Genomic DNA, 72,089 nt, shown 5'->3' with positions numbered 1-72,089 from the left:
AGTGTGGACCCTCTTTAAAAGGTCGATATAATTTCGTGCGTATCTGGAGGAACCAAGGCGAAGATAATGTTTTATTTTTTTATTGTTTATTACTTTGATCATACACAGGACGAGATTTATGTGGATGGCCGGTGCTGACATCATCATTTATGCACAGTTTCAGTTAGTCTTTAACATTTAGCCCAAGTCATGTCATATGGTTAGTTATAATTATTTTTTAATATTTTTCCACATTCCAAATATCTTTTTTCTTCAATATATGACTGCTTTTGAATCATTTTTTCCCCATTGAAGGCTGGGAGCTGCAACCCTCCAAATCCTCCTAAATTCTGATTAACTCTTGATCATAAACCTTATAATTGTGAGTATCCCATAAAACTTACTAAGCCAGTTGATTGCTTCTAATCATAGCAGTGTTCACTAGATCACATTTTAAAATAGAGTTCTGATAGTACCCTTAGCTTCCCAATGACAAAATTAAGAAACAAGAAAGAAAAGGTTAAATTGATTTCCTTCAACAGGATATTTGCTCAAATTTTCGTAAACATCCTTACTAGACAAAAGCGTCACCAAATGACATCAAAGCTTGTTATGGGATGCAGCTTGTGAACTTTCTAGTATCGGCAATATTCACAAGTATGAATCGAGTGAGGACCAGCCTACACTTACAGAACCATTTATATTTCCCTAATTGTATATATGTATTGAATTTGATTGGGGGGGGGGCAATCGGGTGGGCACAGGAATTTTTGGGTGGGCGCTTGCCCACCTGTGCCCACCCCTGTCGCCGTCCCTGATCTGGGCGCAAGTGAAATCTTACGTTGCAGAAAAGAACAGCACTTTTAAAATGGCTGATGTCGAAAAGTTGACGCACGAGGCTGTAGCGAACGTGTCGGTTTCTGCTTGGGATAAATGTGTGCAACATGCAGAACGTCTGCAAGAAGAGGATTATCACCGTGAAATCTCTCGAGACAGCATCATGGAGCCCTTCGTTATCAACCTCCAGGACTCCGACTCCGAAGACACTGAGGGTGAAAATGAATCTTCTGAATCTGAGTAAAATTGCAGGTATGTATGTTCAGTTGCCGCATTCATATCCTATTCATTTCTGTTTTGCGATTTCATTTGTATGTTTATAATTGTAGTATCTATGGAGACAAAAATGCTTCGATTTGTTCGCTTAATGTCAAACGAAATTTCTTTTTTTTTTTAATTTTGGCTCAAAGATCTTGTTCATCGTTTCATTGCGGTGCGTGCGAAATACATCGCATATCCACTCGGCCGCGGATGTGGCAACGCTCTGCGCGAAGGTAACAGACGACCGCCTTCCCAGTTGCTCTCTAGTCTAGTTGCACCGTACTTGTCGATAGTCTATCGTTCCCATAATGGCGGCCGCGCGAGATGTAAACAACGTATCACTTCACACTTTTAAAATACGATAACTATTCAACCGAGAGCAATATCGCTTCGTATTAAATGGTTTTAGGTAGAGAAGAACGGCGCTGATAAAATACATACTTTACAACGTTTACTATACACGTATGGAAGAATATTTTAGCTTTTTCAATTGTAAACATGCCTTTCGTGCTGTATGCACTCGGAAACCACAGACAAAAAGCGCTACTTTGTAAACTCACAGATTATCTTCACATGGCCAAACTTTGCTCTGATTGGCTGTTCCACAGAATCTAGTCGAAGAAAGTTAGTAGGCATTAGAACATGTCCTATTCCTCAAAACCAGTCAAGCAGTCAGCCAGGTGGCCATGATTTCTACCTAGAAAGTCAGTTCATCGCCAACTATTCTGTTTCCAGCTTTAGAACGAAGTAGGTGTGGCCAATAAGTTACCGAAATTTGTATTAATGCGCACGGTGCCCACTTTCTATTAGCCAGCACTTGCCCCTCGCTCCCAGCGCACGTGTTTGCTTCAGTGTCAGTATTTTCGTGTCAAAACTAGAGTGACTTTTTAAAATGCAAATATTAGTTTTTAAAATCAACACTTTTGTAAATACGAGAGTTGGAGAAAATGTAATAAAATAGAGGTAAACATTTACCAACGATGTCAGTTCTCCTCAGTCGTAATATACCATGTAAGAAGAATTCACACAGCTGGCCGTTGTAGCTGAGTGGTTATCACTGCGCGCTACAACGCCAGGAGTCCCGAGATTGAATCTTGGCCTGGGCATGGATGTTCTTTATTGGTGTTATTTCATCATATCATCATCACTCATCCTCATCTTCGCGATTAGCCAAGGGTGGAAGAAATGCGAAGTAAACTAAACCAAATGAACCATGGAATAATTTAACCAGAGTAGACAAACTCATATCCAGGGTGGAAAAAAAACATCCACTTTTCTGCTTATGGCAGCAAGTCCAAAATCGGCTCCTCACCCGATTTTTTTCTTGTGGAGTTATTTGAAGGGGAAAGTGTACGAAAATAATCCCCACGATTTAGATACCCTGAAAACCAACATTACCCAGTGCATTACTGCAATTAATGTGCCTATTCTGCATCGCGTAGCACGAAACATGTGCAGTCGCATACGTTTATGCATGCTGCAGCATGGAGGACACTTTCAGCATCTCTTGTGATGTGCCTACATCCACCCAGATATCCAATGAGAAAGATCTACATGATCACGCAGGTAAGGTCCACTTGTTCCTTGCTTTCACAGTTTAGGTTAACTGTTGGTTTGGTTTACCTGATTATTTTGTTACCAGCACTGCTCGTAGTTCATTTCCTCGCCACGACTGCTAGCGCCACTCCCCAGCGCCATCTCTTGTGTCGTGTACAGCCAAGACCCTCGCAAACCAGCTTCCACAGAAATTATTACATTATCATCATAACGACCGGCGAAAATAATTTTTGAAGTTTGGGTTCGGGGACTTTTCGATCGCACTGTATAAGCACTACGCAAAATCTCGAGAACCATCACACGGCGACGGAGCGGAGGGAAGGTTTTGTAGTGTTCGAGGAAAGGAAAGCTATAAATAGCCGTGTGCTTGAGGGTAAAACCGTGTTTCGGAAGATTCTTGACCACGAGAAGTAGTGTCTCCAACTATGCTACCTTTCCCCTTATGAATTAGATACAAGAAAGGTGAAGTTCTTATTGCGTAAACGCGTGTTGGAACATTAATAAAACTTTGTAGTTGCCAAGTTGGCTGTATAGCAATTAGTTACGATAACAGCTTTGGAATATTACCGAATTGTAACGATGTTTCTGTAAAGGTCGGTAATAACACTGAATGGCACAGTTTGCCATCTGTAACGCCAAAAACTTGTGTCCCCGCCCTCTACAAATTCCTTCTTGGAAGCAGTTGCCAGTGTATGCATCTGGCATTTTTCTTTGACAAGCTGGGGGAATTCAGGTTCCTGAAATCTGAGCGTGTTTTATGTGGGAAGTAAAGTAAAGGAAGCGTAGGTGGATCATTTAATAAATGCTAAAGTAACATTCCGTACGATTTTAAGCATCACTTGTTGTATTTGTACCAAGCACTTCGGCTTTCTCAAAGGTTTCCCTACAATCTTTTGTAGTGTGTTGATTTTACCGTTCTAGATAAAACGCATGAAGTTGAAAGTAGTGTGTGCGTGTTTGTAGTATATACATCAACGCGTGTGTAATCTACAGATTCCCACGTCAGTCACTGTCAGTCGAAATCATGTTTTCTGATTGTGTCTAGTCCGGTGTTTCAAGACTATAGACTCTACTTAATATTACGAATTTGCAACACTGCACAACACAGAATAACGGACGAGTAGCGGAAATTTCGTTAATTTGAATAAGTGAATGTCACCGTAGGTGCTATACTAAAGGATGGTTATGAATTCATAAGCAAGAATAAGGCTAGTAAATGCTTTGAACAGCATACAATGCTGTATAACTGTAGTTTTGGGACGGCATTGAAGGGTCTATCTATCAGGGCGCAAAAGGTCTGCGGAGGGACTACTGCCAGAATCCACCAATAGGGCTACACTGGCTTTCTCTAGAACACGTGCTTTTGTTTACATCCACTTCGTAGTGGAAAAAAATGGACTTTAGGGCATTCCAACTAAATATCCAGTTCCGTGTGATAGGGGCTTTAGTGAGTGAGTGCAGCTTTCGAATGGACCGCAACTAGTTTTTGTCTTACTGTATTCTCTGCCTGGTGCATTCAGTTCGTTGCTAGTGCGTTTGCGATTTGGTGGTTTTTTTTATGCAGCAGGCATCATGAAGCGAACAAAGTTAAGTGGGGCGGCTTATCGTAAACTTCCAAACGAAAAACGAGAAAGAGAAGCAACCTTACAGAAAAAGCTTTGTACGTACAGTGGACACGTTTTTTAGGCGAAAGGAACAAGTGATTTCCTAAAGCAGTTCAAAAATTGAAGTGGAAGCGGCTACATCGAGTGAACTCTATGAAACGCAAAATGTCGAAAATATTGTGGGTTTAGTGGAGGAAGAAAGTGCACCTGAGGTAGTGTCCCCTCAGTTCGAAGGAGTTCCTGATTGTGACAGTGAGAGCGCAAATTTCGTTAGTGACGATCCTGCCGAGTGGTGTCTGAATGAGTCTACAATTGCCATTCTTCTAAGACGTGGAATTAATCAGAATGCTGAAAACGTTGTTTGTTATTGATTTTTATCCTTTGTTTTTTTTATTTCAGTACGTTCACTAATTTTTATATTAGCCTGTAAAAATACTGCAAATAAGTTACTACTTTTCTTTTGAGAAGGGCGCACATTAAGTTTGTGCCTAGGGGCGGCGAGGAAGCTTAATCCGCCACAGTCGAAAGTACCTTGCCCCACTCCTCCCCCAAAGGTGGCACCTACCCCCCCACATATCTCAAATGTGCCTGATTGGCATGGAGAACTTTACTTATACGAGGGTCACTATTTATATTTTGAGCCTAACAATGAAAAAATAGGAATTTGGCATTGAAAACTGCTTTATTGTTTTTCAAAGTATTCTCCTGTATGGTCAATACACTTTTGCATTCGTTCGAACCATTTGTCAAAACAGTTTTTCCAATCTTCTTGAGACACCTCCATAATATGGTTCTTGAACGCATCAACGGCGTCTTCTGACGACGAAAATCGTTGTCCACGCAATTTATTCTTGAGATTCGGGAACAAGAAGAAGTTATTGGGTGCCAAATCAGGACTGTGCGGCGGATGACCCATCAATTCGATTTTTTGACTGTTCATAAAGTCGGTTGTTAGACGAGATGTGTGACAGCTGGCATTGTCTTGATGAAGAATGATCCGACGGCGTTTGTTTGTTTTCCGTATTTGACCGAAGACCTCTGGCAAACAAATTGTTGTGTACCACTCAGAGTTGACCGTTCTACGTTCCTCTAAAGGCAATGTTGCCACATAACCAGTTTTCCCGAAAAAACAGGCGACCATTTTCTTCGATGTGCTTCGAGCGCGAACAACTTTTGTTGGATTGGGTTCATCTTGAAACACCCATACAGTCGACTGCTGTTTACGTTCCGGCTCATATGCATATATCCATGATTCGTCACCTGTTACAATCTTATATACGTCTTTTGAAGCACCACGATTGTATTTATTCAGCATTTGTTTGCACCAATTGACGCGAGCGTCTTTTTGAGTTTTTGTCAAATTGTGTGGGATCCAACGAGAACATACCTTTCTCACAGTATGTCACATGACGATCTTGCAGTATTAGGTTTTGCACAGCATCAATGTTTTCTTGAACAACAACTGATTTTGGACGACCTTCGCGAATCTCGTCGGTGAGCGAATGGCAGCCACGATTAAATTTGTTATACCAGCGTTTCACAGTGGCAAAGAATGGGGCTTCATCGCCAAATGTGCAAGTAAGTTGATCGATGCACTCTTGTCTTGATAATCCACGTCGAAAATCGTAAAAAATCATCGCACGAGTTAATTCCATTTTATTGTTGTCGCGCAATCTCCAAGGCAACATAAACAACACAAATGAAGCTATTGACAAAATATTTGAAGTACATTATGGTCAATAATGCCAGGCGATTCCGTGCAAACGTCAAATCGCGCCTAACTTCAATCAGTGTTGCCAAGGCTCAAAATATAAATAGTGACCCTCGTATGTATGTATGTGTGTGTGTGTAAATTGCTAAAAAAAATGCAGTGTGGAGCATGGAGTAGATCTGAGGTAAAAGTTAGTTTATTTTAGTTATGGATGCGGGAGGGGGAGGAGGACACAAGCACTATTGTACATCAGTTAACAACCTCTCTGGCATCAGGAAGGGGAAAAAGTTACCTAGTAGTAAAATTAAATAATGAAAATATACTTGTTTAGCAGTGGCGTCTCGTGGCCTCAAATTTGGCTCGGGCTTATTTTTTAAAGAATTTAAAATATAATGACAATTCACATAAATTACATATACTAGGTATTTTTTCTTCTAGACTACAAAACTGGACTTAATTTTTTTGAAAGAATTAAAAATGTAATGACAAATTACATGAATTACAAAAAAACGGGTATTTATCTTCTTCTAAACTACAAAACTGGACTTATTTTTTTAAAGAATTTAAAATATAATGACATTTCACATGATTACTAAAGAAACAGGTATTGTTGTGAAACATACCTTTCTACGAACGCTGACTCCTGTTCTTCTGCTCAGCAAATTTTGTTATTACTTTTTTGTTGAAGCCCTCTATGTTTGAAATGTATTCTTTCTCTATTGTAAGCAAGTGCCCAGGCATTTGGCCTGTCTTGTCCCATTGCATTTCTTAAGCAGGTTTTAATACGCTTCAATGTGCTGAAACATCGTTCAGATTCAGCTGTTGCCACTGGAGTTATTAAAACTATGTTTGTCATTTTTACTGTTTCTGAAAAGGTACCCTCTAAATAATTTTAAATAAAAAATGAATGCAATCTACTGATAGAGTTTATGTTTTTCAACTCTTCACTGCTATAAAGAACACGAAGTTCCCTCTTTAGTTTTCCCTCTTCTATGAAGGGATAATAATAAACTAAATATGCTGACCAAGGCAGTAATTTATTTTATTAAAAATATAAACTAAACGTAACGTTTCAACCTTCTAGCAAGGTCTTCTTCAGACTCTGTATCAAGTACAAAAGTAACAAGATACAAAAACAGGGCCTTATATATACACAAACATTACTCCCTCCAGACTATTTAGAAAGTTGTTTGGAACTTTCTAGAAGGTGACTTTCACTTTCACCATCTTTACTTTCACCTCAAAGGCTAAACTCAATTACTTCCATATAGAATGTGGTTGGACTTTTAATCTCATGATCTTTTTCCTTCATTTTTCTTCCTTCTCCTCTCCTCTTTCTCTCTTGTCCTTTCCACTCTTTCTAACATCTTCTTCCATTCTTTGTTTAACTTCAGTCCCCCATTCCAGTTCATTGTGTCTTCTTCACCTTTCATCTCTATTTCCTTGGCTTCCTTCCATTTTCTCACTAGCATTCTCTTCTCCCTTCCTATCTGCTTAGCCTCATCCCACTCTATGTCGTGTCCTGTTTCTCTCGTGTGTTTAAATATTGCATTTCTCTCTCTCTTAAGTCGTACATCATCCCTATGTTGTTTCAACCTGTCTTTCAGCCTTTTCTTCGTTTCTCCTATGTACACACTCTGACATTCTTTACATTTCACTTCGTAGATAATCCCTTCCTCTTCCTCTTCTCTGTTTTCCTTATTCTTGTTAGCATTCCTCGCTATTCCTAAGATGCTTCTCCCTCCCTTCCTGTAAGTTTTAATTCCCGCTTTCCTAAGCACTTTGCATATCTTTTCCGTGGTCCTCCCCATACTCCTTATTCCAAACCATCTCTCTTTTTCTTTCTCTTCCAATTCTTCCCTGCCAGTTTTCTTCCTTCTTCTGTTTATGTCCAGTCTATCCTGCTTCTCATAGCCATTCTTTTCCAGCTGTTTCCATAGGCTATTTATTTTGCCTTCTTTTTCACATTCACATTCACAGAATCAAGAAAATATGCATGAAAGAATGTGAAAAAGAAGGCAAAATAAATAGCCTATGGAAACAGCTGGAAAAGAATGGCTATGAGAAGCAGGATAGACTGGACATAAACAGAAGAAGGAAGAAAACTGGCAGGGAAGAATTGGAAGAGAAAGAAAAAGAGAGATGGTTTGGAATAAGGAGTATGGGGAGGACCACGGAAAAGATATGCAAAGTGCTTAGGAAAGCGGGAATTAAAACTTACAGGAAGGGAGGGAGAAGCATCTTAGGAATAGCGAGGAATGCTAACAAGAATAAGGAAAACAGAGAAGAGGAAGAGGAAGGGATTATCTACGAAGTGAAATGTAAAGAATGTCAGAGTGTGTACATAGGAGAAACGAAGAAAAGGCTGAAAGACAGGTTGAAACAACATAGGGATGATGTACGACTTAAGAGAGAGAGAAATGCAATATTTAAACACACGAGAGAAACAGGACACGACATAGAGTGGGATGAGGCTAAGCAGATAGGAAGGGAGAAGAGAATGCTAGTGAGAAAATGGAAGGAAGCCAAGGAAATAGAGATGAAAGGTGAAGAAGACACAATGAACTGGAATGGGGGACTGAAGTTAAACAAAGAATGGAAGAAGATGTTAGAAAGAGTGGAAAGGACAAGAGAGAAAGAGGAGAGGAGAAGGAAGAAAAATGAAGGAAAAAGATCATGAGATTAAAAGTCCAACCACATTCTATATGGAAGTAATTGAGTTTAGCCTTTGAGGTGAAAGTAAAGATGGTGAAAGTGAAAGTCACCTTCTAGAAAGTTCCAAACAACTTTCTAAATAGTCTGGAGGGAGTAATGTTTGTGTATATATAAGGCCCTGTTTTTGTATCTTGTTACTTTTGTACTTGATACAGAGTCTGAAGAAGACCTTGCTAGAAGGTTGAAACGTTACGTTTAGTTTATATTTTTAATAAAATAAATTACTGCCTTGGTCAGCATATTTAGTTTATCATAATCATGGAAACAAGGCTTAATGGTGTTATAAAGGGATAATAAATCTGGGAAGATGCCTCTGTTTAAAGATTGTTCTCTTTCATTATGTCCTCGTAGATCAAGTTCATGTCGACCAGAGAATTTTAAGCAATCGATAATTCTATTTAATATATGCCTATTTTTCCGGACAAATTCATTGTGTCTTGTAATTGACAGCCTATGTCCTTCATCAATTTGTGTTCGAACATCAACCCTGCCAAACTCACTCAAACATAGCGAATGAAAGCCACCACAACACTACAGTACAACACGCGAGATCGAACGTGACGCTAAGGAACTAGCCCCGAATCAGCACTCAAATCCATTGGACTCTCCCCTTCTCTCTCTGCTAGCACTTGACCTTCACTGTAGCGTAGGTGGGTGTAGGCAACGCCTTCCTTTGCGACGTGTCCCGGAAAACGATAATTGCCATCAATGCTGCTAGGAGCACTGTCGCATCCATTGCAACAGACGATGAATTTACGTGGGTAAAAATCGCCTTTTAAAAGACTGTGTGATAGTTATGCGTTATGGTGATTGATAATTACGTCAATACGTCCGTTTTTCTTTAGGAGCTAAGCCCCAAGGGACGAGACGCCACTGTTGTTTAGCATTTATTGTATAATTGATGGTTAATTTCCTCTGAACTTGCTGGAAGGCATGGATTATATTGGGATCATGCAGCTTTGGGGAACAAGTACCAAGGATTTATGCTTGCATGTGGAACTTTACTTTTCTTCGCCAAAAGGATCTAACATCCCTTTTTTTTTATTCAATATACCGTGCGTCCATTTCGATCTGCAGCCGAGAGATCGGGAGAAGCGTGGCGGGCGGCACTGACGGAGATGCAGACATTTGCGGCCTGAAATGCCCGCTTATTTTTATGGACATATGCAGACATTTATATAAATATTGCAAAACGAGCACTAACCTGTGTTATAAGAGTATGGTTTTAATTTTAGTAGCTTAGTGACTGTATGTGCCGATGATTTTGACACGCCCACCTCTTGTGAAACACGGCGTAGAGGTTTGTTTGGAGAACGTTCTAACGCTGCACCAATATCATCGAGTTTTGCTTCGGTTAGAATCCGTCGTTTTTGCTTAGGTGTTTTAAAATTTAACGATACAGTTTCTCGTAATTTAAGGACAAGATGTCTAACCGTATCTCTGTGTGGAGTTGAAACGCATGGGAATTTCTGTACAAATTACCTACACACGTCTCGACACGAGTTTGTTTTCACGTAGGTACGTGTCATACATAAAAAAATCTTTGTTCTAACGTGAATCTTGCGGCTGGCATTCCAATCGTCTCACTGACACGTCACACATACACACTACAATAACACAAACAAGTAACTGCAAGTAACCAAGAATAACACTCTTGCGCACAGTACGAAATTAACACGCTCTTGGTTTACATTGCTCGCCACTATATTTACAACTCTGTCTTCATCTAGTCGCGAAGGAACAAAAAACTCGAGCTCGGAGATTTCGGATTGCAAGGAAGCTCACGAACACTACTGACTTTTAACGGTTTCTTCTACAGCGTAATCTTGATACAGTGTTGCACATTCAAAACCTCCAAACGATCCCCATCGGCACAAAACTCTTTCAAGGATATAAACTTAAGCAGGACGTTACTGGTCAAAACTATGATTAAAATGTTTTATTATCTGTGGCTCTTAACATCGTTTCTAAAGCGTATTTATTTGTGCATATAAGAGCAGAACTTGGATGAATTACAGAAGAACTTTTGCGTGTTATAACACAGGTTAGTGATCGTTTTGCAATATTTATATAAATGTCTGCATATGTCTATAAAAATAAGCGGGCATTACAGGCCGCAAATGTCGGCATCTCCGTCAGCGCCGCCCGCCACGCTTCTCCCGATCTCTCGGCTGCAGATCGAAATGAACGCACGGTATATTCAATTCTTCACCTATTTGACATAAATTTATTTCCTATGCCACTTGTTTTTATTCAAATTATGCCGACCTTATCTACAGGTAAGCTAGATAATGAATACTTGCTGTTATATCTCTATTATATTACACAATCTTTTTGTCTATTGGTAATAACCAGCGGCGGCTCAAGGGGTAGAGCCGCCGTGCTATGGCACTACCCTCAGAAGAAACGCATACCTCGCCAGGTAAAGTTAAATGAATACATTGATAGTTTACAGACAAGGAGATTCGTATCTTGCAATCGGTCAAGCTGATGTGACGACCGCCTCAACCTCCTCACTGCAACGCCAGCTGTTTCGTTCGTACCCTCGCGAGGCAACAGTCCGTGCCGCCGAAGAGCTGGCCTAACCAATGGACCTAACCAAGTTGACACACGTGCAGAGGGTTGAAGTAGTCTCAGGGAGGAATATTTCCACCATGAGCCGAGAACAAAGTGTCAGGGGGCGGGGTTAGCCCATAAGAAGCCGTGCCCGTCTTCGCCTGGCCTGGCGAAGGAACTTTCGCAGTGTTGACACGACAAAGTTGCCACTTTCAGAAAAAAGTCACTAAATACGACTGGTTTGTAAGACCCATCGGGGATGTAATTTCTGCCTACTTTTGGAGAAACGAACCTAATATTTTTCCAAAGTTAAATGAAGATTTTTGATAATAGATAGATGCAACAAGAGGGCCATCCAGACTTTTTTAAAAATATGAAAGTAAAAAATCCTATGATGATGCCAGTTTCCTTTGGCATTTTCGACGATTTATTTTCATAACAAAGATATTTTCGACATTCAGTTAGAATACGTGTGCAAGGAGGAGGAGAAGGTGATAGGATATCTTTTTCCTTGCCTCTTGTAATTGTTATATTTTTAGGGAAGTGTCCTGTAGTGTATAAATATAGGGGCTATCCACCGGAAGGAAGTGTCTTCGCGCAGACACCATACTTGTAGCACAACAACTTCCGGTTCGTAGGCTCATAACATGCTGCTAAAGGGAGCTGAAATTGTGTCATGTACGAAACGAACGAATGGGTGTGTAGCAGTAGGATGTAAACTACGATCAGGGCTAAATCATCTTTCACGGATCTTTCTTCATCAATTTCCTCGAGATCTAGGCGCCAAAATTATTGCATTCAAGCTGTCAGGCGTGAAAATTGGAAGTCCATTAGCAAGGAATAGACTCCCCAGTAATAACAACGGATGTGCAGGAAACCAAAAAGTCGGAACCTGAAAAAAAAATCCCGGTCCGATCAAGATTTCGGAAAAAATGATAAGAGTTTAAAAGTAGTTTATTCCCTACATATTTTTTTTTTTGGTACTAAATGTCCGAAATTTATTGAAATTAGCAGTTTTTTATTCCAGAAATGCAAAATAAATCATCACCCGAGAGTGAAATTGTGTGTATAATTAATATTTTTTTAGTATAGGGTAATGTTGAATATTTTCCGCTCCTATAATCTCCCAATTTAGTCGGGAAATAACATTATTTTTCCAGTTTTGAACGTTAGGACTTTAAAAATATCCCGTCCTGTTCCCTTCCCAACAAAAAATTTTGCGTCCCGCACCCCTTGCACTTCATTAAAGGTAGAAGAGAAATCATTAAAATCTCGATTTTCTCTCTAGTGATATGAGCAAAAATATTACTTTTCCTTTCAAAAAATGCTCGGTCATGGTCAGATAGGTTACACGTTACGTTCTTGAAGTACACACGAACTGTACTAAATTTTTGTGTAACCAGATTTTTTTTGTGTGTAACCAGAGGAAATATTTTTTTGTAACCAGAAAATTAAGTGGCGGTACTATTATTAATTTTCGTCTTTTGCGATGGAAATATTTTCAACATTGATAGAGAAGAGGTTCTAGGTTTTAACACCATGGTCAGGCAATGGTGTCTCATTGTGTTTGTCCCATCAGTAATTTTTCCAGTTTATTATTCACCTTCATCGACATGTTTAACACAAATAGCAGAAAGCGTTTTGTATTTGTGCGTTCAAACGGGTTAGGTTTAGGGGGAACCACATTGTTGTGTTCCAATCCCTCTGACTTGCCCTGACTGAAGAAAGAAGAAAAAAAGCTCCTTTTCCTGCTTTTTATATGCCCGTACATCTCGCACTTTTTCACTTAAAACATAAATGTATGCATCCAAAGATTTACATGCTTTAAGCGCTCTCGCTCTGTAGGAAAAATTACTTCCTATTAAATATGTAGGCTACAAATATCGCCAATGCAACGACGATTAGCAAATGGATCTCATCCTGGAATAATGCCGTATTACTTCCTATGTGCTCATCCAATTGATATGCAAAGGCCTCTACTTTGCCCTGATATCTCTTATTCTCCTCGTCGTCAAGTGCTTTTATATGATCCATTTCATCCGGTATACAAAACAAGAAGAAAGGCCACAAGCAGTGATGTGCCGTAGACTATAAGTTTACGTCTACATGCGTTGTCTACACGTAATCTACACGTAGATTACATTGGGTTGTAGTTTACATAGACTACGTAGACAATCTAAAGTGCATTAAAATTAATTTTCAGGGCTTTCATGAAAGGAAAGTGACATTTTCAACTATATTGGTTCCTAACGAAACGAAAAGAATCCTATTTACAACAAAATTTCTCTTCTCTTCTATCATCAACTATGGAAGAAGATAAATAGTATGCAAAAAACAACAACAGATGGCAGTCGTGAGGCAAGAGTAGTCTTTTGCCATAAAACACTAGAATATTTTCTATAATAGGTTTCTTCCTAGGTGAGAAATTGTTCGAATTTGGAAGAAAGAGTATGAAAAGTTCTCTTCACACATTAGCAACTGATATGCAGTATAATTTTATATTAATTCCACGGCGCCTTTTGTTAAGTTATCACCTTTCGCTATGTTGTTTACATAGATTACGTAATCTACGTGTATAAAATAGTCTACGTGTAGAATGTAGACTATCGTTGTTTACGCGTAGACGCACATCACTGGCCACAAGCAGTGATGTGCCGTAGACTATAAGTTTACGTCTACGTGCGTTGTCTACACGTAATCTACGCGTAGATTACATTGGGTTGTAGTTTACATAGACTACGTAGACAATTTAAAGTGCATTAAAATTAATTTTCAAGGATTTCATGAAAGGAAAGTGACATTTTCAACTATATTGGTTCTAAACGAAATGAAAAGAATCCTACTTACAATAAAATTTCTCTTCTCTTCTATCATCAACTATGGAAGAAGATAAATAGTATGCAAAAAAGACAACAGATGGCAGTCGTGAGGTAAGAGTGGTCTTTTCCCCATAAAACACTAGAATATTTCCTATTACGTATCTTCCTAGGTGAGAAATTGTTCGAATTTGGAAGAAAGAGTATGAAAAGTTCTCCTCACACATCAGCAACTGATTTGCAGTATAATTTTGTTTTACTTTCACGGCGCCCTTTGCTAAGTTATCACCTCTCGACATGTTGTTTACATAGATTACGTCATCTACGTGTATAAAATAGTCTACGCGTAGAATGTAGACTATCGTTGTTTACGCGTAGACGCACATCACTGGCCACAAGTACGCGCTTGAATTACCCGGCCGCCGTGAACCGGAAGTTGTTGTGCTACAGTTCCACAATCGATTGTGCCGTTCGATATGTTTTTGTTTACTCGTGGATAGCCCCTATAGGTTAGTGAGTGAAGATGAATCGGATTATTACGTTATTACTTAAACACATGTTTTCCACATTACCAAACGAGGATATACATCTTGGTCAGTGGCGCAACCTCAAGGAGGGGTCGGGGGGCATTGCAGAGGGTTTTTTTCTATTTACTTGATCACGTTGGCACTACCCATCATAGTTGCCGCCGGCCGCCACTGATAATAACAATCTATTAATTAATTTGTATATTTTAATAGTTTTAAATGAATTTAATGTAATTATAATATATTTTTTATTATTATTCCTTTCTAAAGAGACTTGGTTCAGACCCCGCGTGAAATACGTTTCTAGATAAGTGCCTGCAGAAGGGGATAAGCTTGTGAGAATTCCCTTTCACTTAATTCGGACCACCCACGAGCCGCTGCTGATTTTTTCAGGCGAAATTGCCACAAACGTGGACAATATTTGACACAGAAGGCTCTCACGCTGTGTCCATAAGTTCTAAGTTAACGTTATTACCTTGTAACCAAGAAGTCCCGGATTCGATTGTTTTGGGATTTTACTCGTAAATCTAGTCCCTATTTATGTATTTGCGCTAAATTTGGTTTTATTTGGAAAAGGTTTGCTCGAGATGTTTTGTTCTTTTTAATTTCATGCTATCCATACTTTTTAAAATCACCTCTTCCACTAAATCCCACACCTCCAGAATGTTAAATGTCCAGGATAATGGTAGGCACGTTGTCCATTGCTATTTTCGTCCTTTTATAAAATGTATTGTACATAAAATTGTGTTGATACGAACTATAATACGAAGCAGATGCTATCCTCTGCTTATTGACGTTTTTATTTCATTTCGTGATCAGCACGTTGTGGAAAAAGATTTATTTATTTGAAGGTGATTGATAATTCACCTCCAATCACTTTTGCTGTTGTCTGTACAATGTGTTTCGGTGCGAACTAGGACCATAGAGGAGTTAACTCCTCTATGCTAGGACCTCTGGCAGGAAATCTCTACGTGTGTGCCAAACAGAGAAGAAGAAGAAGCGTCGGTGCGCCCTGCGCCCCTCTACAAAAGAAAGTAATCTGTGAAAATTCTACATGTATAAGATAATACATTGCGTCCACTGTCTGATTTTCCAAGCATAATCTACTGTAAGAATTGTATGCACGCTTTCAAGTAAAAACTGATTAAATTGGAGACATTCATTCTGTGAAAGTGTGGAATTAGAAGTGTTTGTACGCATATTGCATGGTTATAACAATGAATACAAAAGGTGTACACAAGAAAAAAGCATTGGGCATGGCAAAAAATTTAAATGCTGAAAATTTTCATTTAGTCTGTAGGCTTTGTTTAGTGAAAACTAGCATGAAATTAAATATATTTCATGGAGAGGGGATAAAAAGACGATTGTTTGAGAAGATACTGAATTGCTTGTCACTTATCGTAAGTATCAAATTTCGCTATAAGTTGATATGTTTCATTACACGCAAGCATTATTGATCTAGAAATTCAGGATTCTCTCTCGGAAAATGTAATTTGACACCTCGTCCAGCAGACTACAAATATACGATAGTAAACTTCCATTCCAAAATATACTGCTAGTTGCTCCCCTCGCGAATTGGTAGAGGTTTTTTTTTTGTTCTAATAAAATCACTCTTTTAAGGTGATGTCAAAAAATGTGCATTGGGTGCAAAACCTTCCATTGTTAGGTGTGTCAAGTTTTCAGCTAAACTAAATTACTTAAACAACCTGATCATATAATCTCTGGCCTTGAGTACAAATCCTTCTTTGAGCCTCGCATGAAAATCCACAAAAACTTGTGTGAGTCAACTGGCTAAAGCACTTCCTAATACTCCTATAAATTTGTAAAAAAATATTAAACATTATGTTCGGTTCATGTAAAAAATGCATGCACTGTCATGGACACTTCTGAATTGTAACAATCCCATTGAATTTCAATGGGATCATTACAATGCAGAAGTGTCTGTGACTACAATTTGATGATATTGAAGTACACAATCAGAATCTGGGCCAGGCACGATTTTTCCATGTGAAAAATCATTTTACTCCTGCATTCTTCTATAAATAGGTTAGGCTATTTTGGTTTCATGTTCTTAGTATTGTGTTTGTATGTTTTGAGTAGGTTGGGCCAGTTAGCTTTGAGCATTTTCCTTCCTCCACTGTGTGTACATACAATGTTTCTTAAAGAGGAAAAGATTCTTCAAATAATTGGTAGGTAAGAGCGTGGCTACTTCCAGAACACTGGAATAATGTTATACGAACTTCAAACATTACTTAATATTCTATTCTTCACTTTAAAGAGACTTTCAAGAACCATCCAGCATACAGAAGTCAGACTGGATCCACAAACTTTTTTCGTAGCCTAGCATCGGAGATTGTATTGGATTGCATATACTCTGTAAAATCATGCCAAAACATTGAGGGGGGAAAAAATTAATCAGTAAAACTTGTGCTGATTTCAGATATTGTCAAACACTAACATAAAACTTGTATCATGTGCAGCTAACTGTCAGTGTCCATATTCATTCAGTTTGTTTCACACAGTGTGAGGATCGGGAATTTATGAAGAGATATCCAAGTTCTGTTCGAAATACTAAGCACTAAGAATTTTGGAAGTTGGTGTGAAAGAAGATTTGTAGGCTGAGAGAAACTTATTTGTTTATATTGTATCAGTTGGAGTCCCAGCCAGGCCATAAGTGTTCCATTGCATTAGTATTTTCATCTATTATATATACACACAGTGAAACTCCAGTTTTACATTTTCCCGCATTATACACTTAATCATTATAGTCCAAATAGAGTAAAATGCTATACAATTTTCACATTTTCCTTCATTTGAAGTTCTTTTGCACTGGTTCCTTAAGAAGCATAAAATCGAGGCTCCACTGTATTCATCCATCAGTATTTTCAACTTTAATGCACTGTTAAACAGAATGAAAACAATCAATAATTCTGTCATAATATTTTATTGCAGGTGTCAGAAGATGACAAACTTCCCAAGGTAATTTGTCATTCTTGTGTGGACAAATTAGAGAGTTTCCAAGATTTCAGAGACTTGTGCCATGAATCTGAAAATATTTTGAATGCCTTTATTGCATCAGCTGGAGGGGAGACATTAAAAACCAGGGTAACTATTTTTTAAATTAGTTATTCATTTTTGCATTGGTTTTGAAATTGATATGAAATAAATTGTACAAGTTGCCCATTGAGAATGCAAATGTTTCATCATCTCCAAATTGTATACAAATAGAGATATTTTGGCTGTGGTACCTCTGCTATGGTCTGATGCCTACATACAACCAATATTGATATATTGAGTTTCTTTTTGGTCTATGTGCAGAATTTGGAAGCAGCCATTAGAATGCAAACTCCCAACAGCCAATGAAACCTTACGACAATTTCCTCAACCACAAACGTCATCCGAGTATGAAATGAACCACTTGCATTCTAACCACAGTCAATTGTGGGAGCTATTTAGCAATAGTAGTGGTCTTTGGTTCTTACTTTTGTTGTAAACGGACAACAATTTTAAATAATAGTGGAATCAAAGTAGTTGATTGATTTCCCAAACTATGAATTATTTATTTTACTTTGCTACTGAATGACAAATTTATAATGAAATTATTTCATCTTCATCTCATTTCCAGAATGCAGTATTGTATCTGGTAGATAGAACACTGGAACTCTCAAATCAAAGCGAGTGTTGCTTGCAATTGTTCTTTCTAAAATTTCAAGTATTAATTACAGCATAGATACCTAACGAAACAACTACTTTTTTTTAGGGAGGCTTCAACATATCAGCCTTTGCAATTATACAAACTTTCAGCGCAATGGTGACAAAGGTTCAATAAATATATCATGTCAAACTTCAAAGTGCTCTCCTGAAAAAATGAAAAATTGGACATAGAACATTTACATTCTCAGTGGACGAAATGTCATCAAAACTATCAGCTTTTCATGAAAATTCTTACTACACCTTTGCGTTATTGTCAATATCAGAATGTATAAAGCAATATAAAAGTCTCACTGCTTACATACACAGGGTTTCTACTGACTCTGAGATCCTGAAATATTCAGGGAAATTAATGTAAACTGAAAAGTCAGGAAATGTTAATAATACATCCAAAAACTTGGAAACGTTGTGGAAAATCAAATGTCAAAGTTTGTTTTAAGTTCACTTTATATGTACAGATAGGCTAATCAGGACTGGACCTTCAGTTTAAGATGGGATCTAAACCATAATGGAGCCCAGGTATCAAGTGGTTTTATACTTGTCAGGTTTTGGGAATGCAAATAAATTCCACATTTTCCTCGAACCAGCTCTTTGATGAGCTTTATTTATTTTTAACAATTTTGAATAAACTTTATTCTGTTGATAAGCAAGCTCAGTTTGATATTTAAAACATAGTTTTTAAACATGTTAAAGTACCACTGATTGGACTGGAAAAGTCATTGAGTTTATTTTCCAAAATTGGAAGGAACTTTGGTGAAGAATTGTCTTAGTTGTATTGTCATTGCTTCAGTCATATTCATTAAGATATGCACCAGGTGACACAGTAGCTGGTTAAAACATATAATGGAATATATTTTTAAAAAAATTAAGGTCCACAAAACATGCCTGACTCTGGTTTAAAGAGTCAAAGAGATGTATTAAAATCAGAAGTTCAAGTCTAGATACAATCTCCCACAGTCCAGTATCTGAACTCAAGGTCTGCATACCATGGCTACTGCAACCTCCTGTGCCCTTTAGCTGTTTTTAGACCAAGAGTTCATGTCTGAATGTGAATGCACCAGTTCACGATCTGCAAAGCCAGCACCAAGTTCTGGATACAGTCTTTCCATTTCAGCGACTGTGTCTGGATCAGTTGTTCACATTTAAGGGTCTAATGAACATGATGTTATTTACTTACAAATTACAGTTGAAATTGTTGGTGCACTTTGACTTGTAAAATTCTTTGCGTGGATGGCGCAGAAGAGTGTCTACGTTGAGAGATTCAGCATCAACTTCCAACTCATCCTGTTCTATTGCAGTACAAAGCTATCTTTCTTTGTTATTTAACCACAGTCACTTCCACTAGCTGATTATTCCATCTCATTAACTAACATGTAAGTGTACCAAACTAAGGAGGTAGATCCAGTATGAATTCCACATGCAAGATGTCTTCGAGTTCTTAAGAAGAGCCAATTTTTATTACAGCTATTACTTCTTTCTGAGAAGGCTACAGTAACATAGAATAAATTATTACTTTGCCTTTTTCTTGACACTTAACCATTAGCAGAAGGCTGGGATATTTATAACCCACAGTGTGTATTGCCTTTCATTCAGCTGGGATATATAATTTCCCAAGAATTACAACTTTCAAAAATGTTGCCTAATTGCAGTACTTTTTTTCAAATTTGAGGGACGACCATTACATATCCTCAAAAAGTGGTCTTCTGTCATGCTTCCCTGCAAATTTGATCCATCCAGCATCCATAGGGCCGATGCCACTCTTACACATGATTATTTTTTCCCTAAGAAGTATCAGTCTATTTTCAACGCAACTTTGCATGGTTGTGGGAATGCACCACTGTTACTGCATTTTTTAATTTACTTTGGTCTATTGTGGTGGCCATAGGGGTGTGCTGGATACCAATTTGTCTGTTAAATTTCATTTTTCTTGTTCTTCAATTTCATCTATCTACTATCGGATTAAGCTGCAAGCAGTAAATCGCAGTGCCCGCCGGCAGTTTCCGTGGTTCAACGGACATCGCTGTGTGTCTTGTTGCCATGTTCCGCATACAGCTTTAATCCACTGAGTAAAATCGGTTTCGCAATGTGAATTGACAATGATAATGCATTTTAAAAACAGGTGCAAAGATCTTCAAAACGAGACCAATTTAGCCAATATTAAGAAAACTCTGTTTTGCAAAAATGCCAAAAACTGTTGTTTTTTTTAGAAATTTTGAAAACCTGAAAATTAATAATTGTGTTTAAAACCTTTCTGCCTGCACCCTACTAAAATTTCATGACCGTCGGACAACCAACCCGTTTTTTATGTACAGAATTTCAAAAATAATCCAATAGTAGGATAATTAGTTCTTTAAGTACAATTTTCTTGGTACTTTGTGGCGAGTTTGAAAATCGTGCACTTGAAAAGTTTCCATCTGGAGAGGCTTTACAGGCACACAAGGCTCCTTCCTCTAGAGGTTAATATTCTTAATGATATTTATTATAATGTTGAATTCTAACGTTAGAAACAAAAAAAATATGTTGCAGAGTAATACAAAAGTGGTGCAACCCTAAATGTGATCTTTAATAACAATGAAACCATACTAGTAGAGCCACATATTGATGGTGAATAAAAGATCAAGATTTGGGTACAAAAAATGGTGCATTTCAGGCTCAAAAGCAGTATATGAAATGGCATTTTGCTGTCAGAATGATGGATATAACCTTAAATTTTATTTAAAAACTGCACTTGCTGCACAAAATAAACATTTCCCTTCTAATAGTACATTTTTGTAGTTTTCAGAGTGTTAAGCTTATTCCTGTGTAAAGGAGTCCAGTTTTGCTTCTCAAATATTTACAGTAGAATTAATGAGTTTTCCGTGATTTGCATAAGTCGCAGGATAATTCAGACTTCAGGAAGTGTCTAAACTTCGTATTTATGAGTTTATTTTGCATTTTGTGACAAAACATGCTAGGAAAGTGCACACCTTTAAAGGATATGAAAAATGAGCACTACAGTGTGTTATTTCACGTTTCGTGTTTCCGCCAAAAACAAAATATGCATGCCTCTAAATACTAGATATTCAGATCAGGTCTTTGCATTATAAAACCTTGTTTGTTCATTGAGATGTACTGGTATACTCTAATTATTTGCTCGTTTCATTTCAGAAGGAACCGAAGTCTTCTTCTGTGAAAATTTCTAAGAAGAAGCATAAAGATGATGATGATGATGATGATATGGAAGCTGAAACGGCACTCGTTGAAGAGACATTGAAATCCCTAAAGGAAGAGGAGGGAGAAGATGAAGGTAGTTTTGAAGAAGATGCAGCCCATGATGAAGAACTAGATTTAATGATGCAGGCTGAAAGTTATGATGATTTAAGTGAAGAAGATGAGAGTTCTGGCGAATCTTATGAAGGTGAAGATTCTGGTGATGTTGAAGGAAGGATGATTGAAGGTGACAATGAAGAAAGTAGTGAAGGATTTCCGTACCCGTTACTGCAAGGAAATAGTCAAACCAAGAGTCGAGACCAAACTCTAAAATCAAGTGTTAACGTAGCTAGTAGTGAATCAGTGCCTGCTTGTGATGTACAGATTAATGTTGGTGACGTGGATAGCAGTACCTCTGCAGAGTTAGGAACTCACGACCAGCTGGATAGAAGAAAATTGGATGGCTTTCACACTGTTGAACAATGCGGAAGGTATGTATACATTTCATTTTAAAGTACTCTAATTTGGTAGAGCTATTGAAATTTCCTTGCTGGTCCTTTACTAAAAACTCTGCAACAGAGTATGACTGATATTTGAAAGTTAATGTGAAGATTTTCCAGTAGACAAACACAGTTGACAGTTTTTTCTTGCTCTTCGTAACTGATGGTATATAAAGAGTCTGTCACATCTTCATGTACAAGGACCATCTTAATGCTTGGATTACTTGGATTTTTTTATATGCTATTCTCATTATTATACATGAACATTGTATTAATTTGCTATACTGAACACTCATACTACATAGACATAATGAAATACTTACTGTGTATTCTGTCTCATATATTTCCATATCATAAATGTTGTACATAGCAACATGAACACATCCTTTTGTTTTCCCTTCCAAATCTGTGTTGTTTTATTCTGTAATTCAGTATTATTTTTTAATGTAATTACTAGGAGCAACATTTTTCACATGGAATACAGTCAAGTTTTATATATTCACCCCACACTGAATATGAAACATATAGTCACTAATATCACATATAACTTTTTGGAATGCTTTCACAGTATAAAGCTTTGCTGTTTTTTTGTAATTTATTTTTCAGTTCTGCAGTGATACCGTTGATTTTTTTTTACGTATTGCTGTTTAACGTTTGTTAATATTCACTCATAACAGTATTTTTTTTTTTGTACACACTTACAAAGATTGCAGTTCATTTCCGAAAGTTACACTCACTTTTTAAATGACAATGGTCTCTCTGTAGATTTTATCTTCATACTGTAGCAAATTATTGTCTTTTTGAGTTTTTGTTTTAAGTCCACTTTATGCACAGAAAGGCTAATCGGGACTGGACCTACAGTTTACAGTGGGATCCGAACCAATATGTGCCTCCACCAGGTATCGAACCTGGGACCTCTTGTGTACAAGGTGATGATGCTATCACTGCACCATCGGGGAGGCATTAAATACATTTTTTTTTACAAATGATTGTCCTCTGAGAAAGAAACTTTCTGAATTGACATTTAAGGTGGGCAGTGATACTGATTTGTTCTTCTCAACAAGTCGTGTGTTCTGATGTGAACAGATGATTGTGTGTTGTAATCGTGTGGTAGTGCTAGTAGGAAAATGGCAGAGAGAAGGCATGTAAGTAAATTGTAAACTAAAATAATAATAAAAAACACTTTAATTATTTCATATAACCTAAAATAGATAATAGAAATCATCAGGTGAGTGAGATCATTTAAAAAAAAAAAGACTGTATGTTAATTACACCAACCTCTTTCCTGCCCAAAATAAATAAGTAAGGAGTTTGTGGGTGGCAGAAAAATTGGATTGGAGGGGGTAAAATTTGATTGACTCCATGATATCTTTCTGTATTGTACCGTTGCTTTCTGTGAGTGCAAATTCAAGGACTAGATTTGAAATATGTGAATATTTATTTTTTTACGTACAAATAGGGTTCCAGTTAAAACTTTTACCTTGCTAGTCAGTACTCAATCCCAACCCTAAATATAGACTTGAGACATGGCATTTTATATAAAGTGTAGATTTGTTCCATGTATTGAGTGTTTCCAGTAGTGTGAATACTGGACCCCATCCAGTGGACTCCTAAATATTCTTGAAGATGCATCTTGCTTTCAAACTCATTAAATTTAATTGTAAGACTTCCAACACACTGAATGAATATACACTGTATTCTGTATCATAAAATGTATTGAAATTGCTTATGATGTGGAAGCATTCCTCACTAGTGGAAGCTTCATAATTACATCACAAAGGTGGTTCAGAAAACATTTCAAGAAGCGTGAGGCACCATCTCAGAAGGTAGTCCTCCGGGCTGTGAAAAACATCCTTGAAATAGATAAAATGCCAAGAAACCTTAACCTGGGCAACCTCCAATGTCTCGTAGTGCAGAGAACATTTAACGCCTAGTGAATACATTTGAACAATATCTCAACTGTAAAGTCACTGCCGAGTGCTACAATGACACGTTATTCACGTTTTTTGTACCCTAAATGAGGTGGCTCTGTCTTACATAAATGTGATGCAACAAGATGGTGCCACTAGTCATACAGGATTAGTGGCAATGAGAACCCTTCGAGACCATTTCCGTGGTCGTTTCATTTCCAGATTCGACAATATCAATTGGCCATCCAGATTACCAGATGTAGCCGCACATGACTACTTCCTATAGGGTTACCTAAATGAAAGTTTGTACACCACAAGATGCAAACCAACTGCTGAACTGAAGGGAAGCATATGGAGAGAGATAGAGGTCATTCCGACCTATTTGCTGCACCAGAAGCTGAAAATTTACCGATGCCGATGTACTCACCGATAATTTTTGGAACCGATACCGATGCCGATATTTAACCTATTCCGATACATAAGATTATTAAACAGAAATGGGATGTTATTTTCAGCATGACAAAAGTAAATTTGCTATGTACATTTCTATTGCATATCATATGTATATACATATATATTCTCAAGAGATGCGAATGTACATTTGCATCTACAAAATGTTATGTGAACCTTCAAGAAGAACATGGATTCTCAAGAGATTAAACATTAGTACACAAGCAGATCTTTGAAATGCAAAATGAATTCCTGTTCTGCCAGATTCAACTTCAGAAACACGAGATTTGGAAGCACTTCAGGAAGTAATCTACTTCTTCTCTTATCACAAATCTGTTCAGCAACACTGAACACTCAATCACTGAATACTGATGCAGCAGGTATGCCCAAGTATTTTCTCAGGACTTGCTTCAGGTTTGAATATTCATTTTTGAATTTCCAATACAACAGCAGATCCTGGTTCAGCAATGTACTGTTTTATTTCCGATTTATAGTTAGGTTGATCCTCTGAATGAGTTTGCAATAATTTTATTACAAAAACTCTACAATAATAACGAATCATAACCAAATTTTCAATAAATCTTACAAAACTAGAATATGAAAGTTATGAGAAGGTAAAAACTCTAGTATAATCTGTACCAGTTTAAATATCGGATTTTTGCCGATTCCGATACCGATGCCGATGTGTCAATTTCGGCCGATTTTCATACATCTGTAATCGGCTTCGGCACATCCCTAATTGACAGTATAACTTTGAGAGCCCAATAATGTTCTCCTCAAGTTGGTGCCCATCTACGGGTTATTATATTGAAATAATGAACAGTGCTGTAAACTCCTGCATCTTGCTTATGTGTGACACAGAGCGCTTAAAAAATGTACTTCTTCCATTCCTATATGTCAAATCACAAACCCTGAGACCTTCTGTAAACAAAACCACCTGCATGCAGAAAGCATTGCAAACTCATAGAAGTAAAATAATCCACACGAAAATCCAGCGTTGTTACAGGATTCATTACGTAAGGTAAAACAATGGCCAATTTGTAGTATGGGATACGCTGCCACAAATGACGTCTCACTTTAAACCCAATGCTCTTTCTTTCTTTACTTATTGCTTCACCTTTATGGTTAACTCTTTGCACCAGTAATCATTTCCCATAAATTTGGCTTCTTTCTTGCATGTGAATTGAATATATTTTACTTGCATTTTTTTTAGACAAAATGATATAACATGGTAATGTATATTTCTAAGGTTTGATAAAGATAGGAGTGTATTTGAAATTTGTTTGTAGATTTTATGTAAATTGTATCTTATGTAAATAAAATATATAATGGGCATAAACAGCCATATGCATTGCTGTAAGTCCAATAAATATATTGATGATGATGACAAAGGAAGTTCGTAAATTTATTGCGGTTGGAAACTTTGACAAGCATCCTAATAATTTTTGTTCCGCCAAATATAGTGCACTTCGTAAAATAACTTGGTGACATGGCAAGGCAAGATAAGTGTGAACATTTTTTAGTAATATGCATTGTAACTTTCAATGAGCTTAGAGATTTGTGTACATAATGATATTTTATAACATTGGTTATTTTCTAAAAATAATCATGTGAACAGCAAGGAAGTAGTGCAACTTAGTAATATTGCCTGACTTATCCTTAGAAAAATAACATTGAGAGTTTTATGCGTGCGGGAAAGTCTCCGTGTTCTCCGAGCTTGTTTTCAAAACACCAGCAAGGACAGCCTTTGAAAAGGGGTGAGAAACAGATTCTACTCAATATTTATGTAACGTTCTGTCAGTGGTATCCTGAGAAACCAGTAAATGAAGTGGTTAAGTTCGTATCCCAGTGCAGTGGTGTTTCAGTGTCTGCAGTTTTAAGGGTTATGAAAGGGAGAATGACCGGGAGAGTAACATTGTATGCGGCTGCATATTCGTCTGATGTTTTGAGAGCGGGTTCTCACATTCAGAGGCTCTTATATAAAATGAATAAGTGCGGCGAACTATGAGTGTAACAGCAGATGATTGCGGTCATGAATCAGCTGACGCGGAGTGATACATCGAATCGGTGAGACCGTTTGTTTACAGAAGGTCTCAGGGTTTTTGATTTACACCTTAGAAATGTGTCCCATCAATAAGGACCACTCTTTACTAAGGATAATTGCATTTAGTTATAGGAATACAGTGAATGTAAACTGTGAAAGAGAATTTACGAGTTGAAAAAATGTAGTTTCCCATGTTGTACTGATTAGGTTTTACAACAAAATTCTGCTGTAAGGATAATTTATTTTTTAGTTTTTAGAATAAAATGGTTTTTCACTTCCCTTCTTTCAGAAGTCAACTGGAAAAAAGGGTTTGCATAAGCCTGCAGTTTTTAGCCTAATAGATAGGAACCTACATTTTGTGGTTATTCTTCTCAAAATTTGAGTTTTAATTTTAGCACATTTTTCTACAAATGAAGTAGTATTTTAATTTGTAGGTCACATGACCTATACCTGTTCATGACAGTTTCATACATTGGAAACTATTTTTGAGCAAGTTACTTTCAGGACCCTCAAACTAGCAGTTAGCAGCACAAGATTTCTTCCATTAAGGCATTTATATGCTCCATATAGGTCATGTTGACCAGTAATACATTTTAATTATTATTATTATCCCTTTTTTTTCTTTCATCCAAAGTACCATAAATATCGGAACGTTTCTTCATTTTGTGATGAACTTATTTCAATCGCATTGCACATTAATGTTGCCTTCTTGAATGGAATACTGTTGCCATATTCAGAAACTACAGAATTCAAGCTTTACAATGATATATAACATGATAGGGTTTCGTAAACATTAAAAATCAATGCAAGTGTCACAAAATCATGGAATGACTCTGTACGGTTTCATGTTGGCTGTCAGAATTATTCTGTGTATAGTATGCACCACAGTTTTTGGGGGCAAAAATTTTGGAAAAAAGTGCACATTATGCTTGAGTAAATATGGTATATAAACACTTTTTTGCAGGAAGTAACATTTTTCGGTGTTATTGTGCTTCCGAAAAATCAAGATCCGTACTAGTGGATAATGCACACTTGTTTTGTGCATACAGTATGTTCAAAAACAACAGTTTTTGCATAAAGTGTCTTGTGGTAGTGGCATGATTCACATTACTGGATGAAAGGACATTTGTTTCTTTTCAGATCTCTGATAAAGACAAATTTGTCCGCAGTGGACAATTTTGATGTAACAAGTCCGTTGGTTGAAGAAGTTTCTGAATTTGTTGTTATGGATCATCCTTACAGCAGAATAGGAGAGGAACAGAATCTATCTGAAAGTTCAATACAACCAGAATTGTATGATTTTAATATTAGCAAAGTTGAATCTTTGTTAGGGCCTGCTGCCCAACAGACCAGAATCCCTATTAGAGTAATAAGTGAAACATACAGGTATGATGGTGAAGAAAGGATTTCCAAGCAACCTAGCAATGACAGTAAAGTAGAGATAAATTTGTTGGATAGTTTTAGGGATAACTCTGAAGATAACGAACATGGCAACATTGAAACAACTAACATGTTCGTTAATGTAAAGTCAGCATATTTAGACCCTTCGACCAGCCGAACCATTGTGAAGTTTGAAGTTGCAAATGAGAAAATTACGGCAGACAGGCGAAAGAAGTACATGTGTCTCAAATGCGGAAGGTTTTTCAAGCGCAGGACCCACCTTAAGTTGCACCTGAACGTTCATTCCGGTTCCAAACCATACACTTGCCGATTCTGCAATAATAAGTTTGCACAGAAAACAACACTCAACAATCATCTCAGGGTTCATACTGGCGAGAAACCGTACAGTTGCAAACACTGCAATCAGAAGTTTTCGGTCAAAGGTTCCCTTAATAGGCATGTTCTTGCACACAACAACAGACAGCCATTTGTGTGCAGGGTGTGTGGGAAGGGCTATTCACGGAAAGAGAACTTGAATAAGCATGCTAACCTTCATTTTATGCTTTAATACTTATTGTCACTCCAAAGCTCTTATCCAAGATCCATGTGTCATGTATGGTTTCCTATATTTTGAGTTCCTCATTCTTGTCTTCTAAGTAGAGTTTATCCACATTTATGAAACGTAGATACTATGAATTCATATCCACATGTAACCACACCACAAGAGTGTGTTCTTATGGATATGACATTTTTTTTTTTTAATGTGAATACAATAAGATAAAAGTTAGTTTCATGGACGTCAGCCATATGATTCTATGTAATTTTATCCTTAAGTGTCCAGTGTTCAAAACAGTCATGGTAATTTCAAGTTTTTAAACTTATTTTACCCATGATTACAGAATTATACTATTCAGAAGATATATATATATATTTTTTATAGCTGCATGCTTACACATTTCAAATTGGAATAACTAAAGGTATGTCCAGATGACGAACACTATTTGAAATGTGTTTTGTAGTTTGCAGTTGGCAATAATATCTTGAGAAAGATGGATGTTACTGTTGGCTGTTCAGTTTGGTAATGTTAAATCTAGTTGGCAGGTTTTCCATCTTTACCAAGGCTCGACTGGGCCTTTGGCAGCCGAATGGGCGAATTCTTTCAAATTTTCCTCTCCGTTCGAAAACCCTCTTGGATATTTCAAAATATAAAAAATTACATACGCTTAGAATTTCTTCTAGAGCATTGACATGAATTTCCGTGTAGTTTGCTTTTACTGTTGTCGAGATACTATCAATAGTTTCACGATTACGTAAGTCTATTAAACTTGCTATAAATCTAAGCATATGTAATTTATCAGATTTTGGAATATCACAGCGGTTTTTCGAATGGAGAGGAAAATTTTAAAAAATTCACCTATTCGGCTTTCCAGTCGAGCCTTAACATGTATTTTTTTCTTACATTCAAGTAGTGTTCATAAATTCTGTTCTTTGATTTTTTTTTTCATAATTTGCAACAAATGTGAAATACAATTTGTATGTATTTGCCTTGCTAGATGTCCAAAAAAAAAAAAGTTAACTGTGTAAGAAGTAACTGGTCTAGTCATTTTAAATATGACTTGTGATGCAAACAATGCTAATATTTATTGTTGGCTGTATTGAGATTTTATATTTGATTGTATTGTTTATTAAATATGTAACTGTGTTTGTGTTAGAGTTGCTGATGTTATTGTTTATAGTCTTTGTTAATTTATCCTTTTGGACCAGCAGAGTGCAAGGTTGTATGGTATTTTTATTTCAGAGAAATGGCTGGCATTTCTGTTGTGTATTGTAAATTGGGCTAAGCACTGATTGTTTAGAAAGTTTTGGTCAATAATAAGGATATTAAATTATAAAGTGGTTTGTGATGCTTGAAGTTACCTCCGGTTAAGATAGAGAAGTACTCCCATTATTTTTAAATACATTTGTTGAGATTGTATATTTCAGTTTATTTAATGCCATAATATTCGTATGATGGTATGTCTCATTCTATTAAAACACTTACCAGAAATAATACTAACAGAAGCGATAGATACTGTCCTAAGTTAAATAATTGTTGAGGTTGAACAAAGTGGTATTGTTTTTTATAGGTTAGTGCTCTGATTTCATGAGTAAATTTTTAAAGAGGATATGTTCATATTTTTGTAAAGTAAGGTATTTCCACAGCTGTAGTGTCTTTAGGTTTTTGATACGCAGAGATGAACAGTACTAAAGGGGTAGTAGTTGTGATGGTCCTGTAATAATGTTTAGAGACTGTTTTGTTAAATCCAGATGTGAAGAAAATCCATTTTTTTAATGTGTAGTATGATACTGGAAATAATGAATTTCACCATTTACTTCCATAGTGCTTACGTTTGTACTTGTTCCTTAACATTCTTCTGAAACTTGAGTTGTCTGTTATGATGTCATTTTCTTCAAGACACAAATTAAACACGCACCCATCAAGAAGGGAAGTACATAATAAAATATATATTAACTCTTTTTCACTTAGAAAATATGCAAGTTCTTTCATGTAAATGTTTCACATAATCAAATTTCATCTCTCCATAGCTGGGTGCTATGCACTCAGCGATAGTTGCCAATTCACCACTCATATGTATACATTATATTTGAAATAACTTTCATGTAAATTGTGGCAAATTTGATCTGATTAAAATGTGTGCAACAATATTCGGGAGAATATCTATGTGTCAGTCCAGTTCTTCAACCTGAAGCAAGGAACATGGCTTTGGCTCTTCTTTTCCCTTGAAATTTCCTGCAAAATTGAAACATGTTAAGTTTGTGATGTTCGCAAGAAAGGTATTACGTTTTGGGGATAATGATCTGTGAATGCACAGCAGACGAGTAGTCAGTGCACTTCCAGAATTGCAACAATCCTGTTGACGTTGTTACACATTGCAATTTGTAAATGTTGATGTAGAGATGCTATGGAGACATTTCCCCATTCCAGCATTTGGGTACCATTTATCTTGAATGGCAAATATACAACACCATTATTTATATGTACAATCTTAATATATACAACACAGAACCTCAAACAAACTGTTTCCAATGTATAAATTTTAGAGAAGAATGTTTGCTCGACCAGGACTCGGACCAGGGTCTCTGACATGCTGTGTCAATTGCTCTACAGAATGAGAGAGAAGGTTTGAGTCCTGGCGGAGTTTCTATTTTTTTCCTGATTATTGTGTGCATCATCAGGGAATGAGGAATTGACATGAGGAGATCAAATCATTTCTTGAAAACTGTCCACTTTGATGTCCAGATATGAATTCTTCATTCCCTAATGATGCACACAAAGTTCTTCAAAGTTGGAAAGATATTGTTTGAAATCCTGTGCTGTACATGTTAAAATGAAACATACTAATAATTTTATTTAGAGTACATAATATTATGGTGCATTTGAAAATATAAAGTAGGTTGAATAATAAAAAAAATGAATGTGGCACAAGTTATTGAAATTCGATTAATCCTATCAATCCAAAAACATAGAATTGTTTGCCAGATACTACCAGAGAATACACCTAAATAGAAATTTCCATTTGTGGTTTCATTTTATTCAGCTAGTGATGTAGAGTTGACTTTCAAAAAAAAAAAAATAATAATAATAGAGGCTGGGAAGAAGACAGGATGTAAAATATTTTTTGATAAGTAGACAGATTCATAAAGTCTCAGGTATGCAAACATAGTCATTTTGTTTTCCAGATCTGGTGTACCAGCAAATTTTGACAACATCAACGAATCTTGTCTTAATCTAGGAGGGAGTAGTAGTAAAGAAGAACAAACTCTAAAGAAATATTCCAGGTCTTTGGTGTTTCTTCCTGAAACTGTTAATGATTTTGATTATCTCGAAATTTCATCCACCTGTGTGAGCTTGCATCGCAATGAGGCAAAACATGGACAAGGAAGTGGGTTTCGGAATACATTGTACAAATGTCAGGATTGTAAGAAATTGTTTACAACAAGAAACAAACTCTACGAACATTTTAAACTTCACACGAAGGAAAAGGCTTTCTGGTGTGGCATTTGCGACAGAAGCTTTTCATGCAAAGGCGACCTTAACAGGCATATTCGCATACATAGAGGAGAAAGACCTTTTTCATGTCACATATGTGGTAAGACGTTCAATCGAAGAGCACATGTGAAATCCCACCTGAAAGTTCATAATGCACAATAATTTTCGAAAAGAACTGAGAACACATGTAATGCTTGTTTTAATTCAACAGTGAAATGCATATTCTTGCAGTATATTTCTTCAGCCCATTCTCGCACTGCATATTATGAACTGAAACCTTTACTTTTTGAGAATATTCCCCAAAAATATTTAGACATAAAGCTCAGATGTTTGTTAGTTTTCATGCTATTGTCATCAAAGTAAAATGAGGATATGACTTGATGAGAATGATGGGAAACTTCTTAAAAACATTGTCTTTTGTGTGTTGTTTCCCTGTTTCAGGATATTTTCTGTAGAATCAAAAATATATGTAACAGCTCAAACTTTTGTTCAAAACATACTATGGATATTTAAAATATTTCGACCCACATTCAAATACAGCTTTCAGGCTAAAACATTGTTTATATTACTACGTGAAAAAGGATGTATGTTTGTGTGCCTGTATCTCCCTTGTGCTGCATACCAGTGCCAATTTACAACAAAAGGAGCATTTAATGAAAGATATATTCTGAATTTGGTTTATGTATTGCATTGAGAATAATGTAATTTGAGTTTGCATTCAGTACTGATCAATAAGCATATTTTAAAAATAAGTTATAATGTTCTGTTTCATTGAAGTTGTTGAGAAAATCTCTCATTATATTGTATTTTTTTTGTTTTAAGTTATATTTTCTGTTTGCCTTGTTTTTATTGTTTAAAACAGATGGTTTTAAAGTTGTATAGTTAGCAAATGGTTTTAAAATTATTTAATTCATAGTCTTTTCTGAGATACTTACAGGTTATGTACTCTAAATGAGCACATTTGCATTCCACTGAACAATTTATGCATCCCTTAAAAAGGCTTTTTTAGATGTCTCGAAAATAAATTTTCAGCATTAAATATACTTTGTGAATATTGTTTTATTTGTTTTAATAAGTTTCCACATTTTATGATCACAAACAAATATAATGAGGTAAATAATATTTGTGATTAGCCTCACAATATTAAGCCATGTTGTTGGACATTGTTAGGTGATAATTAAAAACATTGGTAATGGTTTGACCTTATCTTTGCCTGTAAACCTGTTGATACGAGGTTTTAATATGCATAGTGATGTACAAAAAATAGGAGGGAGGAGTTACTATTTACCACAGGGAGTGGAAGTTTGTATGTTTGTGTTTTTGGGGAGAGAGTCTACTCTTGTTGGAAGAGAGATTTTGAAATCTTCTCTTTATCAAATGGATGTTCATTCAGGATTTCCATTGATGGGGAAGGGGGTAAGAGAAAATTAAAAATTTGCACTAAAATGGCCATAAATTGTACCTTCCAGTTTCATGCCAGTTTATCCCATTCATTTTTATTTTGATAAAAATTGGCCCATTTGTTTATTGATCAAAGTTAATTAAAAATAAGAAATGTCAGATTTTGCTTGACATATTCAAGGCCAGAATTTGTCCACTTTTGTAGGAAGAATGAGTCTGACAGTAGAAAACTTCTCACGTCACGTGCCAGAAACATACTCGTTACAATAAACACACAAACAGCATGATAAGAAACACTTTAAAAGCTTTTCCGAGCTTTCGATTCCATCTCGGAATCATCTTCAGTGCTGATCGAATGACGACGAAGTAGACGCGGTTGATGTTCTGGTGGCACTACTCGCTGTGTCTGCTTGAGAGTCATCGTAATTACTTAAATTGATTAGTGTATTTTTTACATGTCCTCTACTTCATGGTGACACAAGTTATTACCAAATCAAAGACTTAAAAAAAACACTGGACAATTTTTGATGTTCAGTATCAGGAAACACTAGATAAAAAAATCTTACTTGTGCCAGTTTTTTTTCAAAATCAAAAACATTAGTTTCATTTTGTTTCTACTAGATGAACTGACAAGGAATGACCCAGTGAGATGTTTGGAAAAGACAAAAAATCCCACTGTGGCTGTCACACAATAGAACATGATTATTGTAACAAAAATATTGCATGTTATTAAGTTATATAACATCTTCAATAATTTTATATTGTTTACGTTATTAAAGTTGTGAGTTCTTATAAAATTCACTACTTTAAGTTTTATGCTGAGTTCTCTTCTCTAGCCTTGTGGAATTTGATTCTACCATTCACAACAAGTGTAAGAGTGATGTTTAAATTATGTATGTAGAGATGTCTGTTCTTGTAAGAGTTTGAAATATGAGTTCATGGACTTTTAGATAGACTATTTGGTTATGTAGGTGTTTCCCCCAAAATTACATCAATTATTGAAGAAGAAAAAAAAAAAGCATCAATTTTTAGTTTTTACCTGAAAAATTAAAATTTTTGCTCACAGTTTCTGTGGTAACCCTTCCAACGAAAACCAGACTTTTGCACTATCTATAGTATCTAAAATCTTAAATTCTCTGTGTAGCCACAAGCCACAAACTAGAATTAATAATAATAATACATTTTAGTAGCTAGTAATTTGTATTTCAACTTGTTCTGACACAATACACATGTGTTTGCCTCCATGTGCATATAATTAAGAAGTGCAATTGAATTCAATAATGTAATTTTTATCAGGTTTCTTCCAAAATACCATATGTTAATTTCAGTTTCTATATGCATTTACATTTTGACAGACAGGCATGTGTTTTGTCCAAACATCAAGAAATATAAATTATATGCAATTGGAATTATATTATTATTAATTCTACTAAAGGAATTCATTTGTACTTCCAGATCTGGTGCATCTCAGTCCGTCAATGATGCCTATGAAACACGACTCTTTGTACCGCACAGTAGTATTGATAGTGAAGAGTTACCACAGAGATTACAAACATTGGACAACAGCAATCTTAATTCCTTGGTGTTTCTACCGAACACCACTAACACTTACGATTATTTGGAAATATTGCCTCTGGGTGTAAGATTGCATCGCAGTGGAATGAAACTGCAAAAACAAAAAGTGTTGTTTGAGTGCCGAGAATGTAAGAAGTTGTGTGACAGAAGAAGTGTGCTTCTTGCTCACTTCCGTAGTCACACAAAGGAGAAACCTTTCATATGCGAAATATGCAACCAAGGCTTTACTTTCAAAAGCAGCCTTAAACAGCATGCTTTTTTGCACACAGGAATCAGACCATTTGCATGCCCCAAGTGTGGGAAGACTTTCACGCGATATACACACGTGAAAATACACCAGAAGGTTCACAACAGAGTAAGGGAATGACAATGCAGTGACATTATTGTTGATTCATTGTTGCATACATTACAGACAAGATGTCGTACATGTTTAAGAAGCCTTTTGACTTGTGTCAATGAGGTGTTGTAAAGATGGAAGGTGAATAAAATGAGTAGATGCTTGTGAGTGCTTACTTCATTTTTTGTATGAATATTGTCTTTACTCACATTGTTTTTAACCTAGCAACTTCTCATAAATATAATGGCCAATCGACGTTTTCCTCATAATGGCTAAACAACGGTTAGAGGTGAATTTATCCATGAAATGAATTCCAAATCTAAGAACTAGTGTTACAAAATTCAGATAGGATAAAAATGTCAGAAACAACACATGAAATTGTGAACATAAATGCATATTTCTTGATGTAAGATGCTTTCTCCTTTATGAGCAATAAACCCATTTACAGTTTCTGGCTTCAGATAAATTGAATATACTGATTGGTAGCTTACTTATTACACATAACATGTGGAAATAAAAAATATTGCCAGAGGGTGAAAACTAGCAATGATTTTTAGTTTCAATATTTCACAATAGAAACACAAAATGTAATACAAGCAATTCACTCTACAATGTAATTTGATGAAGTGTATTAAATCACGTTATGTTATGAGTTTCATGTCAGTTGCTGTCCAAGCGGCTAGAGACAACTACAGCAACTTGGAAGATATATTGCAACAGCACTAAATCTGACCTGTCTAACTTAACTTCCCTAACCTATTCACATGTTTATTCCTGCTATCGGATGCATACATGAGTAGGTTAGGCAGTTGAGGTTTGGTGCTGTTAACATATATCTACAAGCTGCTATAGTTGTCGCTAGCCACTCGTGGCTTTGTAACTTCAAGTTCCCATCCAACCGTTTGGCAGAGGCAGTTACTACCGCATCTCCTTTTCTACAGGCTATGGTAAACTTTCTAACCTAGAGATTGTTCTTGTTCTGGTGTTCAATATCTGCATAATGCAATGCTGCCATTACATCACCTCAGATTCAAGTGATAAATTCACGTGGCTGCTAACATGTCATTGCACACAAGAACATGAAATGCCACCTTGGAGATGTGGGCGGTTGATTTTTTATGACCTTTCAATATAGATACATAATCACACACATGTATACAGGGTGTCTGATAAGTCAATACGTATTTTTAAGTTGGTAATACATAATGTAGAAACCATTGCATAATGGTAACTATCACGGAGAATGAAAAGTAATTCTATACCACTTACGTTGCAGGTAAGTGAACATGCCAACAACGCTTAGCACAGAAGAGTGAGCAAGAATTGCTGCAAGGTACGAGGTATGGAAATCGGTAGAGGATTATCTTCTTTCCATCCGGCCATGATTTCTGCAAATTCCATGTGATGGTCCCAGTCCTTGTGAAAGATTTTCTGAACAGACTTCCAGGAACGAAAATTTAATTCTTTTTTCAAAACCGTCTCAATATCGCATGTTAATCTGCTCTCTCTGCTGGCCTGATGTATTACTTTATATCCTGCACATGTCCAACATTCTCTTCCGATCATGACATTGATGGTCGACCAGAATGTCACGCATCAAACACGAAACTTGTTCTCGTCAATTTACTGTGAAATGTTTTGATGATTTTGGGATTCAGCATTGCATTTCGACCATTCTCAGCTCTCCACCAACGCTGGACTTGAACTGCCTTTTCCCTTACCTCGTTCCTTGCAGCAATTCTTGCTCGCTCTTCTATGCTCAACGTTGGTAGCATGTTCAATTACCTGCAACATAAATGGTACAGAATTAGTTTTCAATCCCTCTTATAATTACTATTATACAATGGTTTCTACATTATGTATTACCAAGTTAAAAATAGGTATTGACTTATCAGACACCTTGCATGTAAGCACCTGCTCAGGTATTGCAATGTATCTTTATTTTTTATTTTTATCAAAGTGTGAGCAGGTCTTTGGCCATTTCTATGAACAAAAATTGTGTACATGATATAAGGAGTTTTATTAATACGACTCATACTGACAGGCCAACTGCTGTCTTATAGTAACATGTTTTAAGCTAAAATCTTGATGAAGCTACATAATGTGAAAGTCTCTATGTTAGAGGTAAAGATTGGTCATAATTAAAGTTGCCCTACTCAGAGCCATCTGGAGTCTGTTCGAAGCAACGGGTTTTGTTGAAACTTGATATAGAGGCTATGGAAGCCATGGTGATGGAAAAAAATAGTTCAGATGTTCATTACCAGGTCAAAATGTGGTGCTGAAATCTGGTGCACTGAACACTGCTGTACTACGATAAACTCAAATTACTAGTTGTTACTTCAGCACCACATTTTTTAACCTGGTGCAGAAAAGTTGAACTATTTGCTTTCCTATAGTCTCAGTACCAAGTTTCAGCGCAATCTGTTGCTTCAAACGGGCTCCAGAAGGCTCCGAGTAGGACAACTGTAATTCTGGTCACCTGCTATGTGCTAAAATCTTACAATTGGTTGTGTGAAAATACTGACATGTGGTGTGAATTATTCTGAATTATGGTTATTCTGAACCATGATGTTAATCTTTTTTTAAAACATTGAAAAAGAGAGGTCAAGAATTTAGTAAGCCTTTAGAAGCTACCACGTCATCAACAGAAGCAAACCACTAGTGGGATTCTAAAGCATATATTGTATGGTATTCTTTCAGTTCTAATTTTTAAGTATTAATTTAATGATAATTGAACACTTTTTCTGTTATATATAAACTTGTACTAAAATTACATTAAAAAATTATACAATGAGACAGCTTTTCAGTAAATTGAACAACAGAATCTGAAGACATCTAGTGTCTAAATAGGGTAATTTGTATTTCCAGACCTGGTGCACCAAAAACCATTGATGAAATCAACGAAACACGTCTTTTTTTGCCACAAGGAAGTGGTTGCAGTGAAGAAGCTACAGAAAATTCTGACGAACCTTCTAAGTCTCTGGTCTTTCTATCAAGCACAGTTAACAAGTACGACTATGTGGAGATTTTTAGTGGCGGAGTGAGCCTGCATAAGTATGAGAAAAGGTCGAAAAACAAACTTCAAAAATGGATGTTTGAATGCAATGTTTGTAAGAAGGTGTTTCTGAAAAGATGCCAGTTGGCTTATCATTACAGATGCCACACGAAGGAGAGACCTTTCTTGTGTGAAATATGCAGCAGGACTTTTGCATACAGAAGCCACCTTAACAAGCACATTATGCTCCATAAAGGAATTCGCCCTTTTCCATGTGGCATATGTGGAAAGACATTTACTCGAAGGGCACATGTAACACTTCATCAGAAAGTTCATAATAACGAAACAGAAGAACAAATGCTGCCAGAATAATTTAATATTTAAACTTATTTTTAAAAAAATACATAGAACATAAATGTAAGTTTTGTGTTAAAAATACTTGATTCTTTTTGTAACAGGTAATTATCGATCTCATATACAGTGTGTCCAAAAAAGAACTCTAGGATTTGGAGATTATAATATTTTTATTAGATTGAGAATCAGAACCATACACAGCACATAAATTGAAAGTAGCTATAATATCTAAAGTTTCATTTCCTATTAGTGCAACACAATGTGTGCACCATTAACAGCACGACAGACATTAAAATGGGACTCTACCTCATTTCACACTCGGCTAAGCAGATCATTGACAATTGTTTCTGTTGCTGCCTTTATTTGCTTCATGCGACATCTGCAACCACAACATACACTGTTCTTTCTCTTGTGGTGATGCCATTTCTCAAGTAGTGAAGGCATGTCTGGAAGTGCTGGCATCTAGTTGTGAATACTTGAACTAAATCTTGCAGATGAAGGGAAGCATTGCAGGCACCATCCTGAACCTTGTAAAACTCTTCTTGGTTAGAAGTTACAAGGTTGCAGTACCTCTCAAGTTCAGTTTGGTAGGGCATGAGAGTTTACTGTTATTCATGGATGTTTCGTTTTTGCGTTAGACTAAGCTTTACTTACATTACAAGTAAGTTATTGTTTCATAAATTATCACCACAAACTTGATAGACCAATTTTTTTCTACATCTTTGTCATTTTTTAAATGAACATCGAAGGCGGGAAATAAAAGGGGCAGGTTCTCACTGTATAACTCAAACTTCACATAACACGAGATATCTGGATATTGTGTTATAGTATGCAGATTGTAGGTTTTATTCCTGGGGTGGGTGTATGTGTATGTGTACTCTTCATTCCACAAACTCTTTGCTAAGGAGTTATTTATTTATTGTCATCTGCATTTGAACAATAGTATCTGTAAGGAACTAAAAGAACATTACGTTCTGAATGAAACTACAAGGGATAGTAAAAAAAAAAGTTTCCCTAGTCTGCCATCTGCAGAGAGTTTTATTCTGGAGAAAGAACATGACATGAGCAGAAAGAGGCATCATGACACTATTTTTCCACACAGTTTTCAGCGACATTCAGGCACTTGTCGTGCCACTTCACAAGTTTCAAGAAGTCCTGTTCGTAAAACTCTGTGTCCTGTTTACGGATAAAGTTGCATATGACAGCTTTCACTTCTGCTGTTGTAGTGAAACCCTTCCATCCCAGTGCCTTCTTCAGAACAGAAAAAAAGTCACTGGGTGCAAGGTCAGGACTGCAGGGTGGGTGGTTCAGACACTCCCAACCGATTGTGGCAAGAAGTTTGACCATTGCTGCCGCTGTGCGGGGTGTCGCGTTGTCATCCAGGAGGAGGATGCCTGATGTCTGAAGGCCAAATTTCCATACTTGAAGTCCCACGTGCCCATTTGTAGTGAACAACAGCTCACACTTTGCCCACGATTGCAACACATCTATGTTCTCCATGCAGGCCAGGCACACACGTGTGAACTCTTCCTGTCTTCGACAGAGCAGTACGCTGGCACCCTCTGCAAGGCAGAGGTCGTGCATCGGGCAACAATAGAAGGGTGATAGCTCTATAATCACAACATATTACCAACCCAAAATATCCATGCTTTCTGGAAATACAGATACGGGATTTTTTTTTCGACTACCAACATTGAGATGAGATTTTTTCTGAAGCAACTTTAAATTTGTGTAATGTAATAAGCAAGTGATTAAGAGTTAAAACATTGAGTTAGATGTCATTTTATCAATGTATGAACTTGCATTTTTAACAGATTGAAATGTTTCAATCTTACTTTTATCTCCAGATAACGACTACTGAAAATATTTCCACACAAAAATTAAGTTACACATTTCATGCTAAAATTTGTCTTTTTACATGACAGTTTTAGCACTTCATTTTTTCTTTAACTTCCATGACAGTGTGAACATTTTGTAAACCTTTTGTGCATTGTGTTATTATTTTATTATCTTTTGGTTAGTAAATTAAGCTGGGACAATTATGATAAATGCATTGTAATATGTAATTTTGTACGAAACTTCTTACAGTTAAAAGAAAAGCTCATGTTAGCAATGAAATGAGAACTGCTTTAGGAAAATCTAAAAAAGCAGTCACTAGATTTAATAGAATCAATGATGGAAAGAAATATTTTCCCCATAGGTTTACTGGTATTAAAGCAAGATGGGGGAGGTACTTTTTTCTCACCACTGTATGTGAAACAGAACTAATAATAATAAGTTATATAATGTGAGACACAATATAGAAATTAGAAATCTTGTGTTACTTGGTGCATGTTATTTCATTAAATACTGCCATGTTAGTTCTTATAGCCCTTTGAATATTTTTATCTTCATTTTCCAATTTGTTATGTGCCCAGTGGATGGAAATTGTTGAAGAATTGCCCAAGAATCCATTTTTTTTGTTCAAGTTGAATTTTTAATTTAATAAATCAAACAGGGGTATGAGTGTGAGAGGTGAAGCCACCTGACTTTTTAACCCTGCGGATATAAATCTCTGCTATTCATCTGGCTTCATTGCATTTCTGTCTTGTGTGATTTGGTCACCCAGCAGATAGTTGGCATTAAAATGTTCCATCTTGTAGATCTGTTAGTAACTAACTGTTCCTCAAACTCTATAAATTGTAAGATGAACAACCTGCATAAAAATTCCCTGAATTGTTTTTGACAATAAAATATTTCATGAACTTATGAGTTACCTAATACCTTAATTAATGAGGAAAATATTTTGAAACTTTGTCGAGATAACATTTTCTGTTCTTTTTGCACTACATTGCGAAATTTTAATATTTTTTTTTTATTTACTAGAAAGTCACACAGATGTGAATAGGAGAACACTTGGCATGAGTAAAAAAGTTGTTTATGTTTTTTTCAGACCTGTTGCACCAAATGAAGTTGCAGAGACATTATCCAAGGAAAGAAAGCAATCAGGAATACTACAACTATTGAATACAAAGAATGAAGTATTCATGTTTACACCGGGAGGTGATGGTACTGAGGATCTGTCCTCAGCGGAACACACAAAATCTTTGGTGTTTCCACCTTACACAGTAAATGATTATGATTATGTGGAGGTTCGGCCTTCTGGTGTACGTTTATATCATTATAGGACTAACTATAAGACAGAGAATGCTAAAAATAACTCAGTCACAAAGAAAAACTTAGAAAACACAAATAACTCAGTCACAAATAAAAACTTAGAAAACAAAAATTCACGAAAATCACGACCTGGAAAATCTGTGCTTCAGTGTGAGTATTGTGGGAAGATATGCCAAAAGATGTCAGTGTTCCTGGACCATATCCGATTGCATACAAAAGAGAAACCATTCTTGTGCGATATATGTGGGAGAGGCTTCCGAAACAATAATAGGCGAAAGGAGCATCGCAGAGTGCATACTGGGGAAAGACCTTATGTCTGCAACATCTGTGGAAAGACATTCAATCGCAGAGGACATGTGAGAATTCACCAACGTGTTCATAATTCAGCACTAAGGAAAGTGCAAAGAAATGGCAAATCCATATCTGACGATAGTTGCAAAAGTAGCATGTAGTTGAATAAAGTGCTTACACCAGTGATCAAAGGCCACACTTTACATTTTAAGTTTCCTTTTGAATACTTTCTGAACAGATTATTCCAAGATTATTATCTCATTCCTATCGATACATGTGTAACATAACCACCTTGATCTTTGCACATGCTTCTTTGTGCTATTAGTGTTTAAAGTTTTTGCGTCATGGAAGACCACAGACAGTTGTAGATCGTTTTGTATTGAAGTATCTGTTAAGTTTATGAAATTAAATATTCAAGAAGAATATCAAAACTTTTTTTAAATCGTTTCACCATGGTGAAAAAATGTGATTAAACAGGGTGGTCACAAATACACTATTTATCTGCAAATTTTATATTCAGAATTTAGCCCTTAGTGGAAATTAATTGAGACTTGTATTTTGATATTTCATAAAAATATTTGCTACAGTTTATGAATATGATTTTCATTTTACCTCTATCTGACATTGCAGTTTGTTGCTTGGCAATGGATCTGCATTGTAGAGGTATTTAATTCATGTGAATTTAAGTTTTGTTTATTTAAATATCAATACATAGATTTAAGGAATATAATGGAAATTTTGTGGACTTGCACTAAAACACAATTATGTGGGAAATTTTGTACTGAAGCATGCTCTTGTAATTGTAATATTCTTCTAAATTTCTTCACCCTCTTAGCTTTCTTAGTTTTCCAGGTTTTTCAAGACTTTTTAGTTTCTATCAAGTTGTTATTTTTGTCAGCCGTGTGTTTTACGTAATCCTGTGTTAGGCCAACAAAGGAACTCAGTTATTAATAATTAACAAATATCAATTACAAGAATTTGTGCTGCTTATGAACCCCTTATCATATGTGTTACCAAAATTGTTATTGTCTTTTTTTTTGCTTTATTTGCTGCAATATGATCCTAACTGTCAATGAAATTTTGAACAGACAGTTGTTCCCACTATCATGACTTATTTTATATGTGGCAATGAAATGTACATTATTATCTGTATTAAAGAATACAATTAAAATATCAACAAACCCCTCTTGTATATTAAGAAATGCTGAAAAAAGATGTAAAATGTTCTATTCCTTGAGATTTAATCTCCTGAATTTGTTTTCCTGTGAGTACAAAATATTAATTTGCATTTTGAAAGTGTCAGGTTTGTGTTTACACAAAAGAGTGAAATTTTGCTGCATGTATATGTATATTTCCTTGTGTTCACAGAGTAAATTTCTTTGTGCATTTCAACATTGGGAAAATGTATTGTTAATTGTAGTATTGCAAGAAATGATGTAATAAATTACCACCAGTAGTAGAGGAAGTTGAATTTTCAATTGCAAATGTAAAAATTATGGAATTATAATAAGCTTTTTGGAAAGTTGTAGATATTGAAGAAATGAATCATTTGTAGCATTGGGGACACATGGAATCATCATTCCATTTTCATACATACATACTGTCAGTGGAGAAGAACAATGTGAGAAGCCATTTTAAAATTATAATTCATGGATAGTTGAACACAGTGGCGGCCGGCAGCAACTATGATGGGTAGTGCCAACGTGATCAAGTAAATAGAAAAAAAACTCCGCAATGCCCCCCGCCCCCTCCTTGAGGTTGCACCACTAGCCAAGATGTTTGTCCTCGTTTGGTAACGTGGAAAACAACATGTGTTTAAGTAATAACGTACTAATCCGATTCATCTTCACTCACTAACCTATCTTTATACACTACAGGAAACTTCCCTAAAAATATAACAATTACAAGAGGAAAGGAAAAACAAATCCAATCACCTTCTCCTCCCCCATGCACACGTCTTCTAACTGGATGTCGAAAATATCTTTGTTATGAAAAGAAATTGTCGAAATGCCAAAGGAAACTCGCATCATCATAGGATATTTTTTAAAAAGTCTGGATGGCCATCTTGGTGCATCTATCTGTTATCAAAAATGTTTATTTAACTTTGGAAAAATATTAGGTTCGTTTCTCCAACAGTAGGCAGAAATTACTTCCCCAACGGGTCTTACAAACCAGTCGTATTTAGCGGCTTTTTTCTGAAGGTGGCAACTGTGTCGTGTCAACACTGCGAAAGTTCCCTCGCCAGGCCAGGCTAAGACTGGCATGGTTTCTTATGGGCTAACCCCGCCCCCCTGCCACTTTGTTCTCATCACATGGTGGAAATGTTCCTCGCTGAGACTTCTTCAACCCTCTGCACGTGTGTCAACTTGGTTAGGTCCATGATTAGGCCAGCTCTTCCGCGGCACGGACTGTTGCCTCGCGAGGGTACGAACGAAACAGCTGGCGATGCAGTGAGGAGGTTGGGGCGGTCGTCACGTCAGCTTGACCGATTGCAAGATTCGAATCTCCTTGTCTGTAAACTATCAATGTATTCATTTAACTTTACTTGGCGACGTATGAATTTCTTCTGAGGGTAGTGCCATGGCACGGCGGCTCTACCCCTTGAGCCGCCGCTGGTTGAACATGAAGAAATTTAATAAAGACAGTTTTTGTAACCACAGATGAATTTACTCATTTTCCAACATTTATGTTGAACGAGGTTTTCAACAATATTTCATAACTACTGTACTTATGTAATGAATTTTCATCATTATTATTATTATTATTAAGCAAAAGCAAGCAGGTTTTTTTCTTTCTTTTGGAAATGTCTTAAAGAAAGAATACTTGTTTGTATTACTTCTTGCTGTTGTAATTCTGTTCTTGAATAAGCTGCTAAATTCTTTGATTTAAGTAAAGATTTCCGGAACCATGATTGTTTCATATTGCATTTTAAGAAGTACATCACAGGTTGGATTGATATGTGCATTTTGTGTTTTGAGAGTACAAAGTTAATTGCAAATACATTTTTTTATATAGTTCTTTTACCTGTTTTATTATTATGTCATTCTGCTTAACTTTTCATATCTTTAATAATACCTAGAAGGCTTGGATAATAATGGTAACATAATAGTAAAGTAAACTGTTACAGGACATTAACATGTGCATGTGTGGAATTTTTGTATTTGTATTCTTTTCATTTCTTCCAGATTCAATACATTACCACAGGAAACAAAAGTTTGGGGTATTTCTTTGTTTCCTGCATGTGCGAGAGAATGAGAATAAATCAGAATATAAAAAAGAGAACCAATAATTCCTTGTTACATTCTAATAAAGTTGTTCAAGTGAGAGGTATTGATAATTAGTCAGTAGTTAACTCATTGCAACACCATAGTTGTAGCATAGTGAGAGTTTACAAGCGAAGAATTTATATAAATAAGAAATCAGATCATGGAAACAAAGTTGATATTTTGCTTTCGGGTAAAATTTAAATCTAATTTTTAATCTGAAAGGAGTGATTTTGAATCTTTGTTTAGTAGGGTATTAGGAAAGCTGTTTTGCAGTTTTACATACATACATAAAGCAAGAAAATAATTGACTAACTTTTTAATAACATTTGTCACTATTGACGTAAAACTGGAAAGTTGTGATATGCAAGGGACATTTATTTGTGTTGGTTTCTTTAGCATAGTTGTGTACAACAGATCCAACAGTCAAAAGCAGGAAAGAAAAAAAATCATTTTGCAAATATGCATGACCTTAGTTCGTGATAGCTCACTGCTCTATTCCAAAGCTATACGGAATGCCTTTGTATACATACAATGAATGAAAAAGCCCCATCGTGTGAAGAAATGTACGAGAAGACATCAAAAAGTTTTGCCTGTTGAGGCATAATTTGTTTAATAATGGAAAGATTGAAACAATGAACATGCATATAGTTTTCCTGTAGTGTCCTCTACTCAGAGTTACCCTTACACATAGTTCCCATCACGTTCGATGCATTTGAGCCATTGTTTTATCCAGGCCTGAAAAAAGCTTGGAAAAATTCCACAGAACACTCCCTACCCCACGGTTCAGAGCTTTTCACCTCCTGTAGGTCCTCGAATCTCATTTCACAAAGCACAGACTTCACACAGAATTATGGTATCCCAAACTCTCAATCATTTCCTTAGCTGACCCACAAACTGAATCATTTCCTGTGCTGACCCATAGGACATGTTCGTTGCATCAGAAATTTTCTGGATGGTGATGCGTCGATCCTCTCGAATGAGCTCATCATCCCTGTGGTGGTTGTGGTCAGTCACCAACATCGATGGCCTGCCACTCCTTCTCTTGTCCACACTTTCGGTTTATCTCACTTTGAACTTAACTACTTAAGTCTGTGCTTCGTGGCATGAGATTTGAGGACCTACAGGAGTTGAAAACAGCTCTGAACGGTGGAGTAGGGAGTGTTCTGTGGAATTTTTCCAAACTTTTTTTGAGGGCTGGGTAAAATGTTGGCTCAAATGCATCAAACGTGATGGGAACTATGTAGAAGTTAGTTAACTCTGAGTAAAGGACACTACAGGCAAACTATATGTATGTTCATTGTTTCAATCTTTCCATTATTAAACAAATTACACTTCAACAGGCAAAACTTTTTGTTGCACAATAGATATGTTAATTGGAACAGGAAATGGCGTTACTGAAATCCTATATTTTTTTTCTATTTTAGGGTGTCTGAGACCACACACTGTGACCTTTGATCTGGCCCAGCAAAGTCATTTTTGGAAAATATTATTCTTTTGAAAAACTGCTGAGATATTCAAAATTCTGAAAAATTTAATTTGTTTGGAATTCCTTCAAGAGCAATCCCATGAATCTTTGTTTTCGTGATAGAAAATAGGCTTAACCTGCCCCAATGCTGTTACAGATATCCAGACAACAGCAACAGCAAACCTCACGTTCTTGAATGCTCTAAAGTCATTTTCACGTTCAGAAGACACAGCGGCACTTATGGAGAAACCGCACAGTGTTGCCAATACAGCGCTAGCTCATGTCGCCGGGAAATGATGAGCTTCCTTCACAATGAAGGTGTTACATATTTTGTATATATAATGATAATTATATGTAATTATTAATATTAATATTATACTGTGAACATTACAGTTCATTAGCATGTAATTTTCCCATTAGATTTACTACACAGGCACATTTAACATTCATTCACCTTTCTCTGTAATTATTTCATAGAATAACATTGAGATATGGTAATGTGTTACATATCCGTATATATAAATTCATTATTGTGTATGAATTTATTTGTGTACGTTGGAAACTGAAAGGTGATCTTCATTTCAGTATTAATGTCGACAGTAATGTAAACAAAAACAACGTGTATTTGCGACAGCACTAATGTTGCTCACAACAGCAACATTGGAAATAATTGTCAATTATTAAATTTAAGTAATTGCAATTCTATTATAAAAAACTGCATGAAGTTAATATTTTTACTGAATGGAAATAAAATAACTCCAAAACTTGGTGGTGATTAGCCGGAATGCTGCGGTGAGTCAGCTCAAGATGGCCAGACAACGTCTCCTTACTTCCTTCGCGGTTCGGGTTAAAAAGAAACTCCAAATGCATGGAAGTAATATTTCTGGGAACCTTTGAGTGGTTATAAAAAATAATTTCATTATTTTTTCCACAACTTTGTCGCTGGAAATTTTTACTTCGAATTACAAAACAAAAAATGGCCAGCGACGACATTTTGTACTGCACGAATATAAAAAATCTCCACATACTTTTTTTGAATATTTTTTAATGCGAATAAGCTTTAAAGTATTGATAAATTCTGAGCACCACCATCACCTATGACAATTAAAAAACAGTATCAATTTTTTCATAATGAATACTTAAATTTTACGGCATGTTTCAACGTTAGGAATGAAAACAATGTAAAAATTTTGTTTTCACAGAAAATTTGCGTTTTTAATTTATCTAAAAATGTGTAAGCAAGTTACCAGTTTTTTGTGTTCACCATCGTATTCTCTACAAAATTTCCTGCAAAACTGCAGGTACCGATTTTACGTAAGCTAAATTTGTAAATCGATAAATTTCACAACAGCGCGCTCGTATTTTCCCATAAGAGCCCATTGTGTTACAGAATTTTGAATTTCATAGTGGTATTGCTAAAGGAGAGGAATTTTAAGGATTGGCTTTCCTGGCCAGACCAAAAAGGTCCAGCACTGCTTTATAAACTCTAATCTCCACTTTTCCTACTAAACAACAAGATGTTTACCCTTCAATGCTTATAAATCAAGCAAAATGCATAGGATTTTTTAATAATGTGCTCATCTAACTAGAGTAATTTGAAAGGGCTGTTCTTGTTGTTTCCAGACAAATGCTATAATTGCTTTGTTACAAATCCATTGCAAAGGATTCAAAATGACTAGTAGCTTGTTTTTTTTTTACTATTTATATGATTATTACTTTTATTGTACTGTATCTGTATAAAAATGTGGATAAGAAAGATCCATTTTGTTGTTCTATTACATTTAATAGTATCAGAATAAGAATTCTGAAATAAAACACTAGTTATATAGCATGAAATTTTTATATATATATATATTATTTTTTTTAGCTTTATAGAAGATGAGACAAAGGAACACACATATGTAACCCAACAGCCTATCACAAAACTAAATGACACAACATTGAGCAACAGTCAATAAGTTTAGAAATATAGTTTGGTTAACTTTTCTCACATAGTCACATAGGAAGTGTTTTAAAAATTAAGTTCATGAAATAAGATTTGGTTGACAATTTTCTTGTGAAGACAAGCGACTTGCTTGCCTTCTAAGTCTTGAGGGCTGTTCATAGGTACAGAGCATCAGGATGTACAGAGCTTGACTGTGCTTTTCAGTACTTCAGCCGTTACTCGTTCATCAGGCACTATTCCTCCCAATTGACGCCAGGTGTCTCTACTGTAGCCAAAATCCTCAAACGCCCGCATGTCAGGTTGGTCAAGCACCAAAATGTGGCCAATTTTAATTACTTGATCTCCAGGCACCTCTGAAAGAAAGAAAGAAAAAAAGAGTTAGTTGAACATTTAGGCTACAACACCAAGAAGAAAAGTATAGGTGGAGTTTTATTTTAGACAACAGGTCTTCTTTATTGTTCGTCGTTCCTTTCTTTGTCATACCTAATAAGAGTATATTTTTTTTAGTGTTGTACAGTCAACGGACACTTCTGGGTTAGACAATGTGATGGTTACAACCCTGAATTATTATATATAAATATATTAATAACTTACGTTTTGCGAGTATGTATGTTGCTCTTGTGACGTTGCGGGATGCAACTGCTCCCTTCCTCAGGCTGTTCACGTTTAGGTTATATATAATTCATAAACACGTCGACCTCTCCATAGGTACAGGATATAGGATTGGAAAAAGGTGTGGCTCTGTGAGGAAACTTTGGAGTATTGCAATTGCAGCACACGCGGGCCGTGGCTATTCACTGTTTTAAAGTTTTAACATTCCAAGGAGCAGTTTCTAATCGGGGAAACAGCATGGTTGTATGATGTGCACCTGTAATGGGTTTTATTTTTTATTGTTTTTTAACCACACACCTTTTACCAATCATATACCCTGCACCTATGGAGAGGTCGACGTGGTTATGAATTATATATAACCTAAACGTGAACAGCCTGAGGAAGGGAGCAGTTGTGTCCCGAAACGTCGCAAGAGCAACATAGATACTCGCAAAACGTAAGTTATTAATATATTTATATTAAATTTGTGAGTAATTCGCACAACTTTCATCATGAAAACCCTGAATTGTCTGTGAATGTAAATTATGTATGTATGGGTAGAAGGGAGGGGAGGTCACAAGAGAAACAGTATTTTTATCACCTTATTTGGTATTTTCTTCTCGAAAATATGGAACTCACTATTAACAACAATTTATAAGAAGAACATTTTACCACAAAGTAAATTCTAACCCGCATTTCTGGGAAGAAGAAGCATCTGTGGGCTCAAGGACCCCCCTGGAAGTTCTAGAGTTAACCTTGCCTTTGCCATGAAATATACAACCCTTATACGACTGAAAAAGTGTTACAGTAAACAGATTAAGTCCAAACAAACTTCTCACGTGGTGTTTATGCAATAGCATTGCATTTTCTCATCGCAATGGGTAACTTTTAAAATTTTGGCAGCAGTCATGAAACAAAATCGTGATGTGTATCGTATACATCCATAAAATTTCGGAGAATACCTTCATATATACCACTGATATTGAACCCGAGACATCTTAGACAGTCTAATTATCCGGGAAGTTATGCAAAATTCAAACTTTCTTCTCATTTTGCACAAAAAACTATATTTTGCGATTACATAATATTTATTTTAGTATTCTGATGTACTTCTTGAACATTTTAAAGCAAATTTCTTGAGAAATTTATGCATATAATTGGAGAAGAATATTTACACACCAATATTGATCAATATTTTGAACAAATTTTAATTATTGGAATTTTCAAGTATCGGCATCGGTTCAAAGTGGTATCGACTCAGCCTTAGTATAGTATAGCCTAATACATAAATATCGACCTATTTATTTTGAATTGAGGTTGAACATTTTTGTCAAAATGAGCAACGCAAACGTAGCGAACATTCCATTTCTTACCTTTAACAAATTCTTTTCTTGACATTGTACTTGGCAAAGAAAATTTCAAATATCTTCTCCTGTTCACCGTAAGGTATGCGAATTGTTCGTCAAGGCTGCCAGTTAATTTGAAAGTATGAATCGCTGTGATTTTGTTTCGTTCACTTTTCGTACCGTGATTAGATGAAGGGGAGTCATCGTCGCTTTTTGCCATGCTGATTTCTGCTTTTTTATATAAAAATATATATATTTGATAAAACGAAAACCTCACTAATACACACTCTTTCCCCGATCGAGAATGTTTACACCCAAGATTTATGTAATAAGATTTCCCACGGCTTTTAGGAGTACATTCATTGGTCGCTTCAGAAACCATCATCTTTGACATTCCTGCCATAATTCTTCTTCTTCTTTATAACTGTCCCTGTCAGCATTATCTTGACGACTTTGGACATCGTTATTGTATTGTATTGTATTTGTTTTAATGCTTTCTTCTAAGATTGATAGTTAGTCTCTCAAATTAATCAAAATCGCAAACATAAAAATATTGTTATGAATAATTAATTCACTTTTTTTACCTTTTGCTGTTTCTTATTTTCTATATATAAAAATCACTTTATATTTCGAGTCTACATTTCCGAGAATATGCATAAAGCATCCATATTAATGAAGGACATAAATCTGTTAGAATAGATGAGAGTGATATTGGAAATGGAATTTTTAAACGTTGTAAACCTTTGTAGAGTGTGATTTGTTGATCTCAAAAAATTGGGCATTCTAGAAATAAATGTTGAGTATCAGGATTATTATTGCCACATTTACAATTTTCTTGAGTTTAATATTTATTTTTGCTAAATGTGCTGGTGCACGTACATGTCCTGTTCTTAATCTATTAATAAAAACTATGACTGCCGTGGGAGTGTGTATGAATTGAACCAAGGGACCTTGGATTTAAATTCTACAATCCATCAATATGTATTTCCCACAAACTTAAATTGATCCTTGCACCATTCGTTCCATTGTTCCATAATTTTGATTTTCACTCGTGGTAATAAATCCGTATACATTAATCTATTGAGACTTATGAGTTGTAAATCTGTGGCCTGTTTAGCATATAAGTCCATTCGATCATTTCCTACATTAATATTATGTGCTTTAACATAACTGAATTGTATGTTAATGTTCCTTTTGCAAGCACATTGAACTTGTTGAATAATTAAAATAATAAGATGTGATTGATGACATAATTTGGGATAAGATGTAGATAATGCTTGAAGAACACTCAGAGAATCTGTAAGGAGAAGAATTTTTTTAAAATCTTCAGCTATTCCACATTGTAAGGCTTTGAATAGAGCTTAACTTTCCGCAGTAAAAATAGATGAATCTATAGGTAATCTAAATAAACCCAGTGCATTACTACTAAATAAACATGCGCCAGGATTTACATTATTTGCTATTAACAAGAAATAAATTATATATAGTCGCGATTAGCCAAATGTGGCAGAAGCAACGCTAAACAACAAAAATCAGTCATTATATATTTGGGCGAGATATTTAATACGTTCATCGCATAATTCTCCATGAATTATGGATATCATATAAAGAAACTTTGTGAGCTCCTAATTCGTATATTGTTATAAGAAAGGGAAGATTTCCACACACATGTGCAAGTCTGTGTTGTAATTTGTAATATGTTAATTGGCAGTATCGGCGATTCGGTGCCAAAACTGGGGAAGGAGCGGGGTAGACAAAACTTAGCATTAAGAGCCCATAGTGAGGGAGCAAAAAAGTGGGGAACGACTGCCCTCCCCTAATGTCCGCTAAGGTTAATTGCCCTTTCCAAATATATAGTTAAAATTTATGAACTGATAAATTGACTACATAATTTCTGTTGCAACATTTGGTTATACCTTGCAATCACTAAGTTTCATCTTTTTCTAGCCTTAGCAGTTAAATATATCTATATACACTGCTGGACAAAACAAACCGGACACTTGCATTTTTTGTGATAACACATTAATTTAGTAGTGCTACGTAATTTATATAATAATTTGTTTTCTGTTGAATATATTCAGGTTTTCTTATTTCCAATAATTTCTGCAACATTTAGTTAGCCTTCGAAGCAGAATTGTTAATAATTTATATTAGAATCGTGTGGCCGCGGTGGCTCAGTCGGTAACGCATCTGACTACCATGCTCAAGGTCCCGGGTTCGATCTCCGGAAGGTTCAAATCCGGGAACTTTTCAAACGATGGAAGCGGCCCCGGCGCGCACCCAGCGTCGAATGACATGGGTACCTGGAGGAAACCCTGGGGGGTAAAGGCGGTCAGGGGCGTGATGCTGATCACATCACCCCCTCTCATGACCGGATCAAGAAAGTGTGGGGCGTTACCCCCACACCCCCTATACGTGGCGTGGTGCTAAGCACAGGGGAGCACTTTACCTTTGTAATTGCAATTCAGATGCCAAATATTAAGGTGTCCGGTTTTTTTGTCCAGCAGTATATATTGCACGATCAGATGGTCAACTAATCATGTTTTATATTTGCATGTTATATATTTTGTAACCCAGTGACGTGCCCAAGGAGGGGGTTGGTGGGGGTCATACCCCCCCTACCTTTGGCCTAGTATTCCTAAAACGAACGTCAAAGGCAAGAAAAAGGTGACAAATGAGGGCTGACTACTACAAAAAATATATGTAACCCCTCCCTTTCGAAATTCCTGTGCACGCCACTGTAGTATCCGCTGTTTTTGTCTTCAGATATAACTTCGGACTAGTTTTGTTACAGCCATATATTCTGTCATCTGTTTTGTCGCTAAATCGCCTAGAGAAGAAACCTGCAGATGGCATAAATGCGGCAGTGTCTGCAGCAGCTGCTCAAAAATCCTCTATTGCTTGATTCAGGTGATGACTCATTTTTATTTTCGCCATCTCAGATGCCTCGGGGCATGTGCAGTATATTTCATGCGATTTCCCTTTCACTTTCGAAGCTTGCCCGCAGGCAGGTTTTATGTATCACAGTAAGTGGGGTAAAATATATACACATTAGTGTTCATCAATCCGAAAAGCATTCCGAGCACTCCTTGTCCAAAGTGGATACATAATCATCATCATTGATTGATTGGTTGAATTAGATTATTTTACGTGGCGGTGGTGTAGTCACTAGGACGTCTGACTGCCACGCGGGAGACTCGGGTTCGATCCCCGGGGTGGGTGATGTAAGGTCAGAATTTTTCCGACCTTGTCCCCGCACAAGGCGGCTCTGGGGCTCACTCAGCCTCAAACCAATGAGGGTAACTCTGGTGGGTAAACGCGGCCGGAGCGTGGTGCTGATCACCACCTCCAAAAATGGCAGAGATCGAGAATATGTGGGCCCATACTCCCACATACCCAAAATGTGTCTTCATGACACGGTGCTATATGCACGGGGAAATTTACCTTACAGTACCTATGTTACGTCGCTTTTCTTCCAATTAGGGCTAATCGCAACGATGAGAATGTGTGATAAATTGATGAAGGGACACTCACAAAGAACACCAATGCATAGGCCAGGATTCGAACACGAGAATTCTGGCGTAGTAACCAAGGCTGCCCGCAGAGAGGGCACTTCCCCCCCCCCGAGATTTCTGAAAAGTGTTAATGTAATTCGAATGGTGAAATTGTGATGATAATTTATAACAAAAAATATTGTTTTTTGTGACTTACAAACCGTAAGTTACAGCAACAATTATTATTATTATTATTATTTGAAGTAGGGTTACACTTAAGCTTACAGTCTATTTTACACTGTTTATCTAACTATAAAAAGACAGCTTCTTCTCAGTATACAGTTATGTAAATTGTATATAGTTATACAGAATATGGACATTAATGTATGTAATTTTTAAAAAAAAAACAAGTAGTAGTAATAATAACAAAAAATAATGGCAACAATAAAAGCAGTAATAATTTACCTATTATTATAATTATAAAAGTTTCTATGACCCTGCCCCCCGAGAAAAAATCCTGCGAGCGCCCTTGGTGCCAACCACTCCGCCGCAGCGGGCTCATCAGTCACTTCTTACGTTCGGAAATTTTCTTGTGAACGTAGGTTAAGGTACGCAGGCAACTACGGCTAGGCACGCTGCCGAATGGCCTTGACACATCTATTGTTTCAGTCGCATGTATTTTCTTGTGCATGTGCTGTGCAGCTAGGAAAACTGATTGATTGATTGAATTGCTTTATTTTACTTCGCTTCTTGTGCCACTTTTTGGCTAATTTGCGAAGATGGGGATGAGTGATGATGTCATGAAATTGATGAATGGACACTCACAAACATCCATGCCCAGGCCGAGATTCGAACCCGGGATCCCTGGCGTCGTAGAGCGATGTGCTAACCACTCCGCCACGGGTGCCGGCTCAGCTAGGAAAACACATGCGATTCAAACAATAGATGTGTCAAGGACATCCGGCAGCGTGCGAAGCCGCCCTTGCCTGCTTCGGGCGACATTTCTAGGAGAACGTACCTTAAGATGGAGAACCTCGCAAATTTCCACAAAATTTCAAACCGTCTTTGTTTCCTTTATAAGGATAATTAAACCTAAAGCACTGGCGTACGCAGAGGAGGGGAGCTGATCGAGCTGCAGCCCCTCCGAAAGTTTGAGAAAAATCAACATTTTCAAATAAGAACAGTGAAAAACTAAGGAAATCCAGAGTGGTAAATGCAAACCTCCCTTAACTTAACGCCCGACTGCCATATTTGAGAGTATACGAAGAATCTTCTTGTGCTTTCCGCCCCCGTTGAAAGCAGCTTTCTAGTACTATCCACTTTTACAATTCCAGCCACCAGCAAAAAAAAAAAAAAAAAAAATGATGTTTGGGAAATCAATTGCATAAATCTGTTAAAATGATACTATTAACTTTCAGAAAGTTAGGTTCTGCTATGTGCCGTCATATAATCGTATACATTTTATTCAATGATGTGTTGTGGCCTCTGCACTTCGGGAAGCAACTCATTATGGGTAAATCGTAAAACATCGCGTTTGCCCCCTCCCCTTACACACAAATAGATAGACGACAGTTTTGTTTTAATTCAGACGAAAGAATTTACCTATGATAATTTGTCAGGAAACCTGAAATTTATTTATCAATGTCTGCAATACTTTACGGGAGTTCACTTAAAAAAATGAACCTGATTTGCGTCTAACGTTACAGCAGAGCGTATAGAAGAAATAGTGTGCGCACTCCCTGAGTTGCCGTGGTCCACCGCCTAGATGGCAGTGGTGACGTTTGAGAGGGCGCGGAAGATGCTGACGTTGCTTACATAACTAACTACATAAGAAACAAAAATGCATGTTACTTACGTTCGGAGAAAAGCTCAGCAGCACTCTCCCATTTTGAGAGACCATTACTGTCTTTAGGTGGCCTAAAAAAATGTCTACTGCCTGAAGAACAGCGGTCATATCCAGATCTACAGCCGGGTACGAAACACGTAGGCATCTTGTAGTTTTCGCTCGCTTCTGTCTCAAACACAATAATAATGCGTTGAACACAACACAAACTAGTCACAACGGATCAATCACAAATCTAACGACACTAAACGCAATAACGTAACAACGTTGTCATTAATAAAAGTATACAATGTTATTCTAGCACAACAAAACACAACGCTCTACGTAAAGCGCGGCCGCACTGCAAGCAGAAGACGCTCGCAAGCGAAGGTGCTGCCAGTGTTTCGGTGGGGCACCGCTCTATTCACTTGGCTTACGGGAAGAAAACGAAGTGAACACACTTTCTCTTCTATACGCTCTGGTTACAGTACATAGCATGAAACATAAGTCCTCACCATCGGAATTAAATACAGAAAAGAGATGTTAAATAACCAAATACAAACTTTGGTGTATACTTCGAGTGGCAGAAATCTTGTTGGAATGCTTTAGATTTTCCTCATTTGTTACACTTGCACACAAACTATACGCAAGGATCATAGGCGCACCAAAAGGGGAGTTTATGGGGAGTCAGAAGGTATTCAAAATACTTTTTCAGCAGCCTTACTCCCTTCCTTCTGTTTACACCTATACACGTCAATTAAATTACAGTTCACAATCCAAAATTTATAAAACATAATCTTCTGTTCATGAATATACAACCCAACCAGAGGTGCCCACAGGGTCATAAAAATAGTATTTTTTCCTTAAAATAATATAACATTCTACTTGTACATAATTTCCTAAATGTAAAAAAGATTGCACATTGGCACTATGCTGCAATATGTGCGATGAGGAGATGAGGGGAGAATCAGAATACATTTCATTAGTATTTTTTTTATTGTAGGTGGTTCTAAGCGCACTATAAAATAAACAAAAGCATAAGATAGGTTTCATCACCAATCTGAAGGTAAAGACAAACTGGCGATACTGATCTTTATAGACGTTATGAATTTCGATGATATACTTTCTTTCAACACTACAAGCAGAATTAGTATTTCATAGCAGTTACATGCATTTTAATTCCGCCTGCACCGTTTTTGCTTATGTGAGATTGTTTAAGTTAACTGAAAAGCTCAAATATGCCTCTATCTAATACGTTATATCTCTTCCAGAACGAAGTGTCTTTGCCCTTGCAAGGGTTGCACAGAGCAACCAATCAGAATCCTTGTTGTGCGTAGTTGCCGATAGGATCTTACATTGTCAAGTCTTTAATGCTTTACAGTGGCATTTTTCTTTTTTTTTTCTAGTGTTTAAGTGTATCCGAAAGTGGTATTGTATATTGGAAGTGCAGTGTTTGTATTGTTAGTGAATATCTCATGTAATTTGACAACGTATTAATACATAATGGTCGTGATTTTCATCATTCATTCGTGAAAAGGGAATCAAAGAGAACAGTTCTGATAAGTTCGGAGTTACTTCGTCTTTCTTCTCTTCATTATCAATTGGAAGAAAATGAAGTTCGAACTGAAGGTAGGAAGGAAAGCATTCAAATCACTAAAATTTGAACTTGTTATGATTGTACGTTTGGTACGTTTGGCGTCTCATAAGGACAAGCTTTATAAGTAGTTCTTTATTCATTATTGTTCTTGCCTTGCGTTCATTTTACGCGGTGTTTTGAATTACCAAAATGGCGGAATCATGCATTACGTGATTTGCCAAAACGGATCGTGACCCAGTTACTGGCTATTCGCTTTTATTGTATTCCGTTGCGTATGTGTTTTATGTATCACGTGTATCATTAAATAAGAATAATAGGCATGCGAGTGTAAATTCAAGTATATTCTCCCGTTCACCGTAGTAAGGTATGCGAATTGTTAGGGTTATGGTTCAACCCACCCCCACCCAGAAACGTCTGGCATGTTGGCTAATGGAAGTTCAGAAACCAAAATCTGTAACTCAAGATTCACAAAAGTACAACAGGGAGACAAGGCTGAAACGATGGAGCTAGAATTTTCAAACATTTGCAAACTTGAATTTGAAACTTGCCGTCCCCCGTGGCGGAGTGGTTAGCACATCACGCTACGACGCCAGGGGTCCTGGGTTCGAATCCCGGCCTGGGCATGGATGTTTGTGATGTTTCATCAATTTCATCATATCACTCATATTCATCTTCGCAAATTAGCTAAAAGGGGCACAAGAAGCGAAGTAAAATAAAACAAATCAATCAATTAGTCAATCATGGAGCGAAACCGGTTTTATTCTCGGAATCGTAGCTCACCTGTGGCCCCTCTATTTTCACTTTTGCTGCCTCTTTCCAGCCTTATTCCTGGTTACGACTGAAAATTCCCTAATGATGGCCCCAAAATTCCCTTTTGGACTTTTAAAATGCCTGTTCGATAAGGTTTTAATCCCCCTTGGCAGGAGTTCGAACCTAGGATCTCCATCCAGCGGTCGACGTAGTACAGTTGCATACACTTCTGGGTTGTAAAGATTGCATTGAAAGTAAATTGAATCATTGCAACACAGAAGTGTCCATTACTGTACATACATCTAATCGTTATGTGGTCTTCTTGTATGGTGCATAGTGGTTGCATACAATACTGTTTGGTAAATGAAGAACCAAATAAGGGGGTCGATAGGGGGATGGAACCGGTGCATAGACCCCACTTGATATCGACATCGCTTATTGGAAGTTACAAAATAGCATAACGTTTGTTATTTTTATTGTTAATAACAGAAATAGGATTCGAACAGAATAACCAAAGAAAGACTGTGTTAGTTCGAAAAATTGATGTTACAACCAGGAACAATTATTATACTTTACAGCTTCTCTTTTACGACGTTCGCGCCGAAATCGTATGATCACCCCGAAATGGCGTGAACAGTTGATAAAATATCCGGTAAATGGTAAAGTTGCTAAAACATAAATATGTTAATGCGCAAACTCACATCATATGCAATCAATCACAGTTGAGCAGGCGGCTCAATCTTGTGAGCAGGACACTTGAAAAGGCTGGAAAAAAGCGACGGACGAAGCTCTCTTTATACGTGCATTCGGTTTGACTCCTGGCCGAGATAGCGCGTGACTGCAGAACGGCGAGGCACGGCGCGGATGCAGGCAGTTTCGACCCGTTACGTCCCGCTTATTTTTACGCACATATCTTTAGCATGCAGAAAATTGTATTCATATTGCATAGCGAGTACTAACCTGTGTTATAAGAGTTGTTTAGTGATGGCCAACTGCAAGGATATACTTTAATTGGACAGTCCATTACACACTTAATTTGAACATTAACAATAAATATTAAATTAAGGTTGAGTTAACTATTAGTCTTCTATGAATGCTATATTCAATAGGCGAGCTTTATAAATTATAAAGAAATGATTACCTATAATAAATATTGACAAATCTAATTTGGTTGTAAGACAGGTTTAAAATACAGATCCCGAAAAAGTCGTTGTTAGCCACTGAATTTACGAAAATGCTATTTAACTTAAATAGAATTAGCATTACTGACAAGTTTGACTTTGATGTAGAGATTCACAAGAGCGAACAAACGGACACAATTCTTTTTTAAGTTTGCCATATTCTGATGTTGACCGGGTTGCTATGATGCCAGGATAAAATGTTGTTCCGAGTCCGTCGCTGGGTAATTTTAACGTGAACATTCCACCCCCCCCCCTCCAGCAAACAATTTTTGAGGAAAATGGCAACATGTGAGAGACTACTGTGGTATGTACCATTTCAGGTGACACACGTTTTTTCGAGTAGGTGTCGAAGTATATTTCACTTATTTCAACAAGGTTAGGATATTGTCGCCACCGAGAGATACCGGTTGGAGATTGTCCCTGACCAATATAGGAAGGTTCAAGTACCCCACTCCCTCCTCGTTCTGGGCGCCCATGGGTCTCTTATTTAGTATTTAGTGTTATATTTTACATCTGCTTTTCATGTGGCTATCCGATGCTTGTTTTAGGAGAGAAGAAACAAAGGAGAAGGCATATAACCAATTGCAACTCCCCCTTCCCTCCGTTTGGAGTAATCCAGATTAAACTCCCACGATAGTACACGACTTCCCAATGAAATATAGGAATTTTATACCATATCACTAAATATAGCCCCCAGAATATAATATTCGAACCTTCCCCCCACTACAGAAATACCTTGATAAACACTTTATCCAAAGCTTCATATCCCCCACTCAAATTTCATACTCAATTCTTCCGCCAAAATTTCCATGCCAATTTTAGACCTAATGTTGATATTGATATTAAAACAAAAGAAGAAAACAATTTTTGCAAGTCGTCTCTCTAATAATACACAAGAGTTGGATATCCGTCCCAACGTTTAATCCCCAATCCCCCACCAGAATTCACGTGCCAATTTAAGGCCTAATATGTTTTCCCTAATAATACATATTACTCGTTACAATTCCCTTGGCAGTCTATAAATTGCTTTATATATAGCAGCAATGGTTAATTGATAACGTAATTCAACTTGTGTCCATTGCTGTACTATTTACCTACTCAAATTTCTATCATAGAAAATCCCCCTCCAAGTTTGGTGTAGGAAACCTGCCTGTGGGCACCCCTGTCCCTAAATACGTTCCCATAATCCTTTTCTTCATCTAACGGATTGGACCTCTCCGATTGCGTAGTGGTAACGTCGTCGCTTTGTAATCAAGGGTTCCCTGATCCCCCCACAAAATTTTGATGGCACAGTATGCACCATAATCCCCTCCCTGTAGACACCCCTGATAACACTTCAAAATAACTAATTATTACATTTTATCCAATTTGAACAGTCCATCTAGACCTCTAGAAATAATGTGTTTGTGATTTATGTACAGTATCAAGGTCAAATTTATATCATATATGTATACTATAAACATTTCTATCGCATCTGCTTAGCAGTGTTCTCAGAGATTAAAGCGGAATAGATTTAATTATAAACACAAGAGAGATTCTTGAATACTAAAATAACTAAACTATTAATCAATTGGCAATATCCAAGTGCTATCAAAGAAATGTCATCCCCAAAAGATCCATAATTTGTTATGATTTACACCGGAAAACGTTATGGCTCGCGGTAGCCTATTGAGTGACAGCGCGACTCGGTGCTGTCATAAAGGATGATCATGAACTACCACGCGCTGGCGGGTGGACAAGATTTAAATAAGAAAAACGACTACAAACCGAACACCAAGATTTGGCACTGATCGCTACACGTAGAAGCATTGGAATTGGAACACTCCGTCGCACCAGGGCGTATCTCTCTTTTGAGTCAAGAACATTTGAGGAAAATTTTACCAAATATTTTTGAAGCATGAGCAGCAGATAAATGTAGCCCAGGGAGAGGATAAAATAGACAAGACAATTTTTAGATTTATTTCTTAGCAAACTGACAATGTTAATTTAATATGGTGTCTATATTTTGTTTTATGAAACTGTCAGAAGATATTGCGAAGATAACCCATTTGAAAGTAGTAATAAAGCATAAACAAACATGTTCATGAAAAATATAATATATAACTCAATTTTTGCTATTTTTTTAAAAAAATAACAACGTCATCTTTTTCATTTCACAAAATCTGGTAACTCTGAGTCTGTGAATTTTATGTTCCATTTTTTATTTTTACCATCTAGATGTTAACTACACAGACCTCAGTAAAGCATTTGACAAAGTAGGTTATGTCATTCTAGTTCCAGAATATCGGGGAAACTATACAAGCTACGAGGGTCACTATTTATATTTTGAGCCTAACAATGAAAAAACAGTAATTTGGCATTGAAAACTGCTTTATTATTTTTCGAAGTATTCTCCTTTATGATCAATACACTTTTGTATTCGTTCGAACCATTTGTCAAAGCAGTGTTTCAAATCTTCTTGAGACACCTCCATAATATGGTTTTTGAACGCATCAACGGCGTCTTCCGCCGACGAAAATCGTTGTCCACGCAATTTATTCTAGACATTCGGGAACAAGAAGAAGTCATTGGGTGCCAAATCAGGACTGTACGGCGGATGACCCATCAATTCGATTTTTTGACTGTTCATAAAGTCGGTTGTTAGACGAGATGTGTGACAGCTGGCATTGTCTTGATGAAGAATGATCCGACGGCGTTTGTTTGTTTTCCGTATTTGACCGAAGACCTCTGGCAAACAAATTGTTGTGTACCATTCAGAGTTGACCGTTCTACGTTCCTCTAAAGTCACAGTTGCCACATGACCAGTTTTCCCGAAAAAACAGGCGACCATTTGTTTCGATGTGCTTCGAGCGCGAACAACTTTTGTTGGATTGGGTTCATCTTGAAACACCCATACAGTCGACTGCTGTTTACGTTCCGGCTCATATGCATATATCCATGATTCGTCACCTGTTACAATCTTATATACGTCTTTTGAAGCACCACGATTGTATTTATTGAGCAATTGTTTGCACCAATTGACGCGAGCGTCTTTTTTGAGTTTTTGTCAAATTGTGTGGGGTCCAACGAGAACATACCTTTCTCACAGCTAAATGATCATGTAATATTTTATATATGTTGGTGAAACTAATGCCTATGGTTGCCTCAATCTCACAGTATGTCACATGACGATCTTGCAGTATTAGGTTTTGCACAGCATCAATGTTTTCTTGAACAACAACTGATTTTGGACGACCTTCGCGAATCTCGTCGGTGAGCGAGTGTCGGCCACGATTAAATTCGTTATACCAGCGTTTCACAGTGGCAAAGGATGGGGCTTCATCGCCAAATGTGGAAGTAAGTTGATCGATGCACTCTTGTCTTGATAATCCACGTCGAAAATCGTAAAAAATTATCACACGAAAATGTTCACGAGTTAATTCCATTTTATCGTTGTCGCGCAATCTCCAAGGCAACATAAACAACAGAAATGAAGCTATTGACAAAACATTTGAAATATGTTATGGTCAATAATGCCAGACGATTCCGTGCAAACGTCAAATCGCGCCTAACTTCAATCAGTGTTGCCAAGGCTCAAAATATAAATAGTGACCCTCGTAACAGCTATCTCTAAAATCACACGCAGTCAGCAGTAATAAACTACTTCATGTCTTCCGGGAAGCGTATTTACAAACTCTATAGTACTTCAGAACCTCCAGCGATATTTGGCTTCTGATTGGCTGCCATTACGGAAGTTAATGCAGTGTTCCTTCAAGGTAACTCTAGATGGCAGGGTTCAAATTAACAGTGTAGATTTCAAATATCCACTCCAAAAGATAAGAAACCCATTTATACTAAGGTTGATATTTTAGCACAATTATTTAAATCAATGTTTTAGAAGACAGAAATCAGAACTCATCTTGAAGTTAATGATTTTTCTATTTAAAGTCACATCAGTGCAAACATTGTAACTACCAATGACAATTGAGAAAATTATGTATGTTCAACGTATATCATTTTAAAAATTATATTTATTATATAAACGTATATTTCTTAACATAATTTCGACAATCTGATTACAAACTTTATTACTATATAATCATGAGTCTTATTTTTCCATAAGAAGAAACAAGGAACAATGGACACGGAACATAAACACTTCCGGTGCGCGTATTTCACATGTGCACATTGAAATAGAGATTGGGAGCGTGGTTTTGTGTATGAACGCTCCCTATTGGCTAGCAGACTGCCTCAATGATACAGGATAGGACACTGGCATTTATTTCATTGACTTGTGCGAACACTTTCTGTAAACCACAGACTACAAGCAGAACCATCTAGTGGGAAAAATACAACGCAATCGGATAGTAATCAATACTCGAAAAGCGAATAGAATTTCTTATTGGAAATAAAAGAGGCAATAATTTTTAAAATGTTGCGTTGGATGAAAATTCTTATACAATTATTTAATATATTGGGTCATTTTCCGCTTTTCGTCAGATGCAAACAAGGAACATTTTTAATTCTTACTTTAAAAATCTGTCAAAACCTTGACTAGCGCAAAAACCTTAATTTCGACTATATAAGCGCGATGCTATTTGTTTTGTAAAAAAGTTGTTACAAACCAGATATTACATACTGGAAACAACAACACAAGATGAAAAGAGAGGAGTAGATGACAGCACAATGTGAAGGAATATAAATAAATCGCTGGAGGATAAGTATATAAATATACGCGTACATTGTACTCGTGCTACTAATACTTGAATGCTGTTGTCACGTGTGGAACCCACAACACGAAATATGGCAAGAAGAAGTGAAGAGTGTACAAATACTGTTAGTTAAATTACTATGCTTCAAGGTCGGCATTACCTACCACAGAAATGACTAGAATAAGTTATGTATCAGTTTGTTTTGGATACATTAATCAATAGGCGAATCGTCAGTGACATCATTTTCATTTCCAACTGATGAGGAAATGCGGCGGAGGAAGGAATGGAATTTACTTTGTACTTTCAGGTCAAGGATCAATGTGCTCACGTTTTCCCTTTCCCTTCCCTAGAGCGAATTCAGGACACACTGAACAATCTGTTGCCGACTGTCAATGTGGACATATTCACAGACACACACACTCAGTATAATCAAGAACAAATATTGCAATCAAAATGCGTAAATATTAGTTAAAGGTATACATAAACAAAGAACTGGGTAAACAACCAAGTAGTGTATATTCATGTGCATTCCTGAACACTGGAATGTCAATATTATGTTCAAATTGGGAAATGTATCCTGTATCCTGTGTCGAAGAAATACAATAAAAAAAATGTTGCATTTGTGGAACTGAAATACAGCAAATGGAAGTCATGAATTATACGCATTTCTTCTTTATTTTTTTTGAAGTCAATACAGGTTAACGGAAAGTTAACCTGTATTGACATTTTTACAGATTTCTTCTATTGGAAATAGGCGGAAATCAAATCTTGCCAATAATGCCATCTTCCAGAAAAATGTTCAGTACTTTCTCATTGTAATTATTGTAATAAAATGCCGTCTACCGAAACCAATTAAATAATTTCTTGTCCTCCACATCTACCTGATGTAACAGAATAGTTTTAAAGAGGTCAGAACAATATTATATAATCCAAGGTTGAGAAATTTGCATTTCTTACAAAGGAACAAATGAATTTTTTAATGTTTTAAATAGCGTTTCTATGAAGAATATGTTTTAAAACAAATAAAATGTTTAAAACATATCTTATTTACTAATAAGAATGGTCGATAAGGAATCTCTTAATCATCAAATGAACGAATATGTGTTCCTAGTTACATCATAAACACTTAACTAACTTGATAAAATAACTATTTAAGTTATTTGAAAATCTCTCATGCACGCTGTTCTTGAAGGTTCAGAGCATTTCACGTGTTAGTTAAACCGGTTTCGGTTTATTGTAAACTATTATTTAAATTTAAATGTACGTTTAGTACAGAAGAAAGGTATTTCATGGAAACAATATTAAATTGAAGACTAAAATTGCTAAACACTGTAAGTGCCACAATAATCCAAACACCCTTTTCCACGTTAAACTGTGAAATGTGCCATGCTTTAAAATGTGGTAAACGTGAAATGTGAATGTTAGCCCTCTAAGTACAACCTTGGTGACAATGAAGTACGACCAGAAAGGAATACGTGATTAAATGCACAGAGGCATAGGCGGTGGAATGGGTGACCCGCAGAAGTGACGCATGTGTGTAAGAGGAGGCGTGTGAGCAGGCAAGAATCGTGATCCCAGCATGTTGCACCCAAGGTCACGTAAAGAACGAAAACTGGGAACTATACGCGTGACATTGAACTTCGACCAGGCACCAGACCCATACGGAAAATTCCACATAGTGGCGCATTCGACGGAATCATGACGTCACGGACACGATAAGGGAGTCCACCGTATATAAGCGCGTGCTGTGCACCGAGGAACCGCAGTGCATCATCACCATGGCCAGGGGCAAACCTATTGAGAGCACCGTGAGGAGAAGAGTGGTGGAGTTGCAACGGGATGGACTCAGTGAACGGGAAATAGGGCGCCAACTGAACTTACCCAAGTCAACCGTCCACTGCATCATCAAACACCACCAAAATACGGGTACTACAGAGCCAGGTAAGGCCCCCGGTCGAAAACGTCTGCTGAGCGTGCGTGACCTACGGATATTTAGGCGCTATATCCAGACCAACAATCATGTTTCTGTGGCCGAATTACGACTGTGGACTCGAGAATGCTTTCACATTGAAGCGTCAACCAGAACCATTCGCCGTTACCTACAGCGATGCGGTTACCGAGTGTACAAGGCGAAATGTAAACCCTTCCTTTCCATGTTGAACAAAGGCAATCGACTATGGTGGGCACGAATGTACCGGGGATGGACATTTCGGCAGTGGAACATCGTTTTGTGGACGGACGAATCCATTTTCAATGTTGTGTACGGGAAAATACGGAAAACAGTCATTTGTCGGAAGGAGGAACAGAATGAAGCAAAATGTTATGCACGTCGGGTACAGAAACCTGCATCAGTGATGGTATGGGGATGCATGACGGCATCTGGGGTTGGCCCACTACACGTCCGTGAGGGCATTGTGAATGCACACGCCTATACACGCATACTGGAGCGGCATCTTCCCACAGTGCGAAGGCACCTTCCACAGGCGGCGTCTCATCTTTCAACACGACAATGCCATGCCTCATACAGCGCGGCTGACAAGAGAATGGTTGACTCGCCATCACGTGGGAACTCTGCCATGGCCACCATAGAGTCCCGACCACTCACCCATTGAGAATGTGTGGCGTGTTCTTAAGCGACGTGTGCAACAGAGGGGACCCACGACAGTGGCTGCCCTTATCGCCTGCCTGCAGGAGGAATGGCACCGCATCGATGTGGAATACCTTGAACGACTCGTCCGCAGCATGCCCCGACGCATTGCCACAGTTATTCGCCGACGGGGCGGCGTCACACCATGGTAAACAGGATCCCCTCTAACAGTGGTCGAACTTCAATGTCACGTGTAGATGGACGAAAATGTTTTATTTTGTGTGGACACCATACATTGCTGCGTTGCAGCGGAAATTTATGTTTTCCTTTGTTCCATGTAGCCTGCTGAATAAAATATGTTCAGCATATGCATGTGTTCTCCTTCTTTAACAACGCACTCCTGTATTTGTGACTGGTCGAACTTCATTGTCACTAAGGTTGTAGTTCAAAGGGCGTGTAAAGAGGTCACTAGTGTGCACGTTCTTACGGGCTGATGTGCGGAACGATGCGATTTCCCAACACTTTCGCTTTTGGCACTTACAACGTTTACCACTTTTAGTCCTCAATTATAAAGTGTAATAAACTTATCTGAAACACAGGAATGTATTTTAAACTATTAAAACACGATGTTTTAAAGATACCAGCCCTAGGAAAAGCAAATATTGTTGGCACCGACAATTGCTCAGCCATGAGCCAAGATTCGGTTTTTCAATGAACCGTCTGTTCATTGCATTTCCTCTTGCACAATTTTGCTCACAAAACGTTCCTTGTCTTCAATTAAGATTCAAGAATAATCTAGTTTAAGAATTCCCCATTGACGAAACTTCAGAAATAGGATGAAGCCAGAAGAAAAAATATAAAATTGTGGAAACAGGTGCTGCAAGCAGGTGCGTGCAGTTCAGGGACATGGCAACCCCACCTGGATACAGCTATATCGCTGGCAATCTACCACAAAAGTACACAGTTTCTTCGTCCTTTTTTATTGACTTGAAGAAAAAGGAAAGGGAGCTATGAGAGACACCCTCACATCAAAACGAACAACCTTTGGCTGGGATCCCGAGCAGTGATGCCAACTCAACTGCAACATATGCTCTAATTACTTCACCACATACGATAAGAGTCTTTCGTAAAACAGACATGTACTTCACATCCTTTCATTCAACAATTGAATGCTCGGTTGTAAACATGGCAAGTGACATTTTGGTCATTTCTGAGTTCATTAAGAAAAGAGGTTATTAGAAGCTATGCTGTAGATAAATTGTTTCCATGTTGTGCTTACCAATTTCAGAAGGTTTCACTGAGTCCAATGCAAATTTTTTGACATGGCAATTTCACTCGAAAATTGAAGGATGGCGCATTTAACTTTGTAACTCAAAAATGACCAAAATGTCACTTAATATCTTTTACACCCGAACCCTAGAATTAATTTTTCCGATGGGTTTGAATATTAGATTTTGTTTTACTTTTCTATTAAGTTATATATTTGCTTTTAATGTAATAGTAATTATAAAAATAATCAGGGTGGTATTTGTAGGAGGATGAGGTAGAATTTCAGCCTCGGAATGTAATGTAATTTTCTTTGCCTTTGAGTGTGAGGATGTTTTATTTACGATCAAGGGTGCACGCAGAAATTTTTCTCAGGGTGGGGGTGGGGGGGGGCAGAGTAAGATTTCAAACCTTGCCATACACTCATAGAAACTTTCATTACTATTATTATTATTGCTGTTATCATTTGTGCTGCTGCTGCTGCTACTACTACTACTACTACTAGAGGAAAAGGTCTAAATATGGACCCCCCTTTTTATGTTGTCATTTTCGGAGGAACAAAATTAATATATCGAGCACCTGCCTATAAAATGCATATCTATGAAATATTTACTTAAATGTAATAGCATGCTAAAGTATAGAAGGTCTCCATTTTCTTAAAAAAAGCAATTTCTAAAAAAAATGGTAAAATGATGTATTTCAAAATTGTGGTCTAAATATGGGCTACTAGTGGCAATATCAGAAAAAGCAATTAAAATTTAAAGAAAACAGTCATTTATCTCTAAAACATTATAAAATTCATATTTATGAATAATATGTTGTTTTGAAAATCACGCAATGGGAAAAATCGAAATTAAGAAAAACATCCAAACATTTGTTGAAAATGTGATCTCAACATTGGACATCATGTCATAGCCCATACTTAGACCATCACGGTATTTTTCTTCTTCAATTTATTTTCGCTCTCTGTGTTACATATTTCACAAACAAATCATGGCATTATAAAAGCCCATATTTGTTTTATGTACCGCTAATATCATAACCTATACAAAGCAGACGAGAATTCAGAAAACGCTGAGTTAAAACATACCTGCAAAATGTTTTCGGAGGTCGCAATTCTATAACAGCGTCCAAGGCCGAAACTAACCACCACTTTCTCTTGAGAATTGGCGCCGCAACCTTTGTCCTTGACAGATAAACAGTTTCAATAGCCTCTGCCAGGCTGCAGCACCCGGGAGCGCTGATAATTCCAAAACCCATATTTAAACCTTCGCCCATATTTAGACATTCTCCTCTATTATTATTATTATTTTTCAAATCATAAAATTCAAATTTGATTGAAAATACTTTGGCGTTGTATACAAGTTCAGACTCGAGTCAACTACTTTAGATTCGCCTTATACATCCTTTCCATAAACACCTATCTCTTTGTTGATGATCAGTTCTTTGTTTTTTATACTTTTTCACAGATATCAAACAGAGACAATTTAATCTACTGTCCTTTGTGGTATATCTGATCCATGTTTATTTGTGCCGAAGGTTACCTGTAAAAAGTTTAGTGTTCAAAATGACGGCGTCTGACTTATCAAGGTCAGATCCCGAATTCGAGAAATGATTCCTTGACTTTTCGTAATACAGAACAGCCGAAACATTACTACGGATCTTATTAAAAAGATATTAATTCTTGATATTTTCTACACTTTAACTGTCTGGAATTTCTGAAAAATTAACAGTTTTTATTCCAGAAGTGCAAAAACGATCATTTGAAGGGGAAATAGTGTACAATTTGAGATTTTCATTACATCGGGAAATCTCGAAAGTTTCCCGACCTGGTCGGAAAATGGAGATGTTTTGAGTCCCCAACGTCAGGACAATTAATATTTCGTTCCCAATCCCATCCCGACGAAAGATCTTCCGTCCCGCACACCCCTAGTTACGGCAGTCAACATGATTTTAATGCCTCTTTCAAAAACGTTCTTTGGTAAGATTGTTGGACATGGAGATTAATTTCTTTAACTGACATCCTGTAAATTGCAGAAAACAATATTATTTGTAATAAAATAGCGCTACAATTTCAATATTCGAATTACATGAACCTTTTCCAGATATCTCGGGGGGGGGGGGGGGGCAAGTGTCTCCTGCGGGAGCCCTTGCATATGGTACCGGTACCTTTGACCTAAATTTTCTGGCGTCATTTTGCTCAAAATCTGTGTTATTTTCCCCTTTGACTGTGCTTTGTCAAAATTTGCATTTTAATTTAATTCTCATTTACTTCCAAATTCATCGTAAATTATGCCTTCAACTATCCTGGTAAGTGAATAATTTTATGAATATAGTTTATACGTTTACTCGAACTATAAAAAAATCTATCATGCACAGAAAATTCCATTCACTATTTTTCCTTATTTAGAAACATCCAATGCATATAATACACGAAAATACATTTATTTTGTATTTTACTAATAGAAGAAAAAAGATCGCTAGAAATAAAGAGGTATAAAACGGATATTCGGATCTTCTAGCTTCTCCAGTGTAATATTCGCCTCCATAAATACAAACATTTGCATGCCAGATAACTTACTTCTATATTATTCGTTGTTTCACTGTAGGAAACACATTGTTCACGAATAATTTTTGTATATGGAATAGAGGCCATACTTCTCAAACTCAAAAGCTCTGCCAGGCTCTGTAATTGCATTTCTACGCATCTTTTCACACAACCACTGCAGTGATAAAATCCACATTAAGAACGAAAGGTGTTTCGAAAGTCACGTGGCAATACTTTCCATCAATAATACCTTGAGAACTCTAAGTGATATTTATACCTTTTATTTTTCACCTGGCATCATTATCTTTTAGTCAGTTCACTGCACACAATGACTTCTTAAACTGAAGTAGGGAACAGATTTTAAGATGCAGCACCTTTCCAAAACTATAGCTGTTTTCATACCGATCGTTTGAGATATGTATTTTAAGACATGAAATCAAGTAAAATGAACGCACTTTGTTACACCTTCTTGCACCTTTTCGTGAGATTAGCACATGTATCCCCTTTTTAGCGCCCCTCATTGATGCTTCAGCATTTTTATCCTTCCATTTCTTTCATGTTTTGTAAAAAAGTTGGACAGAAAAATAAATGATTTTCATTCTTCTTGAGCAGCTACATAAAATCCTATAGTCTCATTTTGTAGAGCAGAACGGGAGCAATAAAATGGTATAATGCAATCATTGCAGCCCCAATAGTTCCCAAGATAATGTAGCGAAACCCGCGAGAGAAAACACAAACTTCAACAAAACCTATTCGGCAGAACCACCGTTCTCTACGCGGTCCGCGCGCAGTATATACAGAAGGCGCGGAAAAAGAGGGCATTGATTAAAGGCATTTTATCAGCACCTTTTTGAAAACATTTCAGAACCTTTTTTTCCCCTTTCCCGACCATAATTTTGCACCTTAAAATACTTTCCCTAGTGATAAGGAAAGCAGATGATTTTTACAAAAAAGGTTGGATCTTGAGCGAAATTCGCAATAATAATATTTAAAATAAATTGTTATAGCTTATCCACCACTTCTATCACGCATACTACAAGATATATTGTAACCATGGATATAACACTAAATGCGTGGGCGTAGTGTTTTGATAAACCCCAACAAAAGCTGAAGGTTTCGTTCATCGGTCGTGACCACAATCAAGGCAAGCAGGTTGTTGGCATAAGTAGTGACACCTATGGTCATTTTCTAGAAACGTTTGCCGTGTGGTGCTTGTGGAAGTGTTAAATGCTCCTTCATAGTTGAGTTGCATCTGACGCTTGTTTATGATTTAAAAGCACACAGGAACTGTGCCTGTGCGATTTTTTCTTGTGGCCGTAATTCATTACGTGTGGCGTACGTTTCGTCAAGTCTCGATTGTGTAGCTAATCGGTTTGTGTTGGTGTGATTTCGATTGGTTCCTGTTCTAGTTTTCGTACCCACTATGTTCCACTGTCAAATTTAAGAACAGCGTAAAATTGTCGTGTCGCGTAGGTGTGTGATGTGTATTCACGTGTGTTACATGGAAGATAGTGAATCAATCATTTTCACTGTCATATATACTTGAGCAACTTTCTGTATCCGATTTAGTCCAGAATTTCTCCTTCTACATTGTTTCAGGTTGCAATACAGCTGAAAACAAACAACACACTGG

The 72,089-nt window shown here is 36.9% G+C and overlaps 2 protein-coding genes across 6 annotated transcripts; one reads left to right on the top strand and one right to left on the bottom strand.

Moving 5' to 3' along the window:
• Positions 1-15,618: 15,618 nt before the first annotated feature.
• Positions 15,619-43,528, top strand: LOC145999025 (uncharacterized). Of its 5 annotated transcripts, none has more exons than XM_083135918.1 (4): positions 15,619-15,963; positions 17,516-17,668; positions 21,422-21,954; positions 41,393-43,528. In XM_083135918.1, the coding sequence occupies exons 1-4, from the start codon at positions 15,769-15,771 to the stop codon at positions 42,066-42,068; spliced, it is 1,557 nt and encodes a 518-aa protein (XP_082992044.1). In that variant the 5' UTR covers positions 15,619-15,768; the 3' UTR covers positions 42,069-43,528. The 5 variants fall into 5 exon arrangements, with proteins under 5 accessions (XP_082992044.1, XP_082992045.1, XP_082992046.1 ...); XM_083135919.1 differs by lacking the exon at positions 41,393-43,528 and adding an exon at positions 37,980-38,517; XM_083135920.1 differs by lacking the exon at positions 41,393-43,528 and adding an exon at positions 34,655-35,265.
• A 4,931-nt stretch (positions 43,529-48,459) lies between these two features.
• On the bottom strand, positions 48,460-50,826 carry LOC145998615 (uncharacterized). The gene is made up of 2 exons (XM_083135068.1): positions 50,548-50,826; positions 48,460-48,936 (listed from the first exon to the last, which is right to left on the bottom strand). The coding sequence occupies exons 1-2, from the start codon at positions 50,738-50,740 to the stop codon at positions 48,755-48,757; spliced, it is 375 nt and encodes a 124-aa protein (XP_082991194.1). The 5' UTR covers positions 50,741-50,826; the 3' UTR covers positions 48,460-48,754.
• Between the last annotated feature and the right edge of the window lie 21,263 nt (positions 50,827-72,089).

The sequence above is a fragment of the Lepisma saccharinum genome, chromosome 14, assembly GCF_977018435.1.
Source record: "Lepisma saccharinum chromosome 14, izLepSacc3.1, whole genome shotgun sequence".
Lineage (NCBI taxonomy): Eukaryota > Metazoa > Arthropoda > Insecta > Zygentoma > Lepismatidae > Lepisma > Lepisma saccharinum.
This window is presented reverse-complemented; position numbering and strand designations above follow the sequence as displayed.

Excerpts from the sequence above, each read along its gene's own strand:
- LOC145999025 (XM_083135917.1), top strand. The coding sequence starts at position 15,769 with ATGGTTATAACAATGAATACAAAAGGTGTACACAAGAAAAAAGCATTG. Across the intron at positions 15,964-17,515 it reads TGAATTGCTTGTCACTTATC|GTGTCAGAAGATGACAAACT; the intron begins GTAAGTATCAAA and ends ATTTTATTGCAG. Across the intron at positions 17,669-21,421 it reads GGGAGACATTAAAAACCAGG|AAGGAACCGAAGTCTTCTTC; the intron begins GTAACTATTTTT and ends GTTTCATTTCAG.
- LOC145998615 (XM_083135068.1), bottom strand. The coding sequence starts at position 50,740 with ATGGCAAAAAGCGACGATGACTCCCCTTCATCTAATCACGGTACGAAA. Across the intron at positions 48,937-50,547 it reads AAGAAAAGAATTTGTTAAAG|AGGTGCCTGGAGATCAAGTA; the intron begins GTAAGAAATGGA and ends TCTTTCTTTCAG.